At 35.6% G+C, this 72,089-nt stretch overlaps 2 protein-coding genes across 2 annotated transcripts; both read right to left on the bottom strand.

Moving 5' to 3' along the window:
* Positions 1-22,054: 22,054 nt before the first annotated feature.
* On the bottom strand, positions 22,055-22,729 carry LOC149259861 (uncharacterized). The gene is made up of 2 exons (XM_089377839.1): positions 22,485-22,729; positions 22,055-22,375 (listed from the first exon to the last, which is right to left on the bottom strand). Exons 1-2 carry the CDS (start codon positions 22,682-22,684, stop codon positions 22,264-22,266), a joined length of 312 nt encoding a protein of 103 aa, XP_089233965.1. The 5' UTR covers positions 22,685-22,729; the 3' UTR covers positions 22,055-22,263.
* Positions 22,730-34,474: 11,745 nt separating this feature from the next.
* Positions 34,475-35,413, bottom strand: LOC149259860 (uncharacterized). The gene is made up of 2 exons (XM_089377826.1): positions 35,038-35,413; positions 34,475-34,928 (listed from the first exon to the last, which is right to left on the bottom strand). Exons 1-2 carry the CDS (start codon positions 35,325-35,327, stop codon positions 34,817-34,819), a joined length of 402 nt encoding a protein of 133 aa, XP_089233952.1. The 5' UTR covers positions 35,328-35,413; the 3' UTR covers positions 34,475-34,816.
* Positions 35,414-72,089: the final 36,676 nt, after the last annotated feature.

The raw sequence follows: 72,089 nt of genomic DNA, 5'->3' as shown, positions 1-72,089 counted from the left end.
TGATCAACAGATCTCCTACAAAGAGTGTGATGAATAGAGTACCAGAAAAATCATGGTCATGTATGTCTTCCAACGTATCTCATCTCAAAGTATTTGGATGTGTAGCTTATGCACATGTGTCTAAAGAATGAAGAGAAAAATTAGATGATAAAAGTGAAAAATGTGTTTCTACTGGTTATAGTGAGCAATCAAAAGCTTACAAATTGTATAACCCTGTCACCGAGAAGACCATAATTAGCAGAGATTTTGTGTTCAAAGAACAAGAGTCATGGAATGGAACTGTAGACAAAACAATTCATGCACAAGTGCATACCTTGTACACAAAGGTAAATGAGCATGGACAAATTTTGATTGTTTGCTTATATGTTGATAACATGATTTTTACAGGTGGTTTTAAATTGGATGAATTTAAAGAAGCCATGATGAAATAATTTGAGATGACAAATCTTGGTCTCATGAAATATTTTCTTGGCATAGATGTTGAGCAATCTAAAAAAAGGAATTTTTATTTGTCAAAATAAATATGCTAAAATAGAGGTTTCTTGGCTTGCCACGGGACATTTTGGACATCAACAAGATCCAATACAAATTCCTCAACATGGATTACATTTTGGACATCAACAAGATTCAATACAAATTCCTCAACATGGAGGTAATCTATGTTGGAAAGATGATAGAATATGTCAATTTGGCATAATGCAAGTGATCTCTCTTTATCTTCTAGCTTTGAATGACATTTTGTTTACTAATTTTTAATCTTCTAGAATTTATGCTTTACGACGTTTCCTTTGCAACATCTGGTGCAATTGCTAGTTATTTTTCAATATTGTTGAAAAAATACTTTTTGAACATTTGATTGACTATAGCTTGAAGGCCTTATTGCAACCTTTGCACAATACAATGCCCAATGGATAACTGCCTCTATTTTTTTGCCATAATTTAAGAATGCAATTGTAATATTTATGGGATCATTTTTAGATATTTGTGCAATGATTTTTTATTGTTAAGCTTCATATGAAAACCACCCAAAAATAAAATCTTTGAAAATAGCTCATACTCACGTAAATAACATATATGGATTTGCTTGTTGACTATTATTAGTTTAACATTATATAAAAAGTAATTTATGATGTTTAACTTTGAAAAATAAATATTTATTTTTCAATATTGTTTAAAAACTATTTTTCAAACATTTGATTGAACCATAACTTGAAGGTTTTATTGCAGTCTTTGCACAAGAAAATGCCATGTGGATAACCACATCACATATTTTATGTCATAATTTATGGATATGGTTCAATATTCATGTATTATTTTTAGATATTAGTGTAGTGGTTTTTTATTCTCAAGCTTTAAAGGAAGTAAATAACTTTTTTTTTTTTTACAAGAATGGGTATGGGTTTATATTAGAACTGTGGCTAAAATGCCTTTCATCGGTTACAATAATTCAGGCCAAGCCCATGAACTTTCTTCCACCAGATGATCAAAGGCCCCAAGATTTGGGTGCCAATGTTTCTTACTCGGAACTAGAGAATCTATTTCCGTTATTTTCCCTATCTTATGGACACAAACAAACTGATTTAGTATAATGCAGTAAAACATGAGAACAAGATTATGGAATGGAGTCCCACTCCTCGACCCCATCTCTCAAGAGAGAGCCAGCTGCAAGAGGCACCGCTCTGTTGGCTTCCGAGTCAGCATCCTTATTGTTCTCCCTCAATACATGAAAGAAATTAACAGACTGAAGAGATTTCACCAAAAGTCTGATTCTTGACACCACTCTAGCTAATCTAAGATCAGTAGGAGGAGAATTCTCCACTATGACTTGCTTGAGACCTTGAAGAAGTGCCAAGGCTTTAGCTTGGATACTTGTGGAGTACCCTATTCCCCAAGCAAAGTTAGTCACAATTCTGCCTTCCTTGTTCTTTATAACTCCTCCTGCCCCTGCCATATTGGGGTTTCCTTTCGCTACCCCATCAAAGAACAAGGTATGCCTGGATTGCCTGGTGAGCCATTCTGATAGTTCATTCTCCTTCCCTCTGAATTGCCATTCTTTTTTTTCCTTGTGATGTCTTATTTCTCGAGAGAAATGGAGATCCAACGAAGCGCCCCAATCTAAGTCCTGCTGACTTAGGTTCGAATCCGACAAATGCTCACCCAGACTTTCTTTCCATTGACTTTTTATCTTGATTATGATGAATTTCAGATTTTTCCCTTCATCTCTGAAAACTCTTCTATTTCTCTCAAGCCAAATTTGCCAGCAGATAAATTTTGGCAAGGAGAGCCAAGCAGCCTTAAAGCTTTCATTTTTTGGAAGTGTTTCTGGATAAAAATTTTGCCAGGTTGCAAATAAATCAGAGATAGAAATTGGCAAGATGAACACTCTTTTCCAGTGGCTCAAGAGATTCTGCCAGATTTCTACTGAGTATTTGCATTCCAACATTAAATGGTGGGCATTCTCTTCGCTGTCACAACACAATTGGCATCGTGAGGGTCCATGGAATCCTTTCTTCTTTAACCTGTCCTCAGTAAGAATTCCTTTGTGGCATAACAACCAACAGAAAAAGTCCACCTTTGGCATGGTCTTGTAACTCCATAGACCCTTCCACACAGCAGGATCTGGTGGAACATGTGGACGCTCCTGCAATGATTTATACCCCTGTGCTACTGTATATGTTCCAGGCTTAGCTCCCCAGCCACGGGCATCCTTCTTCCCTGCACGCAGAGGTGCCTTCCCATTCAACAACGTGAGCAGAGTGTCCCGATCGTTGGTCAACTCAGCTGGCACGGGCGGCAGGTTCCAACGCAGCCAAGTGTTGCCTGTCCATGTCGAGACGTCCCAAAGTGTAAAGAGCCCAGCGCCATCCAACCACGAACGCAACTCTTGAAGGGAGTCATTGCTCGACAGGGGAGGGTACATCATGATACCGTCATCCCAGAGACTGATTTCTTTTCCATTGCCGGGTATCCAAAACGTGTTGTTTTTAATTAGAGGAATTGCTTTGTGACAGAGTTTTAACAATTGCGATCCGGTGGTGGGCAGGGAATTGTCCAAGCATCTTTTCTGCGCCCCAGTAAAATACTTCTTCCATAATGCTCTTTGTGCCTAGCCTGGATGAGGACCAATGATTTTCCAAAAAATCTTGGCTCCCATGGCTGTGTTTTGAAGACTGAGATCCTTAAAGTTCAGACCTCCTTCATTCAAGGGCTTACAGATTTTATCCCAGCTTACCAATGGGATTCTTCTTTCATTGTGATTGCCACCTTTCCAAAAGAATTTGCGGATGAAGGCTTCCATTTTCCTGATGATGCCAGTTGGAGCTAGGATAACAGAGAATTGGAAGATGGGTAGACTACTGAGTACGAATTTGATGAGAACTGTTTTGCCGACAAGATTTAGCCAAGTGAATCCCCAAGCTTGAATTTTTGCCTTGAATTTGTCTAGCAGAGGGAACTAGTCTTTGTTGTAGGCAAGTTTGCGGAAGATAGGAAGGCCCAGATAGATAAAGGAAGTCCAATTGAGGGAGGCAGAGAAGCCTAAAGTTCTAGAGATGGCGGTGAGGGTGTTGGCAGAGATATTCCAACAGAAAACATTGCATTTCCCTTTGTTTAAAATGCTGCCTGTAGCTTCACAATATTCATCTAGTACTTCCTTGAACCTTAAGGCGGATTGGGCTGAGGCAACCCCTAGCAGGAGAGTATCATCAACAAACAGAGCATGGTTTACATTTTTAACCCCTCTGGCAATGTTGAGCCCCAGGATCTCTTGATCAACCAGCTTCTGATCTAAATAGAAGCTCAGGACAGAAACATGGAGGACAAAAAGAAGCGGGGAAAGGGGACAACCCTGCCTGAGTCCTCTTGATGCTTTGAAAAAGTCTGCTGCTCTCCCGTTCACCAAGGGAGCGATCCAAGGATCGGCAATACAAGCTCGAATCCAATTGATAAAATTCATTCCAAAGCCAAATTTTTGCATGACTTCCCAAAGAAAACTAAGTCTGACTCGATCAAAAGCATTTGCCAAGTCTAGTTTGATTACCATACCTTTCTCTTTGCGTTGTAGGCTTGAATGAATCGCCTCTTGAACTAGGATGAAGTTGTCCGCAATCTGTCTCCCTTGAACAAACCCGCCTTGATTCTCTGGAATGATGGCTGGGAGGATACCTTTTAGCCTATTGGCGATCACCTTTGTGATTAATTTATATCCAATGTTGCAAAGAGAGATGGGATGGAACCTATTGAAAGCCTTAGCGCCCTTTTCCTTGGGGATGAGGGCAAGGAAGGCAGAATTGGTGCTGCCCCCTATTTTCTGGCAATTTTGAGATTTCAAGATCATTTTGTAGAGGTCTTTTTCCACAATCTGCCAACAGGATTGGAGGAATCTTGCGGTGAAGCCATCCGGGCCTGGGGCTTTGTCGGGCTCCATGTCGAAGAGAGCATCCTTTATTTCTTTTATAGTGATCTTTGCTTCAAGATGCTGATTCATTGTGGGGGAGATCTTAGTAGGGACCGCCCCCAAGAATTTGGAGTTTGGGTCCGTCACTCCTTCTTCACTATAAAGTTTTTTAAAGTGAGTGAAAGCTGCTTTCTTGATGCTCCCGAAATCCTTGTGGATAGAGTTCCCTTCCTTAATTTCTGCAATAGAGTTGAAGCTCTTTCTAGCTTGGGCTTGTTTGTGGAAGAAGGCGGAATTTCTGTCTCCCGCTTTAAGCCATAGACTCCGAGACTTTTGTCTCCAATATTCTTCCTCCGAGAGGCAAGCTTTATGGAAATTTTGTTGAAGATCGGCCTCCTTATCTAATACATCTCTAGTGATTTCTGCATCTTCATTTTGGGCATGATGCTGATCGAGTCTGTCTTGGGCCAATTTTCTCTCTATTGCAGGGTTGGGGAGGGATTTGGCCCATGATTTTAGGACAACTTTTAGTCTTCTAAGCTTTTCCTCCCAGATGTAGAAGGGGGAGCCCTTCACCGACATTTTCCAACAATCTTGAACCAAGTTCAGAAACTCAGGATTCTTGACCCAAAGTGGACTGAATCTGAAAGGAATAGGGCCAAGATCATTATGATCCAGTATCTCAAGCTTAATAGGCTTGTGATCTGAAACGCTGCAAGGGAGGATGTGCATTCTGGACTCGAGACCAAGCAAAAGAAAGGAACTCTGCACCAGAAATCTATCAAGTCTTGCAGCAATGTGGCCAGGGCCTATTCTTTTGTTAGACCAGGTGTACTTACCATTGGAAGGAGAGATGTCGAGCAGATCCCAGTCCTGCATGAGATCCTCCACCCACTCCCTTGTTGGATCCCTTATGATACTGCCTCCTCGCTTTTCCTCTGCATGCAAGGTGAGATTTAGATCTCCAGCAACTATGATGTTTTCCAAATTCTCTGATTCCGACAGTTGCCTGATGGAGTCCCAACAGGCCCTTTTCTCCCCTGCATTTACTGGGACATAGACATTGAAGAGACAAAATGCCTCCCTCGAGTCCACGTGCTGTAGCTTCAGAAACAACCAATGGGTATTGAGGATCTCTGTAACCAACAAATACTTGGATTTATTCCAGAGAGAGCCCAACCCCCCAGAGGCTCCCCGTGCTGAGACGGCTTGACCTCTGCCTTCCTTCCAATTTTTTTACTGATTTGGAGAAACTCGTTGTCCTCCATTTTTGTCTCCTAAATTAGAAGAATATCTGGGGCTTCTATTCTTATAAGACTTCTCATTGCTTCTTCTTTCACTCTACTCCCCATTCCTCTGCAATTCCAGGAGACTATCTTCATCATTTATTTTTATGTTGATGGGCCCCCTTGGAACCCTGTGCCTGATTTCTTGTCACCTTTGGATTTTTAGCAAGGAGTTTCTCCAGAGTGGGCTGACTACCCTGAAGCTTGTCTTTGTAGGTTTCCTGTTCTCTCTTTTCTCTAGCAGATTTGCGGCCCCGTGACGATCTTCTGACCGATGTTTGCGAATCTCCTATTTCCCCTTCCTCCTCTGATTCCTCCGAGACTTGTTCCTCCTCGTTGGCTTCTGCTTGTTTTTCCTTATGTCTTTCAGTAACACTTTCTCCTGGCCTTGATCCTACTGAGGTCCCTTTATCTTGGGTTTTATCTTGCATTTCCTCTTCCTGTGGAACCTCTTCTACAGAGCTTAAGATCTCGTACCTGTTTTCTTGGCTTTTCTGTGGAGGTCCATTTTGGGCAGAGGCCGGCTGAGGGCCTTGGCCGTTTGGGGCCCCAGTTTTCTTGTGAGAGGTCTTTGTCCTCTTAACTTGATTCCAACCGTCCTCCTTCCCTTTCTCTGCTTCTCCTTTGTTCGGGCACCCTCTAGCAAAATGGCCGTAGATGTGGCATTTGTGGCACTTGAATGGGAGCTGCTCGTAATCCAGCTTTTGCACATGCGTCCAGCTGCCAACATTTATTTTAATGGCCTCCGGAAGTCCCACCTCTAAGTCGACCTCAACACATATCCGAGCGCAGTCATATTGATCCTTGTTGTTTGCCCTGTTGATGAATTTTCCTAGGGCATTGCCTATGTGCTTGAGGGAATCCCAGTTCCAACAGTGCACTGGGAGGTTTGGGAGTCGAACCCAGACAGGGACTGCCGTTGGAACATCCATGGCAGGATCGAAGTCTGGGGTCCATTTTTTGAGGTAGAGGCCTTGGGGTCCCATGAAATAGGGACCATTCCTGAAAATCAAGTCTTTATCCTCCTTTGTGTTGAATTCGAACAAGAAGTAGCATCTTCCCAGGAAGTATGAAGTTATGCTATTCTTGATCAGCGGGATCCAGTTCTTGACAACCCAGATCTTCGTCGATTTTGGAGAGGGCCAAAGGCTCGTGAACTGACCCACCAAGGCTCGATCTGCCAGGGACAAGGCAACCTGGATCGGGCCCTTAGGAGGAAGGGTGACCTTTGGTACATCCTCAAGCTTTTTGACAAACTTGGCGGCTTCTGACTTCTTCTTCTTAGGCAAAGAAGCTAGCAGAGAGTTGAACACAGCTTCTGCGGCAGGGGGAGGAGGCGGCGAAGGAGAAAGAGGCGATCCCTGGGTCTCCATGATCTTGAGGCCTGCATAACAAGCAGATCTGATCAAAGACTGCTACTAGCCCTAGCTGCGCTTTGACAAGCAGCAGGGAGATGCTGCATCTCACAGCCGAAGAGGGAATCACTAGCAGGATCGGATCAGAGCACGTTCAGAAATGGTGCTGAGGGGCGTGAGGCCCAGACCGTGAGCAGGATCGGTCAAGGAGGTTGCAGCCCTAGCTGTGCGCAGAGCAGTGGAGGCGCAGCGAAAAACCCAAAAAAGTGTAAATAACCTATTTATTATTAGTTACCTCTCACCATAATTTAAGCAAGTCTTTACACAAAAAATGTATAAGAATAAGATGTAAATAAATATATTTAACAAGAGCTATTTCTCACCATTATTTATGTTTTCCTCATCACTTATGTAGGAGGAAAATTGTAATTGTGTAGGCTTCTAAATGGTTACTACCCACCAAAATTTATTCAAGTCAATGAACTTGAAAAGACAATTAATTTATCCACTTCACATGTCAATTTATTACTTCCTTCCTACATTGACCAATGTATGTTATAATTTTTTATGCAAATTTTCCCATAACATGTGGATAACCACATCACATATTTTATGTCATAATTTATGTATATGGTTCAATATTCATGCATTATTTTTAGATATTAGTGTAGTGATTTTTTATTCTCAAACTTTAAATGAAGTAAATAACCTATTTATTATTAGTTACTTCCCACCATAATTTAAACAAATCTTTGCATAAAAAATGTATATGAATAAGATATAAATAAATATATTTAACAAGATCTACTTCTCACCATTATTTATGTTTTCCTCATCACTTATGTAGGAGTAAAATTGTAAATGTGCAGGCTTCTAAATGGTTACTACCCACCAAAAGTTATGCAAGTCCATGTGCCTAAACAAACAATTAATTTATCCACTTCACATTTCAATTTATTACTTCCTTCTTACATTGGCCAATGCATGTTATAATTTTTTATGCACATTTTCCCATAACATATTTTTTAATTTGAGTGGACTAGGCTACCCGCAACACTTGTTTATGATGACATTCAAGAAGATGGAGATGTGGAAATAATATTTATTATTTTATTTGTGAAATGATTTATTAATGATATTGATTTTAATTTATTGTTATTTTATGATATTGTTGTGTTATTTATGATAACATGTGGATTTATACTAATTATTCATGATAGCTACAAGTTTGTAAGGGCTATGATATATGTTATAATTAAAACTTTCTTTTTTATGATGTGAATGAGCGCTCAACATGATCCATCTTAAATCTGGATCTACCAAGCGTCAATAGGCATAAGTCTCGAGTTAAGATGGATCTAAGCCGATACTCTTGCATTCCATAAGGGATTTCCTTAAGCCTTTAAATACTATGGACAAATACCATGGGCTATGCAATACCATGAGCTTGTAAACAACCATCGGTAAACCCATCAAATGACTAACTCAAACTTATATATAATTATTATTATTATTATTATTATTTTTTAATGTTAATGTTGACCAAGTCAACATAACATTACAATACATAATGCCTTACATAATGTTTTACAACATGGTTGTCACACTAGATTGTAGAGTACCTCTAAGCATAATTATATAATTTAAATTTTTTATATTTTAATTTATAATGAAATTTACTTTTTCCCCAAGGAAAAATCACAATTTTATTTAGAAAAAACAAAATTACATTTTGTAGATGTTAATAAGCATTCAAGCAGACCAACCTCACCTGGTATCCAAAAAAGAAACTCAAATAAAAAAGACTATATTATTCTTTTTTACCCTTCTTTTTCTCTGCTTTTCGCCAACCACTAGTGTTGGGAGTAGAAAATACAATGGCCATTTGACTTGCATCTAAATTAACAAAAAAGTTCTTTGTCAGAGTCCGAACTCTCTGATGCATGTATTCTTTTGGTGTTGCTCGCTTCTTTTTCAAGGATAATCATTTCAATATGTTATTTGTGAGGTGTAGGTGTGGTTACTTTGGAGGAATTTGGAACCACTGAAGCTGCCTGCTCCTCCCTCTTTTTTCATTGGGGGTCTTTCTTTGACTGAGGACATGAGTTTTAAAGATGTCCGGTTTGGAGACAAATACGACATTTGAAAGTTGTATTTTCAATGTCAAGATACTGAGACCACTATAAATTATTATGAATCAGAATAATGCAATTAGGTAGACCCTTATTGAGGTCCACCTCTACACATATCCCAACAAAAGTAAAAAATCCTTTTGAGACTCTATCCACATGTACCTTTAGAAACTTTCCCAAAGAATTGTCGATTCCTTCTAGAATTTTGTGATGCTAGAAATGCAAAGGAAGATTATGTAACCTGACCCACATTGGCATTTTGGATATGACCATGGTGTTTACATTGAAACTTGGAAACCATAGGATCATAAAAATATTCGCACTACCCCTGAACCATGGTCCCTCTTTTAAAACATAATCCAAATCTATTGGTTATGTCAATTTTGACAATAAAAAATCCCCTCAAGTATAGGTGAATATCACAGTTCACTGTCCAATTGGAAAAGATCCATTGATGTAAATCCTCCTTCTTGGGCCACAAACCGCTAAATCTACATATGACTTCTTTGGAATGAAATTCAGAGTGCGACTCGTTTACCTCTTGCATATTTACTATCAAGACTAACTCTTGATTCATCTATTCCACAATATAGAGACCAGGCATATTGGGGAGGTGATCTGCAATTTTGAGTGTTTCCGCCTTTCTTTTTACTGTCTCCTTCAAAGAGGCTAGACCTTTAGGGATACTGGATCTAGGGCATCCTCCACATAACCTTAGATTTAATATCATGGATGAGTCACATTGGATGCCATAATATAGCAGCTTGGAGTCATCCCGCATTGATTTCCTTGCATAGATCAGATTTTGGAGATTTGTTGGAATCCCCAGCTTATCATGAATCTTCTGCTTTAGATCTTTTACCTGATCCCTAGCCCAAATCCGAACAATGAATGATTTCCCATCAAGGGATTTAACAAAAAAATGGAAAAAAATATTCCATGCTAGATCTAGACTTTGGCTAACGATACTATCTCCTACAATTGTAGATCCATGCACAAGATCCTTTTAACCCTCCGAGGGGCTATTGGAGTTTCATCGACGCCATGACAAGGGTCTGCGTCCATCCCCAGACTGCAGATCCTGATTACCCATGAACTCAAAATCCAGGTTGCGGCATAAGAGGCCTTGTCCATGACCTCATGCACCATATAAAAACTCATCTTCAACGATTTGAGAGAAACTTTAGAAACTAGAACGTTGCTTCACGATCTAGAACCCCAGATTTGCATGAATACGCGATAGATATATCCAAAAGGATACTTTACATCTGCAAATGCCATAAAAAAGCCAGATCTAGTATTTGAAATTGATCTTAACCAGACACTCACACTTGTAGAGGAACGATCTAATGACTTGATGACAAAAATGCCATCGATATCCCAGCTACCTGTCTATAGTGGATGATTGCAATAATAAGTAAGATCTGTAAGATTTTAGAAAAAATGGCTTAAAGCCAACTCTTGAACAATTTTTGGGCTCTAAGCAAATGGAGTAACCCTTGTTTCACTCCGCGAGCATAAATCTGGACTCGAGAAAAATCCTTCGAAGAGACTATGAGCATTGGTGCATCTCGCCACGGTGATCCTGCAGATCCTGACACCAAATAAAACCCTAACGTAGCTCATTTTCCCTCAATCCTCCCTATGATGAAATTTATTAATTGTATCATTTTATATCACCTTAATTTAATTATGTCTTAAATTTAAATGGATTACAAGTTTAATGAAGTTAATTATTAACTTTGTCACTCCCACTTCCTATTTCCCAAGCCTATAATTAAGTTAGGATGACCAAAGTTACGTTAGTCGAAAGGATTTATAATTGTTTTAATTGTCAAGATTTAAGTAATTTTTGTGTTTTCCAAAACACGAACACACATGTACATGTGCATGGTGTCAGTGTTTCCACTATCATATTTTGTTGGCATAGTTTTTTATCGTTTTAAGTTTTTTGTTTTTTAATCGGTCATAATTGCTTTTAGATGTGGAATAATCTCTTAGGAGTGTTTTAGGTTTTTTCAGTATTGCTACTAAATTTTGGTTGCATAAACAATTGGTTGTGTTTTTTTTTCCATTTATACTTACCGAAAGGTAGGTTATATTGTAACACTTTATGGTAACAAAATTTTGATCTCCCAATTTTTTGAAACAATCTATAAAGTTTTTAAAAATTATAATATTTAAATTAAATATTTTGAAGATTAAAAATTAATTTTTAAAATTTAAATTTCTTTTTTTCTATTGGTTTTTTACAAGAAATGACCAATTTTATGGGGTTTTAAATATAATTATTAGAAATAAAAATATTTATAAACATAAAAATATTGAACAATATATACTATTACCAAGTGTATTTAACAGTTAATTAATCCCCAATGGGGATGTCCTAATTGGTTCAAATGAGGGTGGTACAAGGGATTAAAATTCTCCAGAGGCGATCTATGAAGGCCACATGTATGGGGAATTTTAATCCCTTGTAGCCTTCATAGTATACCATATATTCCATGTAGTCTTCATACATGTGGTCTTCATAGACCGCCACATGTATGAAGACTACATGGAATATATGGTATACTTCACTTCTCTCCAAACAGGTCAGGAGGAAATTTTGGAAGCCATGGAAGCGGAGAAGTGTCGTCAACATCGGATTATGGACAAACTTTATGATATTGAGGCTAGGGTGGTCCATATAGAATACCATGTCTTGGCCAATGAAAATCCTCCAGTTGCTCCTCGAGTGGAAGAGAATCCACATTTGTAAGTCTATGGGTGTTGTTTTGTGCTTTTTTGTAATTTTGTTCATGTATATAAAGCAAGGAAAAATGAAACTCTATGTATGTAGGTAGGAATCTGTAGTTTTCTCATTCTAGGAAAAGTGTCTCCTCACCAAAAAATTTGTTCAGAGTGAGGTGAGGAGCATGGACAAATCAAACGATGTAATCAACTTCTTTTTGGAAATATAATGAAAACAATTTGAACGAAAAAAAAATAGTCAATTAAAACTTGTCAAGCCTCACTAGTAGACCGGTTGAGGATGGGCCTCGTTAGCAAGGTGACCCAGGCAGAACTTCACGGAGGCTGTTACGCCCATGCTAGGGGGAGCAGACATGCTAAAATCCAGTTATCTTAGGGCTGGTGTGGCCTAGGCCAAGTGCGATCCTCGGGTGACTTTGACAGCTTAGATACCCCTGGGTCGTGGTTTCTCAAACCACAATTTAAACCTAGAGGAACACAAACAACTGGACCAAAAAAAACAGTATATCAAAACTGACACCATTAATCAATGACTGAGTACTTTCTCCATCAAATCAATTCATTTATTATTAATTATTTATGTGCTTGTTATTTATTTAAAATATCTCGTATGCTCAACTGTCCATATCTAAAATCATGCATAGTATTATTCGAAAGGCGTAAGTATGCACTATTTATTTAAAAAGGATCGAGACAAGAAGTAAATTTATGCAAAGTTACATGTCTGTTATTTTTTTAAATTGTCCCAGTGCTCAATTGTTAGTCACTAAAATCACTCATATTAATCAGTCACTGAAACTCTCAATGCATATATCATTATTACTGAAGTTAACTCAGATATGGATTTAGATTTTTGCGAATAAACACAACTATAAATTAAAATAATTTTGATTTAATCTATTGTTCAAATTAGCATTTCTAGACAACACTGTAATTTGCAATCACTGAAATCACCCACATTAATCAGTCACTGAAACTCTCAATGCATTATTGCTGAAGTGAACTCAGATCTGGATTTAGATTTTTGTGAATAGACACCATCATGGATTAAATTAATTTTGATTTAATTTATGGCATTGTCCACCGAGGCTACAAATTCCTCCTGATGACAGATTTCTTGTTAGAATCAGGTATTTTTTTTTCTTTCAAAAAACCGGAATACTAGAGTGTTTGAATCATTTTTTTTATAGTGGAAATGGATTCAACACCATTAAGAACCCTTGGGCACCCAAAACCTTGAATTTTGATAGCTATAACTAAAATTTTCAAAAATGTCTGCTGAATTTTATCATAATCTTACCAGAATTTCCATTATTTTCCGAGCTAATTTGTGGACTCCTTATACTAAGCTTCAATCTATTTTTAAATTAGCATTTGGAATTTGAAAATTATAACGAGGTTGAAGTACCATATAGGCCAGGGCAAAATTGTATAGCAATTACTTTTATGACATTTGTCCGTCTCGGGTTCCTCTTTAGGATTAGGCTAATTGCCAATTACTTCGCCCTCTTTCTCATATCATTTCAGGGAGGATTTTGATTCAAATCTGACCGTTGTGATGATAATAATCTTAAAATTCCTACTACATCAATTTATGGTAACGATCTTAAAAACTGCCCTCCAAACATTATTTGTGAAAGGTTTATTGAAAAATATTCGTGGCTTCTTGTTTTTTTAAATCTGTGCAGAAGTATAAATATAATTTAAATATCCATAATTTCTTAATATCCATAACTTAAATATCGGTGAAATTTATTATTTACCATTTTCTTTTCACTATGACCTCATCGAATTACTGAGAACCGCTGACATGGACATGAGCAATGAATGACGTGCTTTGAGAGTACATAAATTATTTCGGATTAGATTTTGGACGTGCGGATATTGCAAATTCTATATTATAAAAATTATTTTATAACAAAAGGTGTATTTTTTATAAAAGCACTGATATTATGAGCGAATTTTGATGAACTAGTGTTTTTGGTACTTAATCTAATTTTTTTTCATTTTTTCTCTCACTTGAAAATATTATTTTATTAATGAAAAATATTTATAAAATTAAATTTCTCATTTGTTAATTATCTTATTTAATATTGTTTTCATACTCTTATATATAATTTTCTCACATCTTTATACAAATCAACGATCTAACTTAGTTTTATTTGTGATTATTATATCTACACCATAATTTATGGTTTTTTCTCCATATATTTTTTCATTAATTTGATCTCAAATTTAATAGGTATTGGTTAGAATTATGCATATTTTGAATATTTTAAAGGTTTTTGTTTTGTAAAGTGTTAAATAATAAATGAGGTGGCAGGGGGGGAGGGATTCTAATTAATCCCGAAGGAAACATCGAAGACAAACAATCAAGTTGAGGCTTATGTTATGTTTCTAGGCCTATCCTTGGCTCAAAAAAAGGGCATAAGAAAGATCCAAGTATTAGGAGACTCAATGTTGATCATAAAACATATGAAATACAATTCATCAGTGAAAAACATGGACCTAAATCAAATTATTCAGAGATCCCAAGGTATGATTCTCTTCTTTGATTTAGTGTCGTTCTTTCACATCCTAAGAGGGAATAACTAGGAAGCAGATAAGCAAACAAATTTGGCTTGTTAGTTGAATGCAGAAAGAAGTATTGTGAATGAGATAAAGGAAACGATATGCATTCCCGAATCTTAGTCATGGGATCCAAATATTGGTTTGAGGTTGGCATTCTTGGCTCAACCACGAGTTTAGAAAGGCATAACAATTTGGAAATTTTAAGGATGGTAACACATGATCCCTCCTTACCCCCCCTCTCTCCATTCACTCCCTATTTAACCCCCCCCCGCTCCTTCCTCTCCATTCCATTCCTAAACCCCGTCACCATTCTCCTTCCCTTCTCGTTAAGCCTCCCATCCATTTCGTTCCCCCTCCTCTCCATTTAGTTATGACACCCTTTTACATTTCATTCCACCTCCCGCTCCTCGGTACCTGTCGCATCGACCTTAACTTGGCCTGAATCATCTTTGCGCCTCATGGCATTGGTAGTCTCAGCTCGCTGCAACAACGTGGTTGTGTTCATCATGATGGTACTACACTTGGGTTTGGGAGATCTCACAGCGTGAGAACCCAACCCCCATGACATAGAACTTGTTGCAATGGTTGATGATCCATCATAGGAGATGGCAAGTTAATGAGAGAGCTTGAGAAACATTTAATCCCTCTGCTCCGAATTGCTCAGGCCACGGGTGGGACGAAGGTGTGGGTTAGGATGAAGGACAAGGAGAATAGATGGGAAATTATGATGCATAAATGGTAAATTAAGGTGCAACATTGGGATCTCAGCTTCATGAGTACCAATCTCCAGCACTACATCAAAATACAGACATACACCTTCTATAAATGTAGTAACTGTTTGATATGCTGTCATGGATTATGGTTAATATTTGCTCAAGTGGTCTGTGTGAAGGCCCAACAGCTAAAGCTAGGGTCACTTAGCATCTGTTGTGGGTATTGGGTCAAAGAGCTGGCCTTCAGGGCGCTCTCTCGAGGCATATGCAGTTGAGAGGGGAAGTTGTGTGTTGATTTGCAGAGTGTTGGTTGTCTGAGTGAGGTCAAGAACTGGGCGAGTAAGCTGAATTGAGCAGGGGAGTTGGAGTAGAACATTGTGGGCTTTGGGTTAAGTGTCAGAAACATTCCAGAGTTGGGAGTCTATGGCAGATTGGAGACTACACTTTCTGGTGGTTCCCTGGTGAAAATCATGAGCGTGCACAGTAATTCAATAGAGGAATGCTCTCTGTTCGGTTCTTGGGGCCGCCACTGGCCTAGGACAAAGGGATTGAAGGAGGGAAAAACTCTGGAAGGTGGCAACAATAGGAATGCCTGTAAGGACTGTGTGCAAGAGCACTTGGAAATTCGGGCAGGTTTGGAAATAATGCAGGAATGCATCCATCAACAACAAAAGGAGGCTATGGCCGTGTAGGAGCAGCAACTCGAAAAGAAGGAGCGCATCCGACAACTGGAGGACGAGGTGGATGTGCTGAGACAACAAATTGAGCATCTGAAGCTCAAAATGGAGGAGAAAAACCAGAGAAATGAAGAAGAATTCACTGGTCTTGATCTTAATAGTCCAACGCCCATGGAGGAGTAATCTGTTCTCTCACTCATTTTTTGAAAAATGTTTTTGAATGACAAACTATAAATGTAAATATTTACTATTTCAGTAATGTAGAATGTATAGTCATAGGCTATCAGTAATGGGAAGTTTTTGTAAGAAGCATGGGGAAAAATATCAGGGAAAGGATGGGGAACAATTGATGTCTCAGATGCTCTTAGCATGCTTGGAAATATGATGTAAAATCCCTATTTTGCATGTGAATGGACGCGATTTATATATAAATACACTATTCATTTTGGTTTAAAAGAATGCTAAATAATAAAAAATCACAATCTCATTAAAATTTTATCATCAAATTTAACTCTAAAAATCATAACATTATATATACAACTTGATTGGGCCCAATGGTTAAGAGCATGTGTTTCCTTATAAAAGGTCATAGGTTCAAAACCAAAGGGGGTTAGAGAATGTATGCCTTTGTAGACTTAGCAGTCAAATCGTTGCGCAGACGTGGGCCCCTTGTCCTACAAACAAAGGGGTCTCATACATCAACTTGGTGTCTGGCTTGGCTATGACCTTAAAATTGGGTATATATATATATATATATATATACACTCACCTCAATAAAAATATCAAATAAAACATGCAATAAATAATCATTAAAAACAAATCCCAAAACCATATTTTATATAAAATTCAAGATACTCATATTCTAAAATAAAAGTCACTAAACTTTTTGTAATTTTCTTTAAATAATATTAAATTAAAAAAACAGATAAATTTTATAATTAATTTCTAAAATTAACTCGCTAAACTTTTCATAATTTTCTTTAGATACTATTACATTGAAAAAACCACAATTTTTTATTTTTATTTTGAAAAACAATATATTTTGAATGAACATTTCATGTTAGGTCCCTATAATACTAGTGATACCCCTATTACTATTGTCATTGTAGCCCTTATTGTTATTATTGCGCCCTTATTGTCCCCTATTGTTATTATTGTGCCCCATAGAAGCCCACTATTGTTATTGTTGTGCCCTTATATTATTATTGTTATGTAGGCTTTGATTATATTGTGACCGCTTAGACTCCTATATATAGAAATGAGGTTTTGTCATTTGTATCATCCAAGAATTATTCATTTGTGTAATGTCAAGGAGGTTTCCCCCTCGAAGAGGCTGATTTTGAAGTCGTTGATCTATCTTTTCTTCTATTTTGTGAGATGGTTACATAATATTTCCCATATCATTTCACAACTTTTTAGGCAATTTAATTAAATAAAGTAAAATCAAGCATGATTTTTGGGCCAAAATCACCAGAAATTGACTCCAACACAATTGTATTTAGGATCCGATTAATTTTTTTTCAAAAACTACTTTTTGCAAGCAACATTTTTTTGTTTATATCTTTTCAGTTATTTATGTATTAAGTTTGTATGTGATATATTTTAGGAAGATGGAAATAATATTTATTATTTTATTTGTGAAATGATTTATTAACCAGTTTAGATTCATTTTAATTCTGGATCTATCAAGCGCCCAAATGGATTAACTCTTTTTTCCCTCTAAAAGAGTTTTGCATCTCAAGAGATTTGATCCCTTTTGGGGTTTGGTATATATAGAGTTAAGATGGATCTAGGCTAGTTTAACTCCCCTTTAAATAGGTTATATTCCACATGAATACCATGGATTCCCATAAACCTAGAGCTCAAAAACCACTGGTAACTTGACCAAGTCATGTTTATCTTAACTACCCAACAAAAATTAATAATAATAATAATAATAATAATAATAATAATGATGTAGAAATTTTATTTTTAAATATTTTAGTTTCAAGTTATTTTTATTTTAAGACAGGGTTATTTATATTTATATTTTATTCTGATTGAGTCAAAATGTTTACATGACATTACAACACCTCTCATACTGGGTTGGAGACAATGTCACATGGTTCAGGTTCAATAATGATTAGGTTCGGCTTGAGCTCAAATTTTTTGATGACATTTGTCATTAGGTTGGTATATATATATATATATATATATATATATATATATATATATATATATATATATATATATATATATATATGTATAATGAACTATAGGATAAAATAATAAGGAATCAACATCAATAAACACTAAAAATGCTATCACAGACATGGAAGCTGCAAGGATAAATTACAAGCTTTAGTTGTGACATGAGGTTAAGAGTTTTGATCTATGGACTTGGTCAATGGATATGAGGTTCGATGAGGTTCGCCAAACCTCAATTTTTTTTTAAGGTTCGCCACAATTCGAACCTCAAGGTTAAAGTTCGACGAACCCTCTGACATAGGCTAGAGAGTGCCTCTAGGCACAATGATATTGACTTCAATTATTGTTATTTTATGATATTGTTGTATGATCTATGATGACATTTACTTATTAGTATGTGGATAAGTTCGACGAACCCTCTGACATAGGATCGAGAGTGCCTCTAGGCACAATGATATTGACTTTAATTTATTGTTATTTTATGATATTGTTGTATGATCTATGATGACATTTACTTATTAGTATGTGGATTTATACTAATTTCTTCTAGCTACGAGTTTGTAAGGGCTTTGATATATGTTTTAACCAAAGCATTTATTTAATGATGTGAATTGGAGCTCAACATGAGAGCATTGAGAGTTGGTTTATACAGTTTCCATGGGAGTCCATACCCACAAAAGGAAGATTTCTATATCAACATGACCTTGCGTGCTTCACTTGCATGCTTTAGACAAACTTAATCACTAATGATATAACAATGGCTATTGTGGGAGTTGAAAGTTGAGGAGATGTTGGACTGATTTTTTCACCCCAAGAGTTATGATAGTGAATGAGTAATCAAGAGAGGGGAGGATGATTACATGTGTGAAGAAGTAACCAAGAGGAGGAAAATTGGTGAATGGATAAGGGAAATTGGTTACATGTATGGTGAAATAACCAAGAAGGGGAAAACTAGTGGATGAGCGATCAAGAGGGTGAAATCGAGTACTTGTGTGAAAGAGTACTAAGAGTGGAAATTGGTGAATAAGTAACAAGGAGGGAGGGAATTAATTACATGTGTGAAGAAGTTACATGACCTAAGTGTGATCTCAAGAGCATGAAAAAAAATATTTGATTAGAGAGATGGCTAGAAACATTTAACCTATCCTTGTACATAAGAAACTATTTTGAGGAGAACATATTGGCAACTAAAATGAAGGAAGAATGTAAGATAAGAAAACTATGGGAGGATTAGTCTAGAACATGTAGTTGAATTTGAAGGAAACAATGAAGGTTGAGACTAATATGATGGCCAAGGAACAACTCAAGGAAGAACCGTGATCAATGTAAAATTGAAGGGACTGGTGATAGAGGATTGAAGAACAAATATGAGGAATCGTCGGGAATGAACACAATTTCTTACTAAGACTAATACAACAATTTCTTAGAAACTTAAGATAGAAAAGGACATGAAGGAAATGAAAATGTTGGGAGTACTATATTAGTTAATATTAGATGATGCAAATAAAAAAGTTGACTGAAGAATGGTCTTATATCAATAGTAAGAGAATAAAAAATTGTGAAGCAAGGAGCAACTAAAGGTCAATGGATTACATACATCGGTAGACAAGTACAAAATTTTCATTCATACTCAAGAATAGGGATGTTGGGTTCAACAAGTTCTTACAAAATAGAAGAACTAGGAGGCCAAAGAAAGAGATAGGAAAGAAAGAAGATTGGGTGAAACAATTAAATAAAGAGTGCAAAAGACTAGAGGAAAAAACATAGGATGAAGATAAGGAAAAGATGTTGGATAATGAAATAGATGAAAAGATGAGTAGATCTCATTCCCTTACTAAAGAAAATATCCATGACCATGAAAAATATAAGTATATGTGTAATGGGAACCTCTCCAATCATGGCCATACTAGGATTCATACATACAAAAGTAAGACAAAGGTTGAATAATAAAAGAACACTCCTGTCCATATAAAAAAAATGTAGAGTTTAGTCCAAGAATGTTCTTAGGAATTTCAACCTAAAAACTAAGTCAATAAAAAAGTACTTTTAGCATTAAATATAGTGATTCCATGTTAAGTTTTCTCAACAAAAGAGAAAGAGAAGTATTAGTACTATATGATAATATTGAGAGGATCAAAACGATTGTATAAGTAGTGATGTCCATACAAGGCATAAGGAATTGATATGGGATAAGATCCACACCGATACAAACTACAAAGAAAACTAAGTCAATAACAACAATACTCTTAACATTAAATAGAGTGATTCCATGTTAATGTTTCTCAACAAAAGAGAAAGAGAAGTATTAGTATTATATGAGAATATCAAGACGATCAAAATTGTTTTATAAGTAATGATGGCCATACAAAGTAGAAGGAAACAATATGGGACAAAATCCACGCGCATATAAACTACAATGATGATATTGTATGTTGGATATTGCAATAGTAATCCCTACAGTCATAGAAAAACCAAGGCTCAAAACCTAGTGCCTCAAGTGTGTTGCACTCTCATTGTTGGTTACATGCACAATTTCACATAATATATCACAAGATAAGTGTGAAAACAAGATAAGGATGAGGGTTCTCCTTTCACTGAATATAAATCGAACAAATTTCCAAATAAAACATCCATGCCATTACACAAATCAAATGAAATATCCTTAAAATATATACCTTAATATGAATGTATAGTGCCTGCCTTTACTGAATTAGCATACATCATTTTCATCTCTTGTTGGCTCCTTTTGGCTCTAAATAGTGACCATTCATAAGATTGCTCAAATTCACCAAATGTCATATTAAAGTTCTTAGGTATCTTGCAACATGATCTCTCTGATGCAAAAAATATTGGAAGAGGTGATTTTTTTAATTTAGTGAATTTGTGCTACAAAAGGTGCAACTAAAGACAAAGTGAGGAAGGTTTTTTTTTCACCATATATTTATAGGTTATTAAGAGTTTTAAGATGATTTTAAGAAGAATAAAAAGAAGATTAGGGAATTGAAGCAAACATTTTTGAGCTTAAATGGATAACATCTGTGAAAGTGGAAATGTATGGAGGTAGTTCAAATTTGCATTTAATTAAATGATTATCTTTGAAAATTAGAAAAGTTAACAACTAATTTTTTGTTCCCAACACCTAATTTTATATATTTGGGTTTTTGGTTAGAATCCAAGGATATAATTATGGTTGAGAATGTGTTTTTTTTGTTATTTAATTTTTTTTTTTTGAATACATAAGTGGATTTAGTGCCTAAAAAACCCTTGACATACTAAATTGTGCTGAATACACAACTTAAACTTCTAATTCTTAGAAATATATAAAACTAAAAGAGAGAAGGTATTTTACATCTTAAAATTATAGTTATATGGAAATTTATGAAAATTTGAAAAAAAAAAAGGATTGTTGACTTTCAAGCCTTTAATTAAATTTTAAATCTTGACTTAAAACTTTAAAACAAAAGTAATAGGAATGAAATCAAAATATTTTTAACATAAATAGTTGATTTTTGGTTTAGCATACTCGATTGAAATTTTAGATCTCAAATCGAACACTTAAAGCCTCAAAGAAAAAATTCACATAAACCATTTTAAACGGTGGAATGGTTTTTAAACCTCGTACACTAAGGGATTGATGAATGTTCAATTATATAGGTATCACATTTACAAGTTTGTTTATAAGTCGCTTGTGGCTTTACACTTTCACAAATTTTCATGTGCAAACAAACTCCCAAAGCCAATATGCAAAGTTGATCTCTTTGATTTGACAACCCTATGGAAGTGCGTTGACTAATTGTTGCAACCCAAAAATATAACGATGTAAAAGGGAAAGAAGAAGAGAGAACCATGAATCCATAGAGTGTAAAGAAAACCTAACATACATTGTAATTAAGAGAACTATATAGACAAAACCATGTATTATCATTAACTCAAATTATATATGTAGAAAAGTAGTCAATTACACTAACTTGTTCTCTCTGATAAAGTTGGGCAAGAACATCAATTACACAAAACTTTGTTTTTTCTCTTTGCTAAAGTTTGGCAAGAACGTCACTCGCATGGCTGCATTTGTAGGCATCTGTCTCAGGTCGCCTCCTCCCACAGCACTCGACAACATATTTTGTATGTTAATTTTTGTTTGTATATATATATTCTATGATCAGTTTTTATCCCTGTCTTCTGGAGTGTGAAATTAGAAGGGAGGAGGTGGCCCTGGTGGCCCTGGCGGCGGAGGCGGCGGCGGTCCAAAGAATCCTCCAAAACAGCAAGCGTCCCATATCCAGCAGCACAATATAAACGATAAGCTGTTTATCGCGCACAATAAGAAAACAACCAAACCAATTTTGTTAGCTCATCTTTTGCTTTTTCGGCCGCCATGAAAAGCAGGAGAATGGAATAAAATGGAGAACTTACCACTCTGTAATGCAGTCCGATAGCCAGAAACCCCACGGACGTGGAGGAGGAGGCCCCAGTAACGGCGCTGCCAGAGGAGGACCAAAGGCAGGAGGAGGAGGAGGAGGAGGACCATAACCAGGAGCGGGCGGAGGAGGAGGAGCTCCAAATCCTGGACCCGGGGGAGGAAGGCCTGGCGGTCCTGGTTCTCCTGGCCTCATTTTGCTTGTCTCCAACTTATTGCTCTCAATGCTGTCTCTCTACGGTTGAAGAAGAGCGTTCGTGTGTGTGGAAGGCTTGCAGGGTGGAAATATATTAGCGCTGAGTTACTATTCTACTTCAACTACCATTCACGGTGTGACTCAGGTGAAGATTATCAACTGTGTATAATCCGCATTCGGCTGACCCTTGTGATGTACGGTGAGAGAAAGCAAGGTGCTGACTGTTAGAAGATAAAATCTTGTATACTCGAGAGAATTCTAGTTACATCCGGATATTACGGGCACTTTTCCTTTCGGATTCTTCTCGTTTTGGATTTCTTTTTGTTTTTGTTTTACTAAAGAAAAGTCGGACGATGAACCTTTCAACACCTTTAACTGTTACTTAAAATAATAATTTTAACTACTTTTTAAATGATGAATTACTATAAAGAAAAAATATTTTTAAATATAAAATTAGATATATATTTTTTTAATTAAAAATCAATTTTAATTAATAATTATGAAAGAATTATTGTGAATGATAGAAAATTATTGATATTTTAAATAAACTTAATATATTGTTATATTTAAATTAATTCTATTCTAAATAAGTGTTCTAGTATATAATTTAATTTTGCCATTCAAGTTAGAAATTATGTTTGGGGAAAATTGTATAAAAAATTATAACATATATTGGCAAATGCTAAATTAAAACATATTGTTATATTTAAACTAATTCTATTTTAAATAAATAAGTGTTCTAGCATACAATTTAATCTTGCCATTCAAGTTAGAAATTATGCTTGGGGAAAATTGTATTAAAAATTATAACATATATTGGCAAATGCTAAATTAATAGTGGTCAAGAGACAAATCTAATTCTATAGTCTTTCTTTCACATGAATTAATTGTTTGATTAGGCCTAAGGACTTGCATAATTTTTAGTGGGTAACAACCACTAGTAACTGTACACATTTTGGCAGTGACTCCTAATAAGTATATTTATTTACATCTTGTTCCTATCTATCCATTTTTTTATGCAAATGATTGCATAAATTATTGTGGGAAGTAATTCATGGTAAATAATATCTAAAATTCATGCATGAATGTTGCAACCATATATATAAATTATGACATAAAATATGTGATACATTTATCCATATGGCATTGTATTGTGCAAAGGTTGCAATAAGAAATGTCCTTTGGCAAAGACTAATAATGTCATCTATAACTAATATGCATATATAAAAACAATAATGAGTAAATATTTTATAACATTTGTGTTTGGATCACAACAAAAACTGGGAGAATTACAAAGTTTCTAACACCATATTCTATGTCAACATAAGGATTTCTCGGAGATTCAGCTTCCATATCACCAAAACCAAAGACTGTACATTATTTCTATTGAATTGATTACAGTTATAGGTCCTATAGTATTGTCCACACAAGAATACCGTTTTACAATATTTGTTCATTTCTTGTGGAAGTTTATTGGTACTACATCCTCTAATTCAACTTCTTCATTTCCTTCCGTTGAATGCGGTCCCATTGCTAAGCTAGGTATCGGCGTGTTCTCCACCTCACTTTGAAGAGCGTCAATTTCATCATTTGGCAATCCAACTATTGTTGCACAGTAATAAACTTTTTTGCTTGTTCTGTGACCTGGAGGGAGAGATGTTGGACAATTTGCAAGAGGAGGTGAAAGTCTACAATGTTTTACCACAGGTGAGTGAGGACATAAGGGACATTCTGGAGGATTTTACCCATTGCCATCATGCATATGAGGATCCATTAAGTGCAAACTACTAGTCATTTCCCTATTTTTGAGCTTGATTCTTTGTTGCACAATTTTGAAGCCCACCTTAGATTTTCAATTATAAGGCAAAAGGATAAATCCTTCTAAAAAGATTGCAGTCCGAAATAGAAGACTGAGCCAAATTGTGTAAAGGAAATAAAAACCAATTGTGTAGAGGAAATCTTTGAGCCCTATGTGGTGTCCCTTCTTTTTCGTTTGAGTTGCAGGGCGTATGGACCAATCTTTCCTCTTTCCAAACTTCTTGCAGTAGCTCCCAATTCAATTTGTGTTGGAGGCCACTACGCCACATTGCAGAACATAGTGAGGCAACAAGACTAAAACTATCAGTCCTATACGTGTCTAACCTCAATCCTTATTTTTCCTTCCAACATCGAAGACTCTAGGAAGGGATGAGAAAGAATCTTAGCTTCCTTATGCTACGGATGGCATCCTAATCTTGGCAGATAAATATTGTGGTTATTAAACCTGATTCCTCCCTCCATGAATGCTTTATGGGATTTGTTATTCCTCCACATGAAATCAATCTCGTTCTCTGAATCGATTGTGGATACCAAGGCCAAGAGGGTATGCCACCGACACTTGGAAATTAAATACCAAGACCATACGAGTAGATAGATCAACAAATGTGTACAAGAGGGTGCATGCCTATCGTGCTAGCCCAATGCTCCCTCCCATAATTGTCCTTCTATCTTTATGGGGCTCACATCAAGAAACATTGAATGCTCCTGAACTGAAATGATGCCCATATATTTTATAGATAAACTATATTTTCACCTGCTAGATCTGAGGAGTTTAAAACTAGAAGTCTTAGATAGATATTTGATGGACATTTTCCAATTCATGGGATAATTTTCCAACTCCTTTTCCCATTGACTTCAATTTGGTCTCTTTCCAAATTGCAGGCATGATTAACTTGCTATTCTGCCATTTTATTATGGCTCCTTAGGGTGTGATAAAAACTCTTGTTATGAAAGTCTTCCAAGATTATTTTGATCCTTTGCAAAAGTAGATTTAACTTATTGGATTGGAGGGTGCATTGTTTTGTAAAAGACGAATAAATATGAGGGAGTCTCCAAGGATAGTGATCTTGGTTATCTCAACATCCTTGACTAAGGATAGAACTAGGAGAATACCATACAATTTGTTCATGTTATCATTTTCTTTTCTCAATCCCCAAGTGCACTTAATTTCTTTATGCTCAACAAGATCCCATAGGATCGCCCCCTCTTGCCACCCAAAATTTATTTTTATATTAAAACAAGATTTCTTTAATATAAAATTATAATAAATTTTCAATCATAATTATATTTATATTTTATTGATAGTTATGTAAATTGTTGGACTCAGAGTCCTTAGATAATCACAAAGTTCAAGACCACATAGATATGAGTTGTAAGCCTTATCTTTGATGAGGTATTGTCATGATTCGCTGATAAGTTCTCAATGAGATATAAGATCTAGAATGATCTAATTCATGTACTATAAATTCATATCATAGATCAATAAAATGACTTAAAAGAATGGCTTAAGGCCTTTTCCATCATTTGCTTGTCTTGTCTCACTTGCTCAATTATTAACACGGTATCAGAACCATGGCTCGATGAAATTATGAGAGGTAAAATATAAGTTGAGAATGAATAGAAGTTGTTCCATGGTAGTTCTTCATGAGAGAAGAAGTCTAAGTTGAAGTGATGGATGGTGCCAAGATATACATGATAAAGAAACCATGCTACTAATATGGTCATAGATATCTTAATTCCTTGGTTGTTTATTAGCTATTTCCTTATAATATATGTAAAAATCACCATTTTGGATATTGTTGGTTTGATTAGCGCAGATCTAGTGGAAACTACTTTCTTAAGCACTCTTGCTCTAAATTCAATATTTTCTGATAGTAATAGGATTGAGTGTCTCTAACCTTGATCAATTTTGTTGGAGGTCTCTTAACCTTACTACAAATTTGTTATTGTTTCTGTTACCTAAAGTGTTTTTATTATTTCTCTAGGCATGAAGCATTGGTATTTAAGTTTGTTTAAAGAAAAGAGAGAAAAGCTTCAATTTGAGTTTGGTTTCATGTACGATCAGAGTAGGGTGAGAAGAGATGGTTTAGAAAGTTGTGCTTATATAAACTATTGAAGTGAAAACACATGAATCTATGAATGCAAGTTATTAATGGTTGAGTCGTGATTACTGCAACTATAGGTATGTTGCCTCTATTGTTGCGGTAGAAAGAAGCTCATTACTAAAGGTCAATCAATTCGTTGTAGAAAAAGGGGTTCAATCTCTATTCTTGCTAGAATATTTGATATATCTAATGATATCTATATTTTTTAGTGTTGTTGAATGAATCCAAGGAGTACAACATGAGATCCATGTTAGAGGTTAGCTCCCCTTGGGCTTGTATACCTCATGGCGAAAACGACATTGTATGTAATCGTAATAGATTAGCTTCTTATCCCCTATATGCCACCAAAAGAGTTTTTATCATAAAAAAGGTATCATGGATGGGAATTAGCAAGGGATTTCTATTTTGAACCAAGAAAATATTAAAGATATGATCGTAGTCGGTGGTCATATTTTAGACGCACCATAGATTGAGCATATCACTCTTATTTCTATTGTGCACTAAATATAACGAAGTACTTACCCATCTGCTACCAAGGAGAATATATAAGAAGTTATGTCACGTATTCATGAGCAAACGTGACTAAATTACTTGTCACCAATCCACACTACACGATGAATGTTATCTCACTTCTTAATGTAATTTAATTTGCATTAGATATGTAAAACTATGCACACAATATATCAATGTAATCAAACCTTACTTTAGGATTTGCAACAATGATATACTTGGCTTTGGCTTTGAATGTAATTCGAACTTCACCAAATTTGCAGAAATATATATATTTTTTCCTATGTCAAACTTGAGTGCAATAAGAAGCCTCCTATAATCAAGCATGTGAGCACATAAAACATGATCATAGCCTACATGCAACCCTAAAATATGTGCCATAGGAATTCTTGTATGTGACTTGTCTCAAGGCAACAATAGCAAAATCCACTGTCATTCTATACAGGGTTTGTGATTTTACACAACATACAAGCTTTCCAACTAAAAAATCTCAATCAAGCCATTTCTGAAATAAATCAACATGTTGGGAAACCAACAAAACATTTAAGATGACTCATAAATCTACTCACATATTTAGAAGGAGAAGTTGAGAAGCAATTGATCAAAATGCTAGACAAATCATTTGCATAGCTAGAATGTGAAGGTATACCTATTTTGTTTTTTTCTTTGCATGAAAAGGGTATTGAAAGATTCACCTTTTTTATATCGATCTCGAAGTGTAGTTAGGAAAATAACTAATTTAATTCACTCAATTAGTGGTGCTTTGTAATTATTCAATGGATAGTGTTTCCAATATATTTTGGTCATATTTGGGAATTTTCTTAATTGATGTGAACAAAGTTTGTCAATTTGATTAATTAGTCATTGGGTAGTGTTTCCAACAGTTAAAAATGAATTTATTTTTTTCCCAAAAGCTTGATCAAATTAAGTTGTAGGTCTCAAAATATTGGTTAAAGTAAGATGGAAGTGTCAAATAAGGTTGATAAATTTGTCGAATTCAGTTGAAGGCGTCAACAAATGTTGAAGGATTGAAACTTGAAATATGAATATCTTAAGAATATCTTTGTATACCTTTTATTTACATCCTTTTGGTTACATGAAGAGCATCATAATAAAATCATATGTTTATTTGGCCTACATGTCCTAGATAATTTCGAAATGGAATAAGGGGATCTAAAGATAGTTGTGCTTATGTACAATTATATAATATTTTGGATATTTACACTTTATCTTTTCTAGTTTGATATTTAATTACAATTCCTCGTAATGCAAACAGAGTAATAAAGTGTTAAAAGTAAATCTATTATGCACATGTAAGAGGAGGACAAAATGTTTCATGGACCAATGGAAAAACATCAAAGACAACAATGTTTTGAAGCATTAAATTCATTATTACCTTGTAAAAAATGAAGTATGGGCATTTACTTTGATTATTGAAAAGGGTAAAGTTGTCAATCCTTTCAAGCCAATAAAGTGTTTTTCAAATAAAAAATCAATTTTGACCTACTTGAAATTCAATAAGGGGGTCAAAAGCAAAAATATCATCATCACACTTTAGGGTGTATGTTCCGTAGTACTTGTCACCCTAAGGTGACATAACAATCAAGCGAGCTTGAGCTAAAAGAACCAAGTGCAAGCAAATGAGTATAAGTGAGCATGTCAAGTGAAAAATAAAAAATGTGGGTAAAGGAGGAAAGTGTTTATGAAACACCTAGTAGGAAATCATGGATTTACAAGAGTATAATCATGAATTGAAAAATCAAATTAAAGCACTTGAGTGGTACATGCAATGTAAACAAAACATCATTGATCACATGGTTGATATACTATAGTCGAAACATGATCTTGAAAGTGAAATAGATATGAATGATCAATTCATTGATGCACTTCAAATAATATTAAGAGAAAAGTAAGAGAAATTTGACGACATGCTTGATGTAACATCTATAGCTAAGGTTGATGTAATTTGTGACACATAAAATCTCATACAAAAATCTAATTCAATTTTCCATATAGATAAATTGATCCAAAATATTGATGAAACTTGTGACACAAGGAACTATTAGAGAAGATTGATGTAATAAATGATACAGAGGGTCTTATCCAAAAGTTTGGTTCAACATGTGATATAGATGAAATCATGCAAAATGTTGATGAAACTTGTGACACACAAGACATAATATATCTGTTGATTCTCAATATGATATATAAGACCTAGCGTATATGGAATCATGAGATGAATTTATTGAAGATAAGTCACAAGAAGTTGCAAGGAATGTCAACAACAACAACAACAAAGTGAATATGAAGAAGAAAAATAACAACATTAAGAGCTTCCCATGATGTTTTTTAAACCCTGGGCAGGGTTATCATTCAATGAAATCAATATGGCTTGAGACATGGCAAAGGAAACAACTAGTATATTCGGAATTAATCCAAAATAGTTCAGCTTGTGAGCGCATGATTTCTTGAAGATGTCCAAGATCTTGAAAATGAATGCCAACATTGTCAAAGAGTTGGTCACATGTAGAGTTGGTCAAAATATTAGATGCCAACATTGTCAAATAGTTGGTCAAATCAGGATATGCTTTTACCAGACAGTCACCATAAATTATGATTTAAAAGCTACTATATGAAGACAAGTGATTAGGTTATACCCATGTACATGTTATATCTTGGATTCTTGCTTGAAACCACAAAAACTACCCCAGAGTGAAAAATCTATTGTGATCTCGTTCTTGTCATCCTTTAGTCATTCAAATCAATATGTTATGTGCTAGTGAGTGGTTCGTCGGAGAGGAGAGGAAGAATAACACATAGTAAGACTGGGGAAGACATAAAAGAAGACAATATGAAAGCAAAGCATCTATGTCCAGGTACATAATTTAATTTCCAGAAAAATTCAAAGATATTTGCATTACATAATCAATGTTGATCATTTTATTTAGCCTACTAACCCTTTCCTACTCTTTTTTCTAATGTCAGTCTATCTTTCTCATAATGAAAACATCAATCACATGGCTTGAGATTGTTGGAAAAGTTTGAAACTTTTGCCTTCACAATTTCTTATCTCTATTTATTACATCCACACCTAGAAGCAAATACCTTTGAAAACAAAGAGGGATAAAAAAATAGACATCGTTTTTCTGAGGAGTACCTTACGAACCAAGTGAAGTAAACATATTTTTATTTTCCTTTCTTCCGTGTTAGAGGCAGTGTAAGAGTTAGTGTAGATAGGGCATAAGGGGGGTCATGATTTTCCTTCACTTTTGTTTCTAGAGGGAAACTTCAATTTGTTTTTGTCCTTTAGTGCATGCTTGTAAGCTTCCCCATAAATTGGATCTCCCAATTGAAGGTAAAGGATTTACATACCATACATAGGGTTTGCACATAGGTGGTTTTCTTAATATTAACATTTCTTTCTTTCCCTTGATTTAATGGGAAGTTCTATATCAACTTATGATGGCCCTTCTTCTTTTGCAGGTGATATTGGGCTCTCTCTTCTTGGAGGACTATGCAGGTATCTCACCTTAACCATTCCTTAGCTCCTATTTGTGCCATTAACAACAAGGTGTTTATTTTTCTTTATAAATTTTTCCAATTTTATTAATAAGTGTTATAGATGGGTTTCAACAGGTGTGCCACAAACGCAAAACCTTAGGCTTCTCGACATATGCTCTCCTTTTCTCATCTTGATTAAGTAGGTGTAGGTTTTAACTATGTATAGAAATTACCTACAGACGAATTCTTTAAAAATAGAAACTATACAATGGAAAGAAACACAGGACAAATACATAGAGATTTTCCCTGGATCCCAAAACCGGATTACCAGATTGATTTTCATTATATTCCTTTCAATGTTACAATACATGTATATACATGTCGAAGCATCCATAAACCCCAATCTATTAACCTTAGATTAGAACATAATTGTAGTTCCCTTGAACCGATCTACAAAATACCAGGGGTAGAAAACCATAATGCCTAAAACCACGTGCCAAAACCATGCACAAAACCATAGGTACATCCGCCCACCTAATATAGGGTCCAAAAAAGTTTCTCAGGGCACTGCCCGAGACCCCGTGCAAATGGGCTACCATCCCTCTTCAAACCCCTCGACAGGGGGGCTAGATGCCACCCCTCTAATCCCCTGGCTTCGCGTGTGGGGTTAGTCATGGAAAGAATATAACACACACCCAACAATAAGATCTCCTTGACTCTTGTTTAAACCTTCTCTATTTATGTGATAAGCATATAGTGTAGTTCCTAGTGGTTAGGCTTGACCAAGATGGTCATCTTCTGTTCTTATGCCCAGGGGTTTTTCCACTCAGTTAAAGAGTACCTTGGGAGTTAAGTTAGTTTAGGACTTCTTTATATGTACAATTTGATCTTTATAACTCACAAGTAACTCTGTGCTACTCGCTTAAGTACCTATATAATAATACATTATTATTAATCCCAATATTTATTTTGTAGCTGATGGAAACACCATCTAGTTCTATTCACCTTTCAATCTTCATATATTTTAAAATTATATATCTCTTATAAATGTAACCATCAATTTACATTATGTAATTTGTTATGCATTCAATTCCCAACTTCTTATATTTTCACATGCCACGATATTTTTACATATGATTCATGAGTTTTACCCTTGGTTGGATTTTCTCTATACGCACTATTAGCGTAACCAATCCATCCCACATTTACCCACTTTTACAAGCTCTCCAGGTAAACATGAGTTGGAAGTTACTATGGCATGACCCAACATCCAATTTTCAGTTATAGAAGTGGGGTCTACTAATCAAAAACATGTTGACACCTCCCAAGAGCATCGCATCACCTAAATACCAGACAACATATGTTGATGAACTTTGCATGGGATAGAAATTTATTTTTCCCAGACATTACACCCTAACCGCATGCATGCCAAGTTGTGCATGTAGTTGGAAGGCTCCAACCACATGCACAAGCCTTCCTTTGTGCAACTACGGTCGAAATATCTCAGTTCAGAGGATGCGACCGAAAAATCAGTGCCACTTTTTCAGGGCTAGCCTATAAGGAACTGCCTAAAATTTCCCAATTTTTCTAGAATCAAGTCTAAAACAAACACAAGTTTGTAAGGTACGTACTAAGGCTAGGTCTTGCTCATAAATTTCCATAGACATGAGAACATTTCGACAAACATATGGTAAACATAGTAGGTATAGGTCATGAATGCATATCTGATCACATTCTCACTTATTTCATCGGAGAATGATCAGGAAGGCCCAATTCCCCCTCAAACAAGATTCAAAAACACTTGTTATTCCATGCATTCACATAACCATTAAATAAATTATCAAATCATGAATACGATCCATAACAAGATCACATCATTTAACTTGGCTTATAACTATAATAAATACATGACAAACTAATCATAAAATCACCACAATAATCAACACATATGCTCATTGATCATGATAAGAAAATAACTCATATTAACATATGAAAATGTCAACCAAGTCAGGGACTTCCGTGTACCACTCGATCATAGATTGCGTTGAACCAAATCTCTCTTTTAGCCAGTCATCTTCATGCCATTTTCAAGCATGAATGTGGGATCTCATGGGATAAATCAAAACAAAACCAACCAGGGCTTCCAGAGGTTGAACCACCTCAACCCTCAACCATAGCGATTTCACCTAATCCAGTCAAAAAAACACTGTCACCAAACAAGCTTGGATGCCTCCAACTTTCTTTACCATACCCATAGGAATTCTCCTATCTCCACCCTTCCATCAAGAGTTCCAAGAGAAAGACCATATCCACCCTTGACCCTTGGGAATTTCTCGAGACCACCTCACCAAGATCCAAAGTGTATGGACCATCCAAAGATTACACTGAAACAAGGAACCCACAACACCATGGCTATCGAGGAAATGGCAAGGCAAGGTTGAAAACCACTGCCAATCCAGGAAAAAATTACATGTCAATGATAGCAAAGCAACCAAATAACCAAATGCATGTACCAAGCATCCAAATCTCAACAGTGAAATCACACATGCAACTTGTTACCTGAAATGTCCTCCTTCTGTAGCTATTCTTCCAACCTTTCCTTGTGCTCCCTTGCTTTTCTTTTGCTTGCTTGTGTTACGAATAAAATATATAAATAATATAAATATAAGTAACGAGGATAATTGTAATAGTGATTAGTTAATAATAACTAGTAATTAAGTTGAAGAGGCATGTCTAAATGAGACATGACTCTTCGTGAAGAGACACTTGTGTGATATAAAAGCAAAACTCTCGTTCTCATTGTAAATCATCATCATATTCATTCTCATTCTTATTCATATATTTAATATAATATTTGTATCCTCATGGATATCTTATATTCCAAGTCTTTTGGAGTAATTAATCTATACAAGAAACTTTGTTCACTTTATTTGGTATTAGTGCAGTCGATCCTCTCGCTGCTTCATCGCTGCACAGAGCCACGCTCTCCGATCCAGGTCCTTGACCATCAAATTTGTCATCGTCGTTGCCGTTAAAAGCGTTTCACTACCAGTTTCTGGAGATTCTCCATACAACTGTGAGGCCTTTGGCCATTTAAAAGATTCGAAAAAAAATATAAGAAAAAAAAATTATATAAAAAATGAAAAAAAGAATATAATATAAAAAAAAATAAAATATATATATATATTTTATAACTGTTTTTTTTAATATATATATATATATAAATATAAAATAAATAAATAAATACTTACTTACCTAGGGGACGACTCCCGTTAACAAAACAACGTAACGCAGCCGCCGTCCACTGGGCCGCCAAAAACCTCTTAAAATTATAATTATATGGAAATTTATGAAAATTTGGAAATTTATGAAAATTTGAAAAAATAAGAAAAGATTGTTGACTTTCAAGCCCTTAATTAAATTTTAAATCTTGACTTAAAACTTTAAAACAAAAATAATAGGAATGAAATCAAAATATTTTTAACATAAATAGTTGATTTTTGGTTTAGGATACTCGATTGAAATTTTAGATCTCAAATCGAACACTAAAAGCCTCAATGGAAAAATTCACATAAACCATTTTAACCGGTGGAATGGTTTTTAAACCTCGTATCACATTTACAAGTTTGTTTAAAATCGCTTGTGGCTTTACACTTTCGCAAATTTTTATGTGCAAAGAAACTCCGAAAGCCAATATGCAAAGTTGATCTCTTTGATTTGACAACCCTATGGATGTGCGTTGACTGATTGTTGCAACCCAAAAATATTACGATGTAAAAGGGAAAGAAGAAGAGAGAACAATCAATCCATAGAGTGTAAAGAAAACCTAACATACATTGTAATTAAGAGAACTATAAAAACAAAACAATGTATTATCATAACTAAAATTATATATGTAGAAAAGTAGTCAATTACACAAACTTGTTCTCTCTTGATAAAGTTGGGCAATAACATCAATTACACAAAATTTGTTCTCCCAGGCCAGCAAGCCATGATTAAGTCGATTGCAAGTTCCCGGAATATTCAAGTGAATCCCGAATATATGCCACAGTCAATCACACCATGTCTATCGGATTCCTGAATATTCTGAGACTCTGCAATTTGTAACCCACAGGACTCGACAACATAATTTGTATGTTAATTTTTGTTTGTATATATATTTTATGATCAGTTTATATCCTTCTCTTCTGAAGTGAAATTAAAAGGGAGGAGGTGGTCCTGGTGGCCCTGGCGGCGGAGGCGGCGGCAGTCCAAAGAATCCTCCAACACAGCAGGCGTCCCATATCCAGCAGCACAATATAAACGATAAGCTGTTTATCACGCACAATTAGAAAACAACCAAACCAATTTTGTTAGCTCATCTTTTGCTTTTTCGCCCCCCATGAAAAGCAGGAGAATGGAATAAAATTGAGAACTTACCACTCTGTAATGCTGTCCAGTAGCCAGAAACCCCAGGGACGTGGAGGAGGAGGCCCCAGTAACGGCGCTGCCAGAGGAGGACCATAGGCAGGAGGAGGAGGAGGCCCCATTAACGGCGCTGCCAGAGGAGGACCAAAGGCGGGAGGAGGAGGAGGAGGATAACCAGGTGCAGGAGGAGGACGACCGTAACCAGGAGCGGGCGGAGGACGACCAAAGCCGGGAGGAGGAGGAGCTCCAAATCCTGGACCCGGGGGAGGAAGGCCTGGCGGTCCTGGTTCTCCTGGCCTCATTTTGCTTGTCTCCAACTGATTGCTCTCAATGCTGTCTCTCTACGGTTGAAGAAGAGGGTTCGTGTGTGTGGAAGGCTTCCAGGGTGGAAATATATTAGCACTGAGCTACTATTCTACTTCATCTACCATTCATGGTGTGACTGTGAAGATTATTAACGGTGTATAATCCGCATTCGGCTGACCCTTGTGATGTACAGTGAGAGAAAGCAAGGTGCTGACTGTTAGAAGATAAAATCTTGTATACTCGAGAGAATTCTATTTACATCTGGATATTACGGGGGTCTTTTCCTTTCGGATTCTTCTCGCTTTGGATTTTTTTTGTTTTTGTTTTTACCGAAGAAAAGTCGGATGATGAACCTTTCAACACCTTTAACTGTTATTTAAAATAATAATTTTAACTCTTTTTAAAATGATGAATTATTATAAAGGAAAAGTATTTTTAAATATAAAATTAGCTATTTTTTTAATTAAAAATCAATTTTAATTAATAATTAAGAAAGAATTATTGTTAATGATAGAAAATTATTGATATCTTAATAAACCTAATATATTGTTCTATCATATAATTTAATTTTGTCATTCAAGTTAGAAATTATATTTAGAGAAAATTGTATAAAAAATTATAATATATATTGGCAAATGTTAAATTAAAACATATTGTTATATTTAAATTAATTCTATTCTAAATAAGTGTTTTGGCATACAATTTAATCTTGCCATTCAGGTTAGAAATTATGCTCGAGGAAAATTGTATAAAAAATTATAACATATATTGGCAAATGCTAAATTAATAGTGGTCAATATACAAATCTAATTCTATAGTCTTTCTTTCACATGAATTAATAGATTAATGGATCAATTAATTGTTTGATTAGGCACAAGGACTTGCATAAATTTTAGTGGGTAACAACCACAAGTAACTGTACACATTTTGGCAGTGACTCCTAATAAGTATATTTATTTACATCTTGTTCCTATCTATGCATTTTTTTATGCAAATGATTGCATAAATTATTGTGGCAAGTAATTCATGGTAAGTAATATCTAAAATTCATGCATGAATGTTGCAACCATATATATAAATTATGGCATAAAATATGTGATACATTTATCCATATGGCATTGTATTGTGCAAAGGTTGTAATAAGAAATGTGCTTTGGCAGAGACTAATAATGTCATCTATAACTAATACGCATATATATAAACAATAATGAGTAAATATTTTATAAAATTTGTGTTTGGATTGCAACAAAAACTAGGAGAATTACAAAGTTTCTAACACCATATTCTATGTCAACATAAGGATTTCTCGGAGGTTCAACCTCCATATCACCAAAACCAAAGATTGTACATTATTTCTATTGAATTGATTAAAGTTATAGGTCCTATAGTATTGTCCACATAAGAATACCGTTTTACAATATTTGTTCATTTGTTGTGGAATTTTATTGGTACTGCATCGTCTAATTCAACTTCTTCATTTTCTTCTGCTGAATGCGGTCCCATTGCTAAGCTAGGTATCAGCGTGTTCTCCACCTAGCTTCGAAGAGCATCAATTTCATCATTCTGGCAATCCAACTATTGTTGCATAGTAATAAACTTTTTTGCTTGTTCTGTGACTTGGAGGGAGAGATGTTGAACAATTTGCAAGAGAAGGTGGCAGTCTACAATGTTTACCACAGGTGAGTGAGGATATTAGGGATATTTTGGAGGATTTTCCCCATTTCCATCATGCATATGAGGATCCATTAAGTGCAAACTACTAGTCATTTCCCTATTTTTGAGCTTGATTCTTTGTTGCACAATTTTGAAGCTCACCCTAGATTTTCAACTATAAGGCAAAAGGATAACTCCTTCTAAAAAGATTGCAGTCCAAAATAGAAGACTGAGCCAAATTGTGTAGAGGAAATCTTTGAGCCCTATGTGGTGTCCCTTCTCGTTCGTTTGAGTTGCAGGGCGTATGGACCATTCTTTCCTCTTTCAAACTTCCTGCAGTGGATACTAATTCAATTTATGTTGGAGGCCACTACACCACATTGCAGAACATAGTGAGGCAACAAGACTAAAACTATCAGCCCTATACGGTCGTAGTCTAATGAGGTGGAGGAGTTTCCCGGAAAGTTATGGAAATTCCAATTATATTTAGAGAAAATCCGGTAATGATTTTTGGAAATCCAAGTTATAGTTGTTAAACTTCAAAATTTTAAGTGTCCTAGACGTTTTTGATAGTGCTGAATCCATTTCCAACATCAAAAACATGATTCAAACACTTCCTCTACAAGATTTTTTGAATTTTTTTGCCCGGGTTCCGACCACTTTTAGTCGTCCGGGCAATTCCTCCGCCTTGGTAGACAACTCCGTCTTATACGTGTCTAACCTCAGTCCTTATTTTTCCTTCCAACATCGAAGACTCTAGGAAGGGATGAGAAAGAATCTTAGCTTCCTTATGCTACGGATGGCATCCCAATCTTGGCAGATAAATATTGTGCTTGTTAAACCTGATTCCTCCCTCCATGAATGCTTTATGGGATTTGTTATTCCTACACATGAAATCAATCTCGTTCTCTGAATCGATTGTGGATACCAAGGCGAAGAGGGTATGCCACTGACACTTGGAAATTAAATACCAAGACCATTCGAGTAGAGAGATCAACAAATGTGTACATGAGGGCGCATGACTATCGTGCTAGCCCAACGCTCCCTCCCATAATTGTCCTTTTATCTTTATGGGGCTCGCATCAAGAAACATTGAATGCTCCTGAATTGAAATGAAGCATATAGATTTTATCGATAAACTATATTTTCACCTGCTAGCTCCGAGGAGTTTAAAACTAGAAGTCTTAGATAGATATTTGATGGACATTTTCCAATTCATGGGATGATTTTCCAACTCCTTTTCCCATTGACTTCAATTTGGTCTCTTTCCAAACTGCAGGGATGATTAACTTGCTATTCTGCCATTTTATTATGGCTCCTTAGGATGTGATAAAAACTCTTGTTATGAAAGTCTTCCAAGATTCTTTTGATCCTTTGTAAAAGTAGATTTAACTTATTGGATTGGAGGGTGCATTGTTTTGTAAAAGACTAATAGATATGAGGGAGTCTCCAAGGATAGTGATCTTGGTTATCTCAAGGTCCTTGACTAAGGATAGAACTAGGAGAATACCATACAATTCGTTCATGTTATCATTTTCTTTTCTCAATCCCCAAGTGCACTTAATTTCTTTAAGCTCAACAAGATCCCATAGGATCACCCCCCTCTTGCCACCCCAAATTTATTTTTATATTAAAACAAGATTTCTTTAATATAAAATTATAATAAATTTTCAATCATAATTATATTTATATTTTATTGATAATTATGTAAATTGTTAGACTCAGAGTCCTTAGATAATCACAAAGTTCAAGACCACATAGATATGAGTTGTAAGCCTTATCTTTGATGAGGTATTGTCATGATCCGTTTATAAGTTCTCAATGAGATATAAGATCTAGAATTATCTAATTCATGTACTATAAATTCATATCATAGATCAACAAAATGGCTTAACAGAATGGCTTAAGGCCTTTTCCATCATTTGCTTGTCTTGTCTCACTTGCTCAATTATTAACACGGTATCAGAACCATGGCTTGATGAAATTATGAGAGGCAAAATATAAGTTGATAATGAATAGAAGTTGCTCCACGGTAGTTCTTCATGAGAGAAGAAGTCTAAATTGAGGTGATGGATGGTGCCAAGATATACATGATAAAGAAACCATGCTACTAATATGGTCATAGATATCTTAATTCCTTGGTTGTTTATTAGCTATTTCTTTATAATATATGTAAAAATCGCCATTTTGGATATTGTTGGTTCGATTAGTGTAGATCTAGTGGAAACTACTTTCTTAAGCACTCTTGCTCTAAATTCAATATTGTCTGATAGTAATAGGATTGGGTGTCTCTAACCTTGATCACTTTTTTTGAAGGTCTCTTAACCTTACTACAAATTTGTTGTTGTTTCTGTTACCTAAAGTGTTTTTATTATTTCTCTAGGCATGAAGCATTGGTATTTAAGTTTGTTTAATGAAAAGAGAGAAAAGCTTCAATTTGAGTTTGGTTTCATGTATGATCAGAGTAGGGTGAGAAGAGATGGTTTAGAAAGTTGTGCTTATATAAACTATTAAAGTGAAAACACATGAATCTCTGAATGAGGGTTATTAATGGTTGAGTCATGATTAGTGCAACTATAGGTATGTTGCCTCTATTGTTGCGGTAGAAAGAAGCTCATTACTAAAGGTAAATCAATTCGTTGTAGAAAAGAGGGTTCAACCTCTTTTATTGCTAGAATCTTTGATCTATCTAATGATATCTATAGTTTTTAGTGTTGTTGAATGAATCCAAGGAGTACATCATGAGATCCATGTTAGAGGCTAGCTCCCCTTGTGCTTGTATACCTCATGGTGAAAATGACATTGTATGTGATCGTAATAGATTAGCTTCTTATCCCCTGTATGCCCTCAAAAGAGCTTTTATCATAAAAAAGGGTATCATGGATGGGAATTAGCAAGGGATTTCTATTTTGAACCAAGAAAATATTAAAGATATGATCGTAGTCGGTGGTCATATTTTAGAGGCATCGTAGATTGAGAATATCACTCTTATTTCTATTGTGCACTAAATATAACGAAGTAATTACCCATATTCTACCAAGGAGAATATATAAGAAGTTATGTCACGTATTCATGAGCAAACGTGACTAAATTACTTGTCACCAATCCACACTACACGATGAATGTTATCTCACTTCTTAATGCAATTTAATTTGCATTAGAATGTAAAACTATGCACACAATATATCAATGTAATCAAACCTTACTTTAGGATTTGCAACAATGATATACTTGGCTTTGGCTTTGAATGTAATTCGAACTTCACCAAATTTGCAAAAATATATATATTTTTTCCTATGTCAAACTTGAGTGCAATAAGAAGCCTCCTATAATCAAGCATGTGAGCACATAAAAAATGATCATAGCCTACGTGCAACCCTAAAATATGTGACATAGGAATTCTTGTATGTGACCTGTCTCAAGGCAACAATAGCAAAATCCATTGTCATTCTATACAGGGTTTGTGATTTTACACAACATACAAGCTTTCCAACTAAAAAATATCAATCAAGCCATTTATGAAATAAAACAACATGTTGGGAAACCAACAAAACATTTAAGATGACTCATAAATCTACTCACATATTTAGAAGGAGAAGTTGAGAAGCAATTGATCAAAATGCTAGACAACTCATTTGCATAGCTAGGATGTGAAGGTATACCTATTTTATTTTTTCTCTGCATGAAAAGAGTATTGAAAGATTCACCTTTTTTATATCGATCTCCAAGTGTAGTGAGGAAAATAACTAATTTAATTCACTCAATTAGTGGTGCTTTGCAATTATTCAATGGATAGTGTTTCCAATATATTTTGGTAATATTTGGGATTTTTCTTAATCGATGTGAACAAAGTTTGGCAATTTGATTAATTAGTCATTGGGTATTGTTTCCAATAGTTAAAAATGATTTTTTTCCCCAAAAGCTTGATCAAATTAAGTTGTAGGTCTCAAAATATTGGTTAAAGTAAGATGGAAGTGTCAAATAAGGTTGATAAACTTGTCGAATTCAGTTGAAGGTGTCAACAAATGTTGAAGGATTGAAACCTAAAATATGAATATCTTAAGAATATCTTTGTATACCTTCTATTTACATCCTTGTGGTTACATGAAGAGCATCATAATAAAATCATATGTTTATTTGGCCTACATGTCCTAGACAATTTCGAAATGGAATAAGGGGATCTAAAGATAGTTGTGCTTATGTAGAATTATATAATATTTGGATATTTTACACTTTATCTTTTCTAGTTTGATATTTAATTGCAATTCCTCATAATTCACACAGAGTAATAAAGTGTTAAAATTAAATCTATTATGCACATGTAAGAAGAGGACAAAATGCTTCATGGACCAATGGAAAAACATCAAAGACACCAATGTTTTGAAGCATTAAATTCATTATTACCTTGTAAAAAATGAAGTATGGGCATTGAATTTGATTACTGAAAAGGGTAAATTTGTCAATCCTTTCAAGCCAATAAAGTGTTTTTCAAATAAAAAATCAATTTTGACCTACTTGAAATTCAATAAGGGGTTCAAAAGCAAAAATATCATCATCACACTTTAGGGTGTATGATCCGTAGTACTTGTCACCCTAAGGTGACACAACAATCAAGCGAGCTTGAGCCAAAAGAACCAAGTGCAAGAAAATGAGTATAAGTGAGCATGTCAAGTGAAAAATAAAAAATGTGGGTAAAGGAGGAAAGTGTTTATGAAACACCTAGTAGGAAATCAGTGATTTACAAGAGTATAATCATGAATTGAAAAATCAAATTAAAGCACTTGAGTGGTACATGCAATATAAACAAAATATCATTGATCACATGGTTGATATACTATAGTCAAAACATGATCTTGAAAGTGAAATAGATATGAATGATCAATTCATTGATGCACTTCAAATAATATTAAGCGAAAAGTAAGAGAAATTTGACGACATGATTGATGTAACATCTATAGCTAAGGTTGATGTAATTTGTGACACATAAAATCTCATACAAAAATCTAATTCAATTTGCCATATAGATAAATTGATCCAAAATATTGATGAAACTTGTGACACAAAGGAACTATTAGAGAAGATTGATGTAATAAATGATACAGAGGGTATTATCCAAAAGTTTGGTTCAACATGTGATATAGATGAAATCATGAAAAATATTGATGAAAATTGTGATTCACAGGACATAATATAGCTGTTGATTCTCAATATGATATATAAGACCTGGCGTATATGGAATCATGAGATGAATTTATTGAATATAAGTCACAAGAAGTAGCAAGGAATGTCAACAACAACAACAAAAAAGTGAATATGAAGAAGAAAAATAGCAACATTAAGAGCTTCCCATGATGTTCTTTAAACCTTGGGAAGGGTTATCATTCAATGAAATCAATATGGCTTGAGATATGGCAAAGGAAACAACTAGTATATTCGGAATTAATCCAAAATAGTTCAGCTTGTGAGCGCATGATTTCTTGAAGATGTCAAAGATCTTGAAAATAAATGCCAACATTGTCAAAGAGTTGGTCACATGTAGAGTTGGTCAAAATATTGAAAGTAGATGCCAACATTGTCAAATAGTTGGTCAAATCAAGATATGCTTTTACCATACGGTCACCATAAATTATGATTTAAAAGCTTCTATATGAAGACAAGTGATTAGGTTATACCCATGTACATGTTATATCTTGGATTCTTGCTTGAAACCACAAAAACTACCCCAGAGTGAAAAACCTATTGTGATCTCATTCTTGTCATCCTTTAGTCATTCAAATCAATATGTTATGTGCTAGTGAGTGGTTCATCAGAGAGGAGAGGAAGCAATAACACAAAGAAATACTGGGGAAGACATAAAAGAAGAAAATATGAAAGCAAAGCATCCATGTCCAGGTACGTAATTTAATTTCCAGAAAACTTCAATGATATTTGCATTACATAATCAATGTTGATCATTGTCTTTAGCCTGCTAACCCTTTTATACTCATTTTTATAATGTCAGTCTATCTTTCTCACAATGAAAACATCAATCACATGGCTTGAGATCATTGGAAAAGTTTGAAACTTTTGCCTTCACAATTTCTTATCTCTATTTATTATATCCACACCTAGTAGCAAATACCTTTGAAAACAAAGAGGGATAAAAAAATAGACATCGTTTTTCTGAGGAGTACCTTACGAACCAAGTGAAGTAAACATATGTTTATTTTCCTTTCTTCCGTGTTAAAGGCAATGTAAGAGTCAGTGTAGATAGGGCATAAGGGTGGTCACGATTTTCCTTCACTTTTGTTTCTAGAGGGAAACTTCAATTGGTTTTTGTCCTTTAGTGTATGCTTGTAAGCTTCCCCATAAATTGGATCTCCGAATTGAAGGTAAAGGATTTACATACCATACATAGGGTTTGCACATAGGTGGTTTTCTTAATATCAACATTTCTTTCTTTCCCTTGATTTAATGAGAAGGTCTATATCAACTTATGATGGGCCTTCTTCTTTTGCAGGTGATATTGGGCTCTCTCTTCTTGGAGGACCATGCAGGTATCTCACCTTAACCATTCCTTAGCTCCTATTTGTGCCATTAACAACAAGGTGTTTATTTTTCTTTATATTTTTTTCCAATTTTATTAATAAGTGTTATATATGGGTTTCAACAGGTATGCCACAAACGCAAACCCTTAGGCTTCTCGACATATGATCTCCTTTTCTCATCTTGATCAAGTAGGTGTGGGTTTTAACTATGTACAGAAATTACCTACAAACGAATTCTTTAAAAATAGAAAATATACAATGGAAAGAAACACAGAACAAATACATAGAGATTTTTACTGGATCCCAAAACCGGGACTACTAGATTGATTTTTCATTATATTCCTTTCAATGTTACAATGCATATATATACATGTCGAAGCATCCATAAACCCCAATCTATTAACCCTGGATTAGAACATAATTGTAGTTCCCTTGAATAGATCTACAAAATACCAGGGGTAGAAAACCATCATGCCTAAAACCAAGTGCCAAAACCATGCACAAAATCATAGGTACATCCGCCCACCTAATAAAGGGTCCAAAAAAATTTCTCAGGGCACTGCCCCAGACCCTGTGCAAATGGGTTACCATCCCTCTGCAAACCCCTCAATAGGGGGGGCTAGATGCCACCCCTCTAATCCCCTGGCTTCGCGCATGGGGCTAGTCATGGAAAGAATATAACACACACCCAAGAATAAGATCTCCTTGACTCTTGTTTAAACCTTCTCTATTTATGTGATGAGCATATAGTGTAGTTCCTAGTGGCTAGGCATGACCAAGATGGTCATCTTCTGTTCTTATGCCAAGGGTTTTTCCACTCAGTTAAAGAGTACCTTGGGAGTTAAGTTAGTTTAGGACTTCTTTATATGTACAATTTGATATTTATAACTCACGAGTAACTCTGTGCTACTTGCTTAAGTACCTATATAATAATACATTATTATTGATCCCAATATTTATTTCGTAACTGATGGAAACACCATCTAGTTCTATTCACCTTTCAATCTTCATATATTTTAAAATTATATATCTCTTATAAATGTAACCATCAATTTGCATTATGTACTTTGTTATGCATTCAATTCCCAACTTGTTATACTTTCACATGCCACGATATTTGTACATATGATTCATGAGTTTTACCCTTGGTTGGATTTTCTCTATACGCACTATTAGTGTAACCAATCCATCCCAAATTTACCTGCTTTTACAAGCTCTCCAGGTAAACATGAGCTGGAAGTTACTATGACATGACCCAACATCCAATTTTTAGTTATAGAAGTGGGGTCTACTAATCAAAAACATGTTGACACCTCCCAAGAGCATCACATCACCTAATACCAGACAACATATGTTGATGAACTTTGCATGGGATAGAATTTTATTTTTCCCAGACATTACACCCTAACCGCATGCATGCCAAGTTGTGCATGTAGTTGGAAGGCTCCAACCACATGCACAAACCCTCCTTCATGCAGTTGCGGTCGAAATATCTCAGTTCAGAGGATGCGACTGAAAAATCAGTGCCACTTTTTCAGGGCTAGCCTATAAGGAACTGCCCAAAATTTCCCAAAACTTTCTAGAATCAAGTCTAAAACAAACACAAGTTTGTAAGGTAAGTACTAAGGCTAGGTCTTGCTCATAAACTTCCAAAGACATGAGAACATTTGGACAAACATATGGTAAACATAGTAGGTATAGGTCATGAATGCATCTCTGATCACATTCTCACTTATTTCGTCGGAGAATGATCAGGAAGGCTCAATTCCCTCTCAAACAAGATTCAAAAACACTTGTTATTCCATGCATTCACATAACCATTAAATAAATGATCAAATCATGAATACGATCCATAACAAGATCACATCATTTAACTTAGCCTATAACTATAATAAATCCATGACAAACTATTCATAAAATCACCACAATAATCAACACATGTGCTCGTTGATCATGATAAGAAAATAACTCATATTAACATATGAAAATGCCAACCAAGTCAGGGACTTCCACGTACCACTCGATCATAGATTGCATTGAACCAAATCTCTCTTTTAGCCAGTCATATTCATGCCATATTCAAGCATGAATGTGGGATCTCATGGGATAAATCAAAACAAAACCAACCAAGGCTTCTAGAGGTCGAACTACTCAACCCTCAACCATAGCGATTTCACCTAAACTAGTCCAAAAAACACTATCACCAAACAAGCTTGGATGCCTCCAACTTTCTTCACCATACCCATAGGAATTCTCCTATCTCCACCCTTCCATCAAGAGTTCCAAGAGAAATACCATATCCATCCTTGACCCTTGGGAATTTCCCGAGACCACCTCACCAAGATCCAAAGTGTATGGACCATCCAAAGATTAAATTGAAACAAGGAACCCACAACACCATGGCTATTGAGGAAATGGCAAGGCAAGGTTGAAAACCACTGCCAATCTAGGGAAAATTACATGTCAATGATAGCAAAGCAACCAAATAACCAAATGCATGTACCAAGCATCCAAATCTCAATAGTGAAATCACACATGCAACTTGTTACCTGCAATGTCCTCCTTCTGTAGCTATTCTTCGAATCTTTCCTTGTGCTCCCTTTCTTTTCTTTTGCTTGCTTGTGTTACGAATAAAATATATAAATAATATAAATATAAGTAACGAGGATAATTGTAATAGTGATTAGTTAATAATAACTAGTAATTAGGTTGAAGAGGCATGTCTAAATGAGACATGACTCTTTGTGAAGAGACACTTGCGTGATATAAAAACAAGCCTCTCATTCTCATTGTAAATCATCATCGTATTCATTCTCATTCTTATTCGTATATTTAATATAATATTTGTATCCTCATGGATATCTTATATTCCAAGTCTTCTGGAGTAATTAATCTATAGAAGGAACTTTGTTCACTTCATTTGGTATCAAAGCAGTTGATCCTTTGGCTGCTTCACTGCTGCACAGAGCCACGCTCTTCGATCCAGGTCCTTGACCATCAAATTCGTCATCGTCGTTGCCGTTAAAAGCATTTCGCTACCATTTTATGGAGATTCTCCATACTACCTGTTAGGCCTTTGGCCATTTAAAAGATTCGAAAAAATTATATATATAGGAAGAAAAAGAATTATATAAAAAACAAAGAAAAGAGTACAATATAAAAAAAGAGAATTAAAAGAATATATATATATATATATATATATATATATATATATATATATATATATATATATATATATATAATAAAAAAATAAATAAATACTTACCTAGGGGATGACTCCCGCTAACAAAACAACATAGCGTAGCCATCGACTGGGCCGCCAAAAACCCCAGCGACCTGCTACACACTCAGCATCAAATTACAGTGTTGATAGGTCGTCGCCCAAAATAAATTTGTTCACGATTTTTCATTCGAATCATCGTCGTTTGACTCAATCCCCCATTCACTCTCTTCCTTCACTGCTGCATTACCCATCGATTTTGCCTCCCACTAGTCATAAGAGCAATCGTCATTTCCCTCATTCTAGTCGTGTCGCTGACTGCCGCATACGTCTGTTCATTGTCTCGACTTAACCAAACTCCCATCACTCGACATTCTTGCCATTGTATCTTCCGTCTGATCAATTGATTCGCACTCTGTCGTGTACCTTGACAATCAAACTTGGTTTGTCCCCCAACCATTCCTTTCCTATCCATCGCCCGCAGCCACCGCCGAAGAAACTCACTGTCTTAGTGCCCGACCATTTCCCCAGAGTCAACCATCTACTCAGTGCCCGACCATTTCCACAGTGGATTTACCATATAACATTCTCCACCATCTCTCACTGTACGCCTCCCTCCATCATCAACTGCCACTAGAATGAAAAAAAAATACAAAAAATAATCCGTTGCAAAATTCTCGCTCTCTCGTTGCAAAAAAAAATCCATTGCCACACTATATTTTGGTTGATAATAGTTTTATTGGCTCGTGCAATAGGAAGAGCAGCTTTGTTCAAATTGAACGGTGAGAGAGAACATCGTGACCCTAAAAGTTCGTGACTTTCCAACATTAGCAAATCCAATTAACTCGAGGGTAGGGTTGCATTGTTTGGGAGGGTTAAATTATATTACTTAAGCACATTAATTAAGAAAAGGCTAAGAAAATGTATTTTTTTTAGAGAGGAATATTATATAAAGGTGAATATATAAGTTAATTGAAGATTTTAAAAGGGAAGTAATAAGAGTTATATATATATATATAGAAAAGGTATCTTTTAATTAAAGATATAAGGGTTTTTATAAAAAATATATTAAGGATTAGTATTAAAGTTTGAAAAGGTATAAAAGGGATTATTAAATTAAATATTACTTACAATTTTTTTTTATAGAGAAAGAATAAAAGAAAAGATTATAAATAAAAAAATATAAAGAGAAGTTTTATTTAAAAAAAATTGAAAAAAGAAAAGAAAAAGAAAGGAGAATATTGAAATATATATAAAAAAAAGGGAGATAAAAGAAGTGAGAAAAATGGAATCTCTAAGTAATGAACAAAAACAATTCCAAAGAGATGTAGAACAAGTAATCACCATACTTAAGCGACAATATGCTGAACTTGTGGATATGCATTACAAAGAAATAATGGAAAAGGACGAAGAAATTTCTCATTTCAAGGACCACACCAAAAAATTACTGGCACAAGTGAAGAAGACTAAGGTCACAAAAAAAGAACTCAAGAAGCACTTATCAAAACAAGAAGAGGAAACCTTGCGTTTAAAGAACCTTAATAAAAATTTATTAGAACAAATCAGAGATCTAAAAGATGAAAATCTTAAAATTCAAAACATTGAAACTAAGGTTAATAAATCATAAATCAAAGAACTTTTACGACTGAAAAACCATAATCAAAGTCTACTCACTCAAATTAAGAAACTTAAGGATGATAAGAAGGCGTTAAAATATAAGTTAGAACAATTCACTCAAGAAGAAGTATCGAAATCTCCAGTCGTAACAGTTCAAGTTGAAAATAAGGGAATGAATATCGATCTAGTAAATATGACAAATCTAGAAGACAAGTCAGTTGAAAAAACGACACACTTAGATGTTGCAGTTCAGACAATAAACACCCCCAGTGAATGTTTCATAGCCAACTCTACAACATCTTCGCCAGAAGAAAATATAAAAATTGCTGCATGCCCAATAAGGGAAAATCAAACCAAAAAATTTCCCCATCGGCATCCGAATCATGAGAATAGACAAATCAACCATGCTACGTATCGGTACCATTTAGACCAGAAACAACAAATTGATGTTTCAGAGAATAATGATGTAACATCAATCCCATCTTATGCTGACAAGTCGTTACAAAATTCCAGTGATCAGAATATTCTACAGAAAATTAATCTAGGATGGTATGATCCCTTCTCAGTGTGACAATTTTGTTTGTCACTAAGAAGATCATATCAACTTGTATCGACGAGGATGGCTATTCCGAGAGAGAAAGACGTTCAAAGCCGAAAAAGAAATCAAGCCTTTTTCATCGACAACCTTTGAGGACAAAGCTTTTTGAGGAAGGAGGCAATGTTACGAATAAAATATATAAATAATATAAATATAAGTAACGAGGATAATTGTAATAGTGATTAGTTAATAATATCTAGTAATTAGGTTGAAGAGGCATGTCTAAATGAGACATGACTCTTTGTGAAGAGACACTTGCGTGATATAAAAGCAAGCCTCTCGTTCTCATAGTAAATCATCATCATATTCATTCTCATTGTTATTCATATATTTAATATAATATTTGTATCCTCATGGATATCTTATATTCCAAATCTTCTGGAGTAATTAATCTATAGAAGGAACTTTTTTCACTTAAGCTTGCATGTGTCTAAATGCTTCCTGTCTCTTCTCCTGGAGCTCAATTTTTAAAAGTGATCAAACGCTAAACTGACAAAAGTTGTGAATTGTTTCTTTGATGCATTTTTATCATTGATGTTTTCCTTCTTCTTTACGTTTCCTCTAGTTTTTCTCTTATTTTCCTTGCATGCATATTTGTGTCTCTTTATTTTCCTTTTCTCCTATTTTTCTTTATTTCTCATATCAAATTGTCATTTATTGCCTCTTTGCCTTTGCCAATACCTCTGCCAATTTCCATAGCCAATAATAAACCAAAAGTGATGCCCACTATAATGTTTTTCCCTCTATTCAACTTGGAATACATGTCTTATGACCTTGGTCTTATTTTATTTACATAGAAAATCAACCAAAGGCTGTTACAATTAACAACTAATTTTCCCTTGTTAGTTTTTATACATGTATGATGTGTAATTTTCATGAAACATTAGAATTATCAATTTCCTAACTCCTTAACTTGAGCATGTTTTAAGCTTTATTCCAATTTTAACACACCTTTATCTGATGCCGAACCTCATTCCTTTAAAATCATATCTTCACCAGATAACAAGGTACTAGATCTTGTTCTTTATGGTCACTGTGACATTTCCTAATGGGGAACCTTAGAATGATTTGATATACTGTCACTGGTTTTCTACATAGGTGAGTTTTACGTAGAATTTATAAGAATTAATTTTATAATTTTGAATTGGTTTGTTGTTTCTCTATTCTACATTCTTTTGAATATTATGCTACTTAACTATCATATTTAGGGTGCAAATGTAGTTATACTTTTTTATTTATATCCATAAGTTAGCTATGCTTCCAATTTAACTTTGGCTATTCAAATATTTCAAATTGCATAGTACTCCATCCCATTTCATTTATGATAATATAAATTTTCCAAAGACTTGTACAATCCATTGTTCATATACAGTTTAGAATTGTGAAATTATATTACCTTAGTGACAATTTTGGTATCCTTATTGTTTTTCATAAAGCTATGACACCATCTCGTCTGATGGAAATTAAGAGACTACTTCTTAGATTATGCTACTTTCAACAGACAGTGACCTCTCACGTCATACAAGTTCTCTTTCTCTTTCGTACCTTTGGATGAAGTCTGTATCCTGGGCAATTGAGTAATTTCTCTTTTCATGAACTACATAATATATATGTTTACAAGACCATTTGGCACATGGTTATTTTCTTCTTGTACTTTAATAGCATATTCAAGATTTATCCATAAATTGTTCTAATGCTTGCTTAATCTGCATGCGATGCATTAGGTAACAAAATCCAAAATAATATCCTTATACCAAGTAATTATTATGGTCTTAATATAATGTCTTTCTTCAACCAAAATGCAAACTTGTTGGCTCATACAAATATATTTTCATAGAAAATTTTCTTTTCCAATTTACTCTGACACAAGTTATACTTAAATGACATTCATTACTTTTAATTATAATCATTTTTTTATTTATAATTTTTATTAATATAAACTATTAATGAAATCTTTATCTCTTTATTGCTTTTACTTTAATTTAACTATATTTAAAATAACTAGACTAGCTATTCTATAACACTTCTATGTATCTGCCTTGAAAATAAGCTCCATCTTCACTTAAACTATTAATGAAATCTTTATCTCTTTATTGCTTTCACTTTAATTTAACTATATTTAAAATAACTACCTATTCTATAACACTTCTATTATCTACCTTGAAAATAAGCTCCATCTTCACTTAAATCATGCAAAAAGTTGTTAAACCCCATTAAAGTTGTGTAGCCTATGCTCCATTTCCCACAGTGACCTTGGGTGCGGATCCACATTGGAACATATAGGGAGGACCCTTGGGCTCTTAATGCTTAATATATTTTCCCATCTTTTATGAGTGTACGTGGCATGGCCCTCCTTAGGACTTTGGAAGACTTTGGTTTGGAGCTTTCAAAATATTAAAAAATAGATCCTTTTCTACTTATACTTATAATCCAAGGCACATGCAAGGTCGTATTTGTTAATTGTGCCCTGTCAAAGTAAGGTCCTTTTCTATGCAATTGGGCTACTTATGCTTTAGAATCCAAAGTCGTATTTGTTAATTGTGCCATATCAAGGTTACGTCCTTTTCTATGCAAATTATCAATTTCAAATTTTTATTATTATTATTATTATTATTTTTTAATTCAGTATTATCTTTTATCAATTTCATGTTATTTTATCAATTTCATGTTAGGAAAAAAATAGATATCAAATTTATAAAAATGCAATTTAATATATTTTATTTAAAATTTAGATATTAGGTTTTTTTAATTTCATGTTAGAATAAAAAATAGATATCAAATTTATAGAAATGAAAATAAATACTTTTTATTTAAAATTTAGATATTGTGTTTTTTTAATTTCATGTTAGAATAAAATAATAGATAAAGAGAATTTTATTTAAAATTCAGATATTATATTTTCCTCAATTAATATAACTTTTCACCTTATATATAATTTAATAGTGTTGATTCTCATGTATATATCAAAATAATAAAATGAACCTATATTTATAAAAAATATATGATTTAATAGTGTTGATTCTCCTGTGTATATCAAAATAATAAAAATGAATCTCAAACTAAATTAATATTTTTATTTTTATTTTAAAATTACTTTTGATCAATTTGGTATGACTTTTCACCTTCTCATTATAAATTTAGAAAAGACATTTTAAGTGGTTGAAAATAACTTTTATTTAAAATTTTGGTATTACTTTTTTTGGTAAATCATTTATTAATTAAAAAATTAATATTATTCCTCGGTCATTGTATGATATATCGTGAATCTCCTATCTTGTATAAATTCTCGTCAATCTCTTATAAAATAGAAAGGTAAATTAGTAATTTCTATTTAAAATCGATATCATTTTATCATTCTTTTATTATATAATATACAATTTTAAGATTGGTAGACTCTCTTCTCAATTCTCTATCAAAATGTAATAGTTGGCATGGTCTTTAGTCAATCTTATCTCAATCTTTTTATCAAAATAATTTCTATTTTAATCTCAAAAAATAAATTAACAATTTTTATTTAAAATATGGTATTAAGTTTGATCTTTTTTAAACTTTTATCAAAATAGTATAATAATTTTTATTTAAAATTTGGTATTATTCTTAATGGTGGTAAGATGGGACATTATTTTTCTTTTTCATGATATGTGACTATTATTGGAAACATTAATTCCAACCACCAAACCCATTAAATGCTTAACCATCTCGAGACTTCGGAAGACTTTAGGTAGCGTCCCGAAGAAGCCACCGACAGATTCCAGAATCCGGCGGAAGAAATTTCATCGCTGCATATTTAGATTCATGAAAAACCCCTGGGACGCTTTGATTGTGCAGAAACTAGCTATCAAACTTGGGATTCCAATAAATTGCTAAACCCGCCGAAAAAGCTTTCAAAAAGTCGCATTATAGACAACTGCTTTGTGTTTAATGTTCTATGTCGTGTTCTCTGGTTTGGTATCAGAGCAAGGTGAGTGCTGCAAGGTTGAGTGCTGAGAAGTGTTGCAGAGAAGTTGTTGTGTTGCGTGAAGTGTTGTAGAGAAGTCATTGTGCGTGAGTTGTGAGACTGCTGAGAAGTGTTGGAGAGAGTCCATGTGCAACACATTTAGCACTAGTCGAGCTCGTACTAGCCAGAAGTTGAATGTGAGCGTGTGGGTTATTTACTGTGTGCAGCGAGAGTGAAAACTTCAGAGATTTGTTGCAGATTTTTTTCCCTATTCTTTCTGTGTTGAAGAAGAAAAAAACAATATGTTTGCAATAGGTGAAAGGCTGAGGCAACTACGTCCCTGTGCGTGAGTCTATGGGTGAGTTTTTGCTGCTGTGAACTTGCAGTCCCTCTGCGTGTAAGGGTGTGTTGGTTGTGAGGCTCGTTGGAGGAGCTGTTTGCTGCCAGAGAACGAAGCAGAAGATTTCCAAGGAGTTGTCGTAGCCCCGGGACAAGCCAGTGGGTGAGCATTTGGTATAAGATATCTTTTTTTATTACCTGAGTGGTGAACAAAACAATTCTAACTTTGTGGTTGGGGTAGTATTTCCAAAGTGATGAACAAAATATTTTTTATTGACTTTGTGGTTGGATGTGACTTTGCCTTTGCATATAGTTTTTTTATGAATATAAACACACTTTCAGTAAGTAAAAAAAAAATTGTTGGTTCGAAACACGTTAAGATTGGTTATGTGATTATGTCGAAGATTATCTAACAATATTATGGATCACAGAAGTCTAAATTCCTTAAAAAAAAATAGTTAAAAGTTCCAACTTGATTTAAAGAAATTTGTGGTGGCTTCAAGTTACGTGTTGAATTAAGAGCTCTAATCCTGTGTGGTGGTTGTATGTAAGTAAGTGGGTTTATTTTAATCTACATTGTGTTTTTTATAAAGTTTTGAAGGGATAGATGAGTAGTGTAGTAATCAAGATTATGGAGTAGTGAATTTGGAGTTTGATTTTTTGTGCTTAAAAATAAACAAATTAAAAAAGGGAGAATTAAAAGAAATAAAGGGGTTTAAAAAAAAAGAAAAAAAGAGGGCAACCATATTATCCAATGATATTGTATAAAATTTTATGACTTATGCTTGAGGGTTTATATTTGTGAAAATTAGTAATTTTTTTGTGATTGGTACTTGGTGAAAATAAGTAACATGGCAAATGTATTAGCAAAGTCTTATCTATCAGATTCTAACAAACTAGATGGTGAAAACTATGCAAATTGGAAGTTTAAGTTGCAGACTTTGATGGAGGGCTACAACATATGGATGATTGTGTCTAGAGCTGAAGTGAAGCTAGTCTCCCCTCAAGCAACAGATGCTACAATTCAAGATTGGGAGCGACGGGAAAACAAAGCAAAGGTGCTTTTGCGGATGTCCGTTAAGGACAACATTATTCCACACATTAGAGAGTGCAAAACATCCAAGGAGACATGGGACACTCTCAAAAATTTGTATGAGACGAAGACTACAAATCAAATATTGTATTTAAAGAGTAAGCTTCTTTCAATTAAGATGGAAGAAAATGAAAGTGTCAGTAATTTTATTTCTAGAATTAAGGATCTAAAGGATAAATTAGGTGACATTGGTGAAACAATATCTAGTACAGACTTGGTTACTGTGACATTAAATGGAATGCTTGATTAATATCAAATGTTTATCACTGGTCTTTCAGCTAGAGAGAAGGTTCCTACTTTTGATGAGTTTGCAGGTATACTTATGCTGTGTTCCAACAAGGATTTAACAAAAGAAAAAATGATCCTAATTTGTATGTCAAGATAGATAGAAATGGGGATATAGTATTACTCTCTATATATGTTGATGATCTAATAATAATAGGGAGTGTTGATAAATTGATTAAAGATATAAAAATGAAGTTATCATAGGAATTTGAGATGAAGGATCTTGGTCAGATGCACTATTGTCTAGGTCTTGAAGTATGGAGAGATGATGGAAGGACCTTAATCACACAAAACAAATATACAAATGAAGTACTAAAGAGATTTCATATGAATGGATGTAAAGCAGTGAGTACTCCATTGGAACAAAATATCAAATTGAGAAGTGAAGATGAAACAAAAGAGGTGAATGGAACATTGTATCGACAATTAGTGGGAAGTCTGAATTATCTCACTACCACTAGACCAGACATTGCTTATGTAGTAAGCATACTTAGTCAATTCATGGCTAAGCCTCATGAAAGCCATTGGATAGCTGCAAAAAGGGTCCTTCGATATTTAAAGGGAACTATCAATCTTGGCATTGAATATACTAATGCTTGTAATATTGAATTGATAGGTCATTCTGATTATGACTGGGTCGAAAGTCCAGATGACAAGAAATCCACCATTGGATACATCTTCAATATAGGATCGGGAGCTATATCATGGAGCAGTAAGAAACATGCAACAATTTCCTTGTCATCAACTGAAGCAGAGTATAAAGCATTATGTAGTGCCACCTATGAAGCTATATGGCTCAGAAGAATACTTGAAGATGTTGGTGAAGGTCAACAAGAACCTACAGTGATCAGATGTGATAATCAAAGCACCATCAAACTGGGGAACAATCCTGTATGTCATGCAAGGTCAAAGCATATAGACACACAATATCATTTTGTAAGAGAAAAGGTACAATCACAAGAAATTTCCTTAATATATTGTAATACAAATGAGAATGTAGCTGACATATTCACTAAGCCTCTTGGGAAGGCAAAATTTGAGTTTTGTAGAAGTAAGTTATGTGTTGTAGAAAATCCAGATTATGTTGTAAGCCTAGCTGAGACTTAGACTAGTAGGCATGTCAATTAAGATTACATCTGTGTCATATGTATTGTGCTATAGTGTATTTTGTGTGTTTGTCATATGGTTGGAATTAAGGGGGAGTGTTGGAAACATTAATTCCAACCACCAAACCCATTAAATGCTCAACCATCTTGAGACTTTTGGAGACTTCAGGTAGTGTCTTGAAGAAGCCATCGACAACCAGAATCCATAAACTTCCTCGCTCAGTATAAAAATCCTTGCTTGATAATGGAACAAGTAAGTTGTGTTTTGTGTTTAGTGTTCTATGATGCGTTCTCTGATTAGTACCGCTTCCAATAATTAAGCTAAAGCATGTCTTTTTAATAGGTTTCAAACTATCTTCATTTTAAGGATTACATAACTCCATTCATAATTTCCATTGAGCTATTAATCATAAAGATGACATTGTAATCCATATTTCCTCACATAAGACTCATCTTTTATTTCTTCTCTAAAAACACCATTCATATATTCCACTGAACCACTAATCCTAAATACAACATTGTAATACATATTTTCTTACATAAGACTTATGAGTCCCTTTCTTCTCCTTGATATCCTTTTATTTTACCTCGAGATCTAACAATGTGTTTTCAGATCACTAAGCAAATAACACCCTTTTGGAAAATTTTGGGATTTGGGTTATTAATGCAAAGTTATTATACCCCATCCCATGATTAGACAGTTAATTAAAGTTCCTTACCATCCTGTCATTCACATGTCTATGTTGAACACCATGGAAATGATGCATAACTTGTGTTCCCCCTTCACCTTGTCCTTGTTGATTAACCGTCCTCTACCATTTTATATACTTCCAACTCTAGTCACTTGCTCGAGGTGGGATTTTACATGCTTTGGCAGACATGGTAGTTTGATTGGCTCATCATTTGTATCTATGGACTTTGATTAGTGAGATATGGGTCATTATGCAGGTTGGTTCTCTCCTTTTGATCTCATGGTTCTCTGGCCCCCTTCATGAATACCACTTTTACATGCTAGTCTCACTGTAGATTTCGTTTACATCATCATTTCTCTCGACCGCTTTAGCTCTAGCTCACTCCATGGATGTCACCCTTGCTTGCTCCTACAATTATAAGTTTTCCTTGGTTTTCTTTGGCCCTTTATGTTGGAATGACCCTGAAAAGACTCCTAGCAATTAAGATAGCCATATCTTTCTTAGAAGATGAAATAAAAGAAATTTGTTCCTCCTCACAAACACAGGGGGCTTCACTGGGGGAGAAATACCATACCATGTGCATTCATATTGGGGGATATATATTGAGGAAAAAATGTCATAATATATTGAGCATATAATAGGGGATAAAGGGTTTTTATATTGGCAGGTATAAAAAATGAAGCTCAAAATTAATAAAAAAATATAAAGAGTTATAAAAAATGCTAATGAAAAAATGGTTACCTACAATATCTAGTGAAAGCAGGGGTTTTTTAAATTTGCAAGGTGTATTGAGTTCATATTGGTAGGGGGTTAAATAATGTGATTTTTAGAGGTATTTTTTGATATGTAGTCAAATTAAGGGTATTTTTTAGTATGGCACGAATGCATGTGATATGTCAGAGGTTCATTGAGTGAAGCCCCATGTTCTCAAGTTACTTGCATTTTCTTGACTAATTTTGAAAAAAATTTAAACAAAATTATGGAGGTATTGGTCAAACACCAAGAACTCATTAGCAACGGTAATGTAAGGTTGGCACTATTGTTGGAATGTTCTTCAAATTCTACATATAATCTTTAGAGTTCTTCACTTAGCCAATCATATGGCAACTCAAGTTCTCCTACCATGAATGTTGAACATTGAGTCATTCTTGACATTAATACCTTACTCTTCAATAGATTTTATGGGCAACTTAATTTCATCGGCAAATATCCTCCAATAGTTTCACAATATGTATATTGTTTTTTTTTTATGCCAGGGGTTTTTCTTAGACTTTACACTATCAAAATCATTGTATTAATTTTCTTTAGTCTCCTTATTCTTAAGAAGACAGATAAGAATTTGGAACTCTACCATTTGGGTATGGCATCTTCTATGGATAGACATAACTTTTCTACTTGTGTAATATATCTTTGGGTGCATTTTTGCTAATTCAACATAGATCTCCTAATTCTGGTCTTTTTTTTTTGGTTGATATTATTCTTTAAAATATTTTTTTATTTAAAATTGATATTCCTTTACTATGGTATTTTGTAAAGTATTTTGTAGGAATTTGGAAATCAACAATTTCTTTTTATATTTAAAATATGGTATTAACCTTGTTAATTTTTTTATTTCAATAAATTTTATTCAAAATTTATTATTATTATTTTTAAAAATTAAATTTTTTATTTGAAATTGGATGTAAATATTTAAGGGGAAATAAAATTTATTTGAAATTTGATAATAACTATTTTAGAAAATTAATTATTTAAAATTTGATAAAATTATTTTAAATTGGTAATTTTTTTTTCTTATCACATTTTTATTAAAAAATAAAATAATTTTTTCTTATAAAATTTAATAAAAATGATTAAAAAATAATACTTTTATTTAATCCTTAATAATGATAAAAATCTGATGTGGTGGTAGGAGGGGAGAGATTTTCATTAATCTCGAAGATCATTGAACATAGATATGTTTGGGGGCTTGGAAGGAAGACACACAACCATGCATAAACTTATGGTTTGTTTCTCTATGTAACATTGGATCAAAAGAAGGGCATTAGAAAAATCCAGGTCTTAGGGGACTCCATGTTGATCATTGGGCATACGAACTATATTTCATTAGCAAAAAACATTAACCTAAATCAAATTATCAAGAGATCTCAAGGGTTGATCCCCTGCTTCGAGTTTGTGTCCTTTTCTCATATCCTAAGAGGGAATAATCAAGAAAACGATAAGCAGGAAAACTAGGCCTTCCATTTGAGTGAAGAAATAAGTATTGTGAATGAGGTTGAGGGAGCGACTGGCATCCCCTAATCACATTCCTGAGCTTCAAATATTTGGTTGAGGAAGTCATGCTTGGTCTCGCTAAGAAGTTAGCAAGTATTAGCAATTTGGAGTATGCAAGGCTAGCCACCTATAATTTCTCCTCCGCCCCCCACCAAACCCCACCCCCGGAGATCTGTAATGGTCGTTCATGCAAGTTCTAGAGTGATGCATAGCAACAACTTCCTTGTTTGGACTAGCGTATGGAACTTAGGGAGCTTTGAGCCTTTAACATAGCCCAAGGATCCCTCTCAGTGGCGGACTATCGGGTCATCTCAGCTCCCCAAGCCCAATGGTGCGAATGGAAATCCCAAGAGCACTAGCTGAAGGATCCATCAATGCAATTGTGGCCATTATTGGTCCCAAGTCTATAGGAGTGGAAGATACAATTTTCTTGGGCCCTAGACAAGTTGTTGTGGGGACATAAGCCTAAAGGCATGGTTTTTGTGAAAGAGACTTATAGCATTCTGGTGGAAAATTGAGAAACACCCCATGATCTCTTATGGTGGAGAATATGGAATGGGAAGCATTGGATGAAGGTAGCTTAATTCTTATGGTTAATAGGAAAGAGGAAACTATTAACATGGGATCTACTAAGGAATAAAGGACATGTTGGACCTTCCTACTGCCAACTCTGCAAGATCCAAGAAGAAACCACAGAACACCTACTGAACTCATGCAGTTTCAATGGCCGTCTATGTGATTGGGTGATGAAATTTATGCTCTAAAATGAAGTGCTCATAAATTGTTGCAACCAGCGCCAAGTTGAAGTGTCCATCATTCTGAATCCAACTCCATTCGTTTCACCTCAATCTGACACTGGGAGCTCAAGTTATAACCCATTGACTGTTTTCCCAAACAAGCAAAAAAAGGAAAAATTTGGGTTTTGACTGTGTTTTTGGGTTTTTGAGGACCAGTAGTAGATTGCCACTTGGCCTCTCTCCATAGGTCAAAGTTGTGCAGATTTTCCATTAGTGGATGTGTGTATTGGGTGGACCAATAGCAGGGAGCCATGTGGGCCAATGGGATGCAGCCATGTGGCCTCCCCACACAGGCTAAGATTTTTTTATGGGTTGAACAACCACCCCACGGGAGTCGAACTTGTGACCTCCCGCCAAACAACTATAGGCCTAACCATTACACTGCGCTATTTTACTTGACATATATGGTGCAAAAAGCATATAAGAAGTTTATGTATGGCACATATGGGAGGAAGGGGCCAGGGCTAAGCCCTAACCCCTGGCCACGCTACAAACCACAGAACCGTGGTGGAGGGAGCCAAGTGCTCACGGATTAGCCCTAGCCCCAAGCCATGATCATCTCCCACAACAATATGCCATAGGATTGTAGACATAAACCACAATCAAGCGCTAACAGGTGGATGAGTGGAGGAAGGGCCTATCCCTTGGTCTTTTGACAGTTCATGTGCCCAAGGCAGGATGCAGAGGGTACTTAGCGCAAAGGCACACTGACGGGGAGATAGCCCATGGTATTATGACCCTTAATACAACCACACGTGGAATGTTTGAGCGCTCGGTGAAGGCGCCAAGGGAGGGGGCCAACCCCATGTCCCGAGGACCTCATGTGACCCCGCGCACCGGAGAGGGTTGGGAGCTCGACGGGAAGGGCATGCTATTAGCCCAGCCTTAGACCCTGTGGCAGTATAGAACATCATGCATAGGTTTTGAGTGGACTAACTGGCGAGGGCGGGCGATAAGGCCCAGCGCTCGGCCTTATGCATCCATATGGCCACAAATTTTGGTCCCAAGGCATTAGAGGATAATTTAATTTCCCAACAAATTGCACCTACAGAGGGCGAACTTGTTGCTTAGTTAGCGATTTTCAGAGTAGAATTGTAGGATCATTAGCCAGAAGGGCAAAATTGTAAGATGGTTAACAATCAAGTTCATGGATGAGCTTGTAGCTCATAAATTTTGAGTTTTTCACCAATTTGAGCTCAGAAAGAGGCTACCTGGGGGTTTTTGGATGCTCTGAATCCATTGGTGACCTCTATTTTATGTTTTGAGCACATCTAGATATTTTTTTTGCAGGTTGGGGGCTAAAGAGTGTTTGGATCAAGTAAGTATTAGTAGCATTTTTTAAGTATGTTGAGCATGAAGAAGACTTTGTAGGAGTTTCTTAGCCTTCAGAATTCATTTCTAGCAGCTGATACTTGTAGGGTTCAACTCTTGGACATTTTTCTCTCTATGTCAAGATGAGGGAAGCTTGGATTATGTCCTTATTTTTGCATGTATGCTCATTTTCAGATGAGGTCTAGGGTCTTTGTAGAAGACTCCTTGTATTGTTGTAGTTTACATGGTGATTGCAAGTTGTCATGTTGTTTTTATGTGAGAGTTCTCTATAGGAGAACATTTCCTTAAAAGGGAAATAGCCACATGGTCATTAGAATACTTAATGTACTTCAATCTTACACTGAAATGTGAGTGGTCTAGTCATGTTGACAGACTTAGAGATGTAGCCCAGGAGGGGTTAGCTTTGTCATCAAACCTTGTGTTGCTCTTATCTATGCTTACATGAACTATATGTGTTATTTTCATTATGATTAACTTGCTCATGAGACCTAATTCACACCTGAAGGAACACTAAACAAACATGTTGCTTATGAAGACCCATTTTCATGCTTGCAAAGTGTCAACACTGTCCTAATAGTTTTTGTTTCATTTTGTTTTGGAGAATTTGGTATCTACGAATAAATACTAATTCCCTAGATAAGTAGTCATATCTAGAACAATAGTTTAAATTATTTTAGTCTTTTCCTATAAGCAATAGATAAGATGAGAAAATGAGAAGACCTACTTGTAGTTCCGCTTTCCTCTCATCTCCTTTGTATCCATCCTGTCGCTCCTTCCCATACTTAATACGCTTGAGAAGTACCTCTAAACGCAAACAGAAAGCAAAGAATCGATCAAAGCAAAAGATATATTGAATATAAGTGAATGGAATCAGATACATTTCACACATATAAGAATTATAAGAAAATACAAACATATGTGAGAAAGGTTCAAAAACTTTATTGAATAGAAGAAGGAATTACAACCATTCTGTTTGATTCAAAGTCATTCCCCTAGCTTGGATCCCATCCGCATCACATCAAAAGCATGACAAACTTGTAGCATTACAATACTTGCTTCAAAGCCAATTCTCATAGCAACATTATCTCCTTACAATTATACATAATCCAACCCCTAATCACTTAGATGAGTGGTCCATTTATAGGGAGATGAAGGAGGTTTTGTCATAAATGGTGGCATTGAATGGCCTTCCATACTTAGAATTAGTTCCATGGAGGAAGGGATGAGAGGATAGGATGCATCTTAACTCATTCCTCATCCATTTTCGATCTCATAGGAGTTGATACGTGAGGGAACCTTATAGATGACTCCAAAAGATAAGAATATTCCCCAAACCCTATGTGAATTTCGCTCAAACTCACCCAGCACAGGTGAAAGGAAGCCTAAGTGCTCTGCAGAGCACCCTGGAATGGACTTAACTTCTCTGCAGCGCACCCTTACATGGGCCTACCTATGCTGGGCCCTCTAGAGGCCATTTCTGGATGTCTTCAAGTCATGAAAGTGTCCGGAAAGGAGGCATTTAAATGGGTGACTTGTTTAGGGCATGTAGCAACTGAAATTAGGGTTTGATGAGCCCTAAAACACTGATATGGATGATGGGATTGATGTGCCCAAATGGATCTGTAACAGCTACCCCCTAAAGCATGAAGTCAGAAAAATTCCAATGTCGAATGAAATGCTTTACGATGTGATGAGGAGGTATCGAAGTGGAAGGTGACCTGCATCAATTACAATACATATATCATGATTTTTGATTTTTACATGAATTGCTGAGGGAATACATACCCATGCTCAACTTATAAACTTTCATTACACGTACATAAAAATTCGTCTACAGATATAGACCCATGATTGGAATGACCATCAATATAAAGCCATTGTACATATGATTTAGTACTCATGAAATCGCAGCCCGGATGGATGAAACTAGATCCAGGGTCTTCTATCTTGTTTAATCGTTCGGTCAAGTACGAGTCTAACCATGTGAATATGTGATATGAAGACGAACATGGGAAGACACCATCTGATTACCAGCCAATGATGTAAGCTATTAACAGACACAAGAGAAATCACCGATAATGATAATGATCCTCAAGGTACTGCAGTACATTCTGCATGGTGTGAATGGATGATTTGATGTCGAAAACCATACAAAGTCTTTTGGTCAAAGGCCATTGATGTCAACCTATCGCTGGAAGCGAGAAAACTACCATTGATGTATGCAAGCCTCAAGGTACTAGAAGGGTGTTTCTAAGTCAACTTCTTGGATAATGTGTTGATGTCAACAACAAGCGACTCGTCACAGGAGGGCCTTGATGTATCCCACATCAACGACATGAAACGAGTATAGTGATTTTAGAGATGGAGTTTGACTGATGACACAGGGCTCAGGAATGGTGGTCATGAAAACGAAGGTTTATGGTATTGCAAAGGATGAATTTGACTGAATGACTTCTCTTGAACATGTCAGCAACACTGAAATGAATTGGTAGCATTGACCCAAAACAAAGTGATGGATGGTATGATAAACCAACGGTGTGATAACCATCAAGCTAATAACCCAACCTAAATAGTCATGGTGATGGAGTGAAAGTGTCATGTTCAAGAGCGACCTGCTACCATAAAGTGGTTTACCCCTTTTTCCCATTTTCCCAAGTCATTGCTGACCAATACCTCTTTATTTTTAATCAAGCTTGAGGAGGATAACATATTCTTATTGTATAATTCCACCCTTTGGATGAATCCATCGCTATGTGATGTTTTAACGAGCCTAGCGAAGGTGAAACTTGGTCTTGTCTAGATGGACAAGTTTGTCGCTATTTGATGTTTTAACGAGTTTAACAACAAAGATAACTCGGTCCTTTACATGTTTAGAGAGTTTGAAAAGGGACAAATAGAAAACTCCACAAGTTCTTTTTCGTAGATTTGTCTCTCAAGCCCGAAAAATCATAAAACAATATGAGAGAGAACCTATTGACCATGTTCAGCCAATGTATTCCTTTCTTGTAAATAATCTATCTCAGCCCGAAAAGGGGTTAAACTTATACTGAGTAGATGTCGTTTCCAATATGTTAACGAGCTGAAAAGGACAAGCGCTCGACAATCTTTTCATATTTCGAGTCTGAAAAGAGCTTAAAGAGGACTCCACTTTGAGGAACGAGTGGTGTCTAGGATAGCAACTGGTTTCGGTGATGTTGGAACTTCTCAAAACATGTTGATTTATGTGAAGAGGTTAGCTAATAAGACCACTCATTGCAACTGTTCCTCAAAAAAGGATAAAACAACCAAGTTAAAGTGTATGATTGGCCAAAGGGATGGTGGCGATGGGATGAAAACAACCAAGGCTCATCTGATGAAAAAGGTTGATAGAATGGCAATCACGAGGGTCAAAAATGGAAATGGGTTCATTTTTACACAAGCTAGAACCATAGGGAACTATGCTTGAATTCAGTTTCATGTTTACACAAGCTTGAAACGAAAAACTATGCTTAAGATTGGTTTACATGCCCCCAACATGATGAAAGGGAGAGTCTCCTGTAACTAGATGGAAGTTGCTGCGGTGAAGCAGGACGGCTATCCAACACCTATTTGGCTTCATCCAGATAGGGACAAAGGTGAATGGGGTGATTCCCTTCACATAACCTATAGGAAAACTTAACGTTACTGCTAGGTGCATGCCCCCAAGCTTCATTACATTCACCTAAGTAGACTACTCGTGAAAGACTCGATGGATGGAATGAAGGTTCATATAAGAGATCAAGTGAAAGACTCGACTGGGATTTACGAGATCTAATCAAAGACTCGACTTGGAACTTTTCTCCAAGGGACCTTGTTTCATTTTTTAGTGAGCTTGACACAAGACAAGGAACTCTGCTCAGATTTCTTGTTTCATTTTTTAACTAGCTTGACACAAGATAAGGAACTCTGCTCAGATTCCTTGTTTCATTTTTTAATGTTTTTAATGAGGTTGACACAAGACAAGGAACTATGCTCATACTCCTTGTTTCATTTTTTAATGAGGTTGACACAAGACCAGGAACTATCCTCATATTCCTTGTTTCATTTTTAATGAGGTTGACACAAGACAAGGAACTATCCTCATGGGAGTTGTTTCATTTTTTAATGAGGTTGACACAGTAAAAGAACTATCCTCATATTCCTTGTTTCATTTTTTAACGAGCTTGACACAAGACAAGGAACTATCCTCGTTGGAGTTGTTTCATTTTTTAATGAGGTTGACATAGTAAAAGAACTATCCTCATATCCTTGGTTTTGACTCATAAGAGGTCATGAATTCTAAGAGGTTCTCATCAGATGGGAGAACAATGCTTTGGAAGGGATCCATAGCAAGGAATCCATTAGAGATATTTGGTTCCAATGCCCCCAGTACATAACGTACAACATCACTGAATTGATTGTCAGTTGATGTAGGCATGGAACGGGTTGCCACATAATTAACCCGTGGCGGGGATGATACCATTGGTACAAAAGGACCATTTAAGAAAGATGGTTGACTAGAAGCCATATTTGGACCGAGAAATGAAATCTGGTCAATGGTGACAATTCTTCCTTCATGCGGGAAACACATCACTCGAAATAGTGTTGAAACAATAGCTCCCATGTCATAAACATAGTCGCGCCCTAGAAGTAAATTGTAATCTAAAGGGCCCGGGACTACCATCACATTCAGATAAATGATTTTTCCTCCAAAAGTAATAGGCAACTGAGGAAGGATCCCTAATGGTTGACTAGTTCCTTTGTTAAAAGCCAACAGATTCTGGGTAACAGGTACAAGTGGCGGTGAACCAAGTGCTTACCAAGCAGTGGAGGAAAGGATACTCATAGATGCACCTTCATCTATAATAGTGCCAGATACAATCATATTACAAACCTGTACTATGATCTGGAAATGCACATAAGAAGGAAGACGAAATCCTGCTAGTCGATTCCAATCAAAGGAACTGACCAGACTACTTGGAGGGGGTATCGTAAGAACGAGAGAATTATCCCCTTGAGTTACTAGAACAAGAGAATTTTCCTCCTGTCTTGATGGAATAAGAGGGTTTCCTCCAAGCTCATTCAAAACTGAAGAAATGAAAAGAACCTGAGTGGTATCTTATTCACTCTCTTCGGGAAAGGTATGATTAACTGAAGGTGAAATTGGGTCAACTGTTACCTCGACCTGTTGATTTGGGTCGGGTATAGACTCATAAGATTTACATTCAGAGAGAGTGGGTTTGACCAACGGTTGATTTGAGTCAGTCAATTCATCAACTAATGAAGAATTAAGGGAGAGTCTCCTGTAACCATATGGAAGTCACTGCGGAGAAGCAAGATGGTTATCCAACACTTTTTTGGCTTCATCCAGATAGGGAAAAAGGTGAATGGGGTGATTACTTTCACATAACCTACAGGGAAACTTAACTCTACCCTTCTTTCCATGAACTTTACTACCACTAGTTGATGGTGTGTCACCAGCATGATCTCCAGAAGTTGATGACACAAGATGATGTGAACAGGAAGACCATTCTTCTAAGATCTGATGAATACCAGAACAGTTTCGAAGAAGATGGTCTCCCACACAAAGTTTGCATCGATATTGAACTTTGTGAGGCTTGACAGATGGTTTCTCATCAAGTGTTGCATTCGAAGCAATGGTTGCTTGGTTGCCCCTTTGCTGAATTTGCTTCTTCTTCTTATTCTTCCCTTTCTTCTTTTTCTTAGCCACCTGGTTACTAGTACCAATACTTTCACCAACCGAAGAGGAAGAAGGGGAGGAAGAAACAACTGAGGAAGAAGGCAAAGGGTCAACTTTAGGATCAACTGGAGGTTGATTTTGTCCAGTTGGAGGAGTACTCAATTGTGGAGAAATCATGGCATTTTGAACCAAGGAGATTGAAAACAACCATACTGGCAAGCTAATGGTAAGTCCCAGTAGGGATAATGTAGCCATATAAGGAGCACCAATATTTACGATAGGAGGAAAAGGACTAGGATTCCCATCAAAAGGAATTCCTTGATCGGTGGACTTCGGATTTATCGCCATATGTTTCAACCTAATATCAACTAAGGAGTGATCATGGAGGATGTTATCCATGTTCAATTAATTTTATTTTAATCAAAGTAACATAACAAAACAAAAGAGGGATAATATAGGCAAAAGGTATACCAAGCAACTGTGAACTGTAGAATACCTCTTGACGAACCGAGAAGTACGGGCAGGCAATCTCCCCGAATGTTGTGTTCAGTGTATCACAATGTACAAGGTGGCTGACTCGGTTACCTAAGGATGGATAGAAACCTAGTGTTGCCCACACATATATACCCGAAAGTACGTGGAGGCCCAATCTGTATAAGCGTTGTCTAATGCAAAACCGCACAGTGAGAGCATTCCCATATACTTTACGTACTGTAACACCGCCCTATATACTCGAAGGTATGTGGACGAGCTACGATATACTCACGTACGTGGAATGAGGTATCACACTCGGGATGTATTGCAGACAAGTTAGCGACAACTGCTTTGTTTTACGACGTTTGGACATGTCTCTAGCCTAGAACCACTAAATGTTTTTCGTTAGGTGATAATGCTCCATTAGGTAAATTCAGATAAATTTTAAATTGATCTTCTTTAGAATTTTCCTTTCAAGATTCACCACGTGATGTATGTTTTCAATTCCTAAAATGCAACTAATATGATAAACATTATTTTCATTCAATTGAACAATGAAAACCTTAGCTAGTAGGGATAGAACAATTAGATCTTTGACAAAGAGCAAAGAGCACATCTAATGCAATTTCCCTAGCTATTACTTTCAAGCATTCAAAAAATACAATATGAATGATGCAAGTTTTTCTTTTTAAATCCCTTAATGTTATGATGAACAAAAGGGAAACTAATGCACATACAATCAATCAATCTTTTTATAAGAACGAAGACTTTACGACAGTTATGTTTCGAAGGAAAAGAAGACTTTTAAGACACTTTCCTTCGAACAAATATTAATCGACTATAATCTAAATTTGAATATGGATTGATAATGACAAAGAAAACATTTAAGAAACATTAATCAATCAAGTCAAATTAGGGCTAGACAAGGAGATAGAAACTTGTTCTCTGAGCCATGACATTCATTGATCAATCAACAAAAAAACAAATAGAGAAAAGTTGGCAAAAACAAATTCCAAAGGTGGGAAACTGACCCTAGGAGGATCAGTGCAGCCTTGAATGGGAGACAATGCACTTCAGAGCACTGTCCCTAAGCCAAGGGTGCTCTGCAGTGCACTGTGTCCCTCACAAGCCTACGCAGCTGATAGTGAGCCATTTCAAAAGGAAACTTGACACAGTTTTGACCAAATTTTCAATGCAAAAGAGTTGAAATACAATCAATGAACACAAGTAGGGTCTGCAAGGATGTCCTAGGAGGTGGATAAGCTACTAGGAAAGATGATATTCCCTATTATGGTTTCCAATTTGTTTCGGAGAATTTGGTATCTACAGATAAATACTAATTCCCTAGATAAGTAGCCATATCTAGAAGAACAGTTTAAAGTATTTTAGTCTTTTCCTATAAGCAATAGATAAGATGAGAAGATGAGAAGACCTACTTGTAGTTCCGCTTTCCTCTCGTCTCCTTTGTATTGATCTTGTCGCTCATTCCCATACTTAATATGCTTGAGAGGTACCTGTAAACACAAACAGAAAACAAAGAATCAATCAAAGCAAAAGATCTATTGATATGTTTGACAGGTACCTGTAAACACAAACAGAAAACAAAGAATCGATCAAAGAAAAAGATCTATTGAATATAAGTGAATGGAATCAGATACATTTCACACATATAAGCCTTATAAGACAATACAAACATACGGAAGAAAGGTTCAAATACTTTATTGGATATAAGAAGGAATTACAACCATTGTGTCTGATTCAAAGTCATTCCTCCAGTTTGGATGCCATCCACATCACATCAAAAGCTAGACAAACTTGTAGCATTACAATACTTGCTTCAAAGCCAATTCTCATAGAAACATTATCTCCTTACAATTCAACATAATCCAACCCCTGATCACTTAGATGAGTGGTCCATTTATAGGGAGATGAAGGAGGTTTTGTCATAAATGGTGGCATTGAATGGTCTTCCATACTTAGAATTAGTTCCATGGAGGAAGGGATGAGAGGATAGGATGCATCTTAACTCATTCCTCATCCATTTTTGAGCTCATAGGAGTTGATAAGTGAGGGAACCTTCTAGATGACTCCAAAAGATAAGAATATTCCCCAAACACTATGTGAATTTCACTCAAACTCGCCTAGCGCAGGTGAAAGGAAGCCTAAGTGCTTTGCAGAGCACCTTGGCATGGACTTAACTGCTCTGCAGCACACCCTTACATGGGCCTACCTACACTGGTCCCTCTAGAGGCCATTTCTGGATGTCTTCAAGTCATGAAACTGTCCAAGAAGAAGGCATTCAAAGGGGTGACTTGTTTAGGGCATGTAGCAACTGAAATTAGGGTTTGATGAGCCCTAAAACACTAATCTGGATGATGGGATTGATGTGCTCAACTGGATCTGTAACACATTTGATTTTGGAAAGAGAGGCATAAATCACCTATTCTATTTTCAGATCAGTTTGGTATCGGACCACAAGTTGACGAAGTTACAAGATGGGTAGCAAAAAGAGTATCCAAGAGATTAAAGAGCGAATTTTGGCTCTTCAAATGGATAATATATAATTGAGAAGGATGTTGGAGATAGCTAAAGAGGAGAAGAGGCACATGCACTTTGTGTTGTAGCAAGTGCTTGATGAGTAAGTTGCAGAAAGTGCTACTACTGCACCAACAAAAGATACCTCTAAGATGAAGCTAATATATGCTCATGGTTCAAATAGTGGTTTTGGACCATACATAGAAGATGATGCATGTGAGTTTTGCAAACATCTCTAAGAAGCACACCCTACGACAGTGGACAAGAGTGGATGGTTAGATTCATCTACAAGTTGGCTATCATTGTCATCATCAAAAGTAGAAAGGATGCATGACAAGTTTAAAGAGGTAATCAATATCTCAAGTACTACTCCTTCCATTCATTTGCATAATAACTCATTTGCAACATTTGAGCAACATACCAAGGGTATAGGTATGAGGTTGCTTTCTAAGATGGGATATGAAGGTGGAGGTCTTGGCAAAAATGGTCAAGGCATTACCAATCCGATTATGGTTGAGGAAAGACCAAAGTACCAGGGATTGGGATATAGCCGAAGGGAGTTTGGAGAATGCTCCAAAAGGCTTGAGGTACATCAAACATCTGAGCATGAGATGTCACCACCTTGTGACAGCCATCGAGTCGTGACTCTAAAGATAGGTATAACTCTCAAGAGTGTTTTCCAATGCATGGAAATTTTGAATACTTGTGGAATCAGTACCCTTGTACATTTTGTGATGCTTCTGACCATTGCGTAGCTGTGTGCGAGAAACACATAGTAATGGTTAAAAGAATGAATGAAATTCTAGGCATCAAACATAACAACTTTCTTTTGCATGAGGGAGCTTCTATGTCTGCAAACAAGAAGAAGTTTTTCTGCACTCATTGCAAAGTGCATGGACATGGCACTGAATGATGTTGGAAGTTTCATCCAGAGCTTCGTTCAAGGAAAGGTAAGGAAATTATGTTGCATAATGCAAAAGGTAGCAAAGAGGATCCTCCTCCATCCTAATCCACCTTCAAAACAAGATGGTGCAAGAAGAGAACCCAAAATCATAGGAGAGGCAAGATTTGGGTAGAATTGTTGTAAATATGTTTTGTAAATACTTGTTGTCATTACCTATTTAGGTACTTGTGTAAAGTGAACATCATTGTCACTATGTTCATCCAGTAAATGTTTTCATTGATGTATGTATTGCCTTTTTATAAGTCCACATGTTCAAGGACTTTTTAGTGAATGTTCAAAGATTGTCATTCAAATTTTGTATAGAAATTGTCACATGTTCACTGATACAAGTATTCAAGATGAAACTTGTGTGATTCAAATCTTTATTTTCAAGATTGTATAAGATGACTGTGCTTGTAGACAAGGCCAATATTGTCAATTGAAAATTTTGCAATTCAGATTGAGTTTTTGGGTATTTTTGAGTTGCAACCTCTTTATATGAACTAGGGAAGTAAACTTTTGGAGTCTAAAAGTTCCTAGTGGCGAGAAGTGATTAGGTGATCAAATTTATGCTCGAAAATGAAAGTTCCCAGAACTTGTTGCAACTAGAACCAAATCTAAGTATCCATCATTATAAATCTAACGACGTTTGTTTCAACTCAATCCGACACTAGGAGCTCAAGTTATATCCCATTGACCGTTTTCCCAAATTGGTGAAGAAAGACAAAATTTGGGTTTTGACTGTGTTTTTGGGTTTCTGAGGACCAATAGAAAACTGACACTTAGCCTCACTCCATAGGTCGACATTGTGCAGATTTTCCATTGGTGGATGATGTGTATTGGGTGGACCAATAGTAGGAAGCCACGTGGGCCAATGGGAGGTAGCCATGTGGCCTCCTCACATAGGCTAAACAATTTTTATGGGTCGAACAACCACCCCACGAGAGTCGAACTCGTGACCTCCCACCAAAAAACTATAGGCATAACCATTACACCGCGCTATGTTACTTGACATGTGCAAAAGGAATATAAGAAGTTTACGTATGACACACATGGGAGAAAGGGGCTAGGGCTAAGCCCTAGGCCCCCGCCATACTACACACCATAGAACCGTGGCGGAGGGAGCCAAGGGCTCAGGGCTTAGCCCCAGCCCCAAGCCACAGTCATCACTCACAACAATATGCCACAGGACCACAAACATAAGCCATAGTCAAGCTCTGACAGGTGGAGGAGCACAGGAAGGTCCCAATCCTTGGTCTTTTGACAATTCTTGTGTCCAAGGTGAGATACAGAGGGCGCTTGGCACAAAGGCGGACCAACAGGGAGCTAGCCCATGCTCTTATGACCCTTAATACGACCACAGGTGCAGAATGTTTGATTGCTCAATGGAGGCGCCAAGGAAGGGGGCCAGCCCCAGGTCTTGGGGACCTCATGTGACTCTGTGTGCCAAAGAAGGTTGGGAGCCCAAACCTTGACCCCGTGGCAGCATAGAACCTCACGCCTAGGTTTTAAGGAGCCTAATTAGTGAGGGTGGATGTTAAGGCCTAGCCCTTGGCCTTATAAGTCCATATGACCACAAATTTCTGTCCCAAGGCATTAGAGGACAATTTAATGACCCAACAAATTGCACTTGCGGAGGGC

The sequence above is a fragment of the Pinus tabuliformis genome, chromosome 6 (genome assembly GCF_031772625.1).
Source record: "Pinus tabuliformis cultivar Carrire ecotype Pingquan chromosome 6, CPIR1, whole genome shotgun sequence".
Lineage (NCBI taxonomy): Eukaryota > Viridiplantae > Streptophyta > Pinopsida > Pinales > Pinaceae > Pinus > Pinus tabuliformis.
The sequence above is the reverse complement of the archived record's forward strand: the minus strand, read 5'-3'. Positions and strand labels throughout refer to the sequence as shown.

Coding starts and splice junctions, on each gene's coding strand:
- LOC149259860 (XM_089377826.1), bottom strand. CDS start 35,327: ATGAGGCCAGGAGAACCAGGACCGCCAGGCCTTCCTCCCCCGGGTCCA. Junction 34,929..35,037: donor CTGGACAGCATTACAGAGTG/GTAAGTTCTCAA, acceptor CGTGATAAACAG/CTTATCGTTTATATTGTGCT.
- LOC149259861 (XM_089377839.1), bottom strand. CDS start 22,684: ATGAGGCCAGGAGAACCAGGACCGCCAGGCCTTCCTCCCCCGGGTCCA. Junction 22,376..22,484: donor TCGGACTGCATTACAGAGTG/GTAAGTTCTCCA, acceptor CGCGATAAACAG/CTTATCGTTTATATTGTGCT.